Source organism: Mauremys reevesii, linkage group 17, assembly GCF_016161935.1.
Source record: "Mauremys reevesii isolate NIE-2019 linkage group 17, ASM1616193v1, whole genome shotgun sequence".
NCBI classification, from domain to species: Eukaryota; Metazoa; Chordata; order Testudines; family Geoemydidae; genus Mauremys; species Mauremys reevesii.
In genome coordinates, this window is record NC_052639.1 from 14478717 (window position 1) to 14548734 (window position 70018).

Below are 70018 nucleotides of genomic sequence, written 5' to 3' on the forward strand. Positions count from 1 at the left end.
CTCTGTGGGTGCGGCACCGGCCCTGGGGGTGGCTGAGCACAGCGCACAGCTCTGTGGGTGAGGCACAGGCCCTGGGGGTGGCTGAGCACAGCGCACAGCTCTGTGGGTGAGGCACAGGCCCTGGGGGTGGCTGAGCACAGCGCACAGCTCTGTGGGTGAGGCACAGGCCCTGGGGCTGGCTGAGCACAGCGCACAGCTCTGTGGGTGAGGCACAGGCCCTGGGGCTGAGCACAGCGCACAGCTCTGTGGGTGAGGCACAGGCCCTGTGGTGGGGGGGCTGAGCACAGCGCACAGCTCTGTGGGTGAGGCACAGGCCCGGGGGGGGGGTGGGGGGGCTGAGCACAGCGCACAGCTCTGTGGGTGAGGCACAGGCCCTGGGGGGGGCTGGCTGAGCACAGCGCACAGCTCTGTGGGTGAGGCACAGGCCCTGGGGGTGGGTGAGGCACAGGCCCTGGGGGGGGCTGAGCACAGCGCACAGCTCTGTGGGTGAGGCACAGGCCCTGGGGGGGGGCTGGCTGAGCACAGCGCACAGCTCTGTGGGTGAGGCACAGGCCCTGGGGGCTGGCTGAGCACAGCGCACAGCTCTGTGGGTGAGGCACAGGCCCTGGGGGGCCGACCACAGCGCACCGCCCCGTGGGTGCCGCCCCGGCCCGGGGCCGGGGGCTGAGCACAGCGCACAGCTCTGTGGGTGAGGCACAGGCCCTGGGGCTGGCTGAGCACAGCGCACAGCTCTGTGGGTGAGGCACAGGCCCTGGGGCTGGCTGAGCACAGCGCACAGCTCTGTGGGTGAGGCACAGGCCCTGGGGCTGGCTGAGCACAGCGCACAGCTCTGTGGGTGAGGCACAGGCCCTGGGGGCTGGCTGAGCACAGCGCACAGCTCTGTGGGTGAGGCACAGGCCCTGGGGGGCTGAGCACAGCGCACAGCTCTGTGGGTGAGGCACAGGCCCTGGGGCTGGCTGAGCACAGCGCACAGCTCTGTGGGTGAGGCACAGGCCCTGGGGCTGGCTGAGCACAGCGCACAGCTCTGTGGGTGAGGCACAGGCCCTGGGGGCTGGCTGAGCACAGCGCACAGCTCTGTGGGTGAGGCACAGGCCCTGGGGCTGAGCACAGCGCACAGCTCTGTGGGTGACGCACAGGCCCTGGGGGGGCTGAGCACAGCGCACAGCTCTGTGGGTGAGGCACAGGCCCTGGGGGCTGGCTGAGCACAGCGCACAGCTCTGTGGGTGAGGCACAGGCCCTGGGGCTGGCTGAGCACAGCGCACAGCTCTGTGGGTGAGGCACAGGCCCTGGGGCTGGCTGAGCACCGCGCACAGCTCTGTGGGTGAGGCACAGGCCCTGGGAGGGGGCTGAGCACAGCGCACAGCTCTGTGGGTGAGGCACAGGCCCTGGGGGGGGGCTGAGCACAGCGCACAGCTCTGTGGGTGAGGCACAGGCCCTGGGGGGGCTGGCTGAGCACAGCGCACAGCTCTGTGGGTGAGGCACAGGCCCTGGGGGCTGAGCACAGCGCACAGCTCTGTGGGTGAGGCACAGGCCCTGGGGGCTGAGCACAGCGCACAGCTCTGTGGGTGAGGCACAGGCCCTGGGGGCTGGCTGAGCACAGCGCACAGCTCTGTGGGTGAGGCACAGGCCCTGGGGCTGGCTGAGCACAGCGCACAGCTCTGTGGGTGAGGCACAGGCCCTGGGGGCTGGCTGAGCACAGCGCACAGCTCTGTGGGTGAGGCACAGGCCCTGGGGCTGAGCACAGCGCACAGCTCTGTGGGTGAGGCACAGGCCCTGGGGGCTGAGCACAGCGCACAGCTCTGTGGGTGAGGCACAGGCCCTGGGGCTGAGCACAGCGCACAGCTCTGTGGGTGAGGCACAGGCCCTGGGGGCTGGCTGAGCACAGCGCACAGCTCTGTGGGTGAGGCACAGGCCCTGGGGCTGGCTGAGCACAGCGCACAGCTCTGTGGGTGAGGCACAGGCCCTGGGGGCTGAGCACAGCGCACAGCTCTGTGGGTGAGGCACAGGCCCTGGGGGCTGAGCACAGCGCACAGCTCTGTGGGTGAGGCACAGGCCCTGGGGCTGAGCACAGCGCACAGCTCTGTGGGTGAGGCACAGGCCCTGGGGGCTGGCTGAGCACAGCGCACAGCTCTGTGGGTGAGGCACAGGCCCTGGGGCTGAGCACAGCGCACAGCTCTGTGGGTGAGGCACAGGCCCTGGGGCTGGCTGAGCACAGCGCACAGCTCTGTGGGTGAGGCACAGGCCCTGGGGCTGGCTGAGCACAGCGCACAGCTCTGTGGGTGAGGCACAGGCCCTGGGGCTGGCTGAGCACAGCGCACAGCTCTGTGGGTGAGGCACAGGCCCTGGGGAGCTGGCTGAGCACAGCGCACAGCTCTGTGGGTGAGGCACAGGCCCTGGGGGGAGCTGGCTGAGCACAGCGCACAGCTCTGTGGGTGAGGCACAGGCCCTGGGGGGGGGGGGGCTGAGCACAGCGCACAGCTCTGTGGGTGAGGCACAGGCCGTGGGGGTGGCTGAGCACCGCGCACAGCTCTGTGGGTGAGGCACAGGCCCTGGGGGTGGCTGAGCACAGCGCACAGCTCTGTGGGTGAGGCACAGGCCCTGGGGGGCTGAGCACAGCGCACAGCTCTGTGGGTGAGGCACAGGCCCTGGGGGGGGCGGGCTGAGCACCGCGCCCACCTCGGTGGGTGAGGCACCGGCCCGGGGGGTCGCTGGCTGAGCACAGCGCACAGCTCTGTGGGTGAGGCACAGGCCCTGGGGGGGGCTGAGCACAGCGCACAGCTCTGTGGGGGAGGCACAGGCGCTGGGGAGCTGAGCACAGCGCACAGCTCTGTGGGTGAGGCACAGGCCCTGGGGCTGAGCACAGCGCACAGCTCTGTGGGTGAGGCACAGGCCCTGGGGGCTGAGCACCGCGCACAGCTCTGTGGGTGAGGCACAGGCCCTGGGGCTGAGCACAGCGCACAGCTCTGTGTGTGAGGCACAGGCCCTGGGGGGGCTGAGCACAGCGCACAGCTCTGTGGGTGAGGCACAGGCCCTGGGGCTGGCTGAGCACAGCGCACAGCTCTGTGGGTGAGGCACAGGCCCTGGGGCTGAGCACAGCGCACAGCTCTGTGGGTGAGGCACAGGCCCTGGGGGCTGAGCACAGCGCACAGCTCTGTGGGTGAGGCACAGGCCCTGGGGCTGGCTGAGCACAGCGCACAGCTCTGTGGGTGAGGCACAGGCCCTGGGGGCTGGCTGAGCACAGCGCACAGCTCTGTGGGTGAGGCACAGGCCCTGGGGCTGGCTGAGCACAGCGCACAGCTCTGTGGGTGAGGCACAGGCCCTGGGGCTGAGCACAGCGCACAGCTCTGGGGGTGAGGCACAGGCCCTGGGGCTGGCTGAGCACAGCGCACAGCTCTGTGGGTGAGGCACAGGCCCTGGGGCTGAGCACAGCGCACAGCTCTGTGGGTGAGGCACAGGCCCTGGGGCTGGCTGAGCACAGCGCACAGCTCTGTGGGTGAGGCACAGGCCCTGGGGCTGGCTGAGCACAGCGCACAGCTCTGTGGGTGAGGCACAGGCCCTGGGGCTGAGCACAGCGCACAGCTCTGTGGGTGAGGCACAGGCCCTGGGGGGCTGAGCACAGCGCACAGCTCTGTGGGTGAGGCACAGGCCCTGGGGCTGAGCACAGCGCACAGCTCTGTGGGTGAGGCACAGGCCCTGGGGGCTGGCTGAGCACAGCGCACAGCTCTGTGGGTGAGGCACAGGCCCTGGGGGCTGGCTGAGCACAGCGCACAGCTCTGTGGGTGAGGCACAGGCCCTGGGGCTGGCTGAGCACAGCGCACAGCTCTGTGGGTGAGGCACAGGCCCTGGGGGGCTGAGCACAGCGCACAGCTCTGTGGGTGAGGCACAGGCCCTGGGGCTGAGCACAGCGCACAGCTCTGTGGGTGAGGCACAGGCCCTGGGGCTGGCTGAGCACAGCGCACAGCTCTGTGGGTGAGGCACAGGCCCTGGGGCTGAGCACAGCGCACAGCTCTGTGGGTGAGGCACAGGCCCTGGGGGCTGAGCACAGCGCACAGCTCTGTGGGTGAGGCACAGGCCCTGGGGCTGAGCACAGCGCACAGCTCTGTGGGTGAGGCACAGGCCCTGGGGGGGCTGAGCACAGCGCACAGCTCTGTGGGTGAGGCACAGGCCCTGGGGGCTGGCTGAGCACAGCGCACAGCTCTGTGGGTGAGGCACAGGCCCTGGGGCTGGCTGAGCACAGCGCACAGCTCTGTGGGTGAGGCACAGGCCCTGGGGGCTGGCTGAGCACAGCGCACAGCTCTGTGGGTGAGGCACAGGCCCTGGGGGCTGGCTGAGCACAGCGCACAGCTCTGTGGGTGAGGCACAGGCCCTGGGGCTGAGCACAGCGCACAGCTCTGTGGGTGAGGCACAGGCCCTGGGGCTGGCTGAGCACAGCGCACAGCTCTGTGGGTGAGGCACAGGCCCTGGGGCTGGCTGAGCACAGCGCACAGCTCTGTGGGTGAGGCACAGGCCCTGGGGGGCTGAGCACAGCGCACAGCTCTGTGGGTGAGGCACAGGCCCTGGGGGGCTGAGCACAGCGCACAGCTCTGTGGGTGAGGCACAGGCCCTGGGGCTGGCTGAGCACAGCGCACAGCTCTGTGGGTGAGGCACAGGCCCTGGGAGCTGAGCACAGCGCACAGCTCTGTGGGTGAGGCACAGGCCCTGGGGCTGGCTGAGCACAGCGCACAGCTCTGTGGGTGAGGCACAGGCCCTGGGGCTGGCTGAGCACAGCGCACAGCTCTGTGGGTGAGGCACAGGCCCTGGGGGGGCTGAGCACAGCGCACAGCTCTGTGGGTGAGGCACAGGCCCTGGGGCTGGCTGAGCACAGCGCACAGCTCTGTGGGTGAGGCACAGGCCCTGGGGCTGGCTGAGCACAGCGCACAGCTCTGTGGGTGAGGCACAGGCCCTGGGGCTGGCTGAGCACAGCGCACAGCTCTGTGGGTGAGGCACAGGCCCGGGGGGGGGGGGCTGAGCACCGCCCACCGCTCTGTGGGTGAGGCACAGGCCCTGGGGGCGGTGGCTGAGCACAGCGCACAGCTCTGTGGGTGAGGCACAGGCCCTGGGGCTGAGCACAGCGCCCAGCTCTGTGGGTGAGGCACAGGCCCTGGGGGGGGGGCTGAGCACAACACACAGCTCTGTGGGTGAGGCACAGGCCCTGGGGGGGTGGCGGCTGAGCCCAGCGCCCAGCGCGGTGGGTGAGGGACAGGCCCGGGGGGGGGGCTGAGCACAGCGCACAGCTCTGTGGGTGAGGCACAGGCCCTGGGGCTGAGCACAGCGCACAGCTCTGTGGGTGAGGCACAGGCCCTGGGGCTGAGCACAGCGCACAGCTCTGTGGGTGAGGCACAGGCCCTGGGGCTGGCTGAGCACAGCGCACAGCTCTGTGGGTGAGGCACAGGCCCTGGGGGCTGAGCACAGCGCACAGCTCTGTGGGTGAGGCACAGGCCCTGGGGGGCTGAGCACAGCGCACAGCTCTGTGGGTGAGGCACAGGCCCTGGGGCTGGCTGAGCACAGCGCACAGCTCTGTGGGTGAGGCACAGGCCCTGGGGCTGGCTGAGCACAGCGCACAGCTCTGTGGGTGAGGCACAGGCCCTGGGGCTGAGCACAGCGCACAGCTCTGTGGGTGAGGCACAGGCCCTGGGGCTGGCTGAGCACAGCGCACAGCTCTGTGGGTGAGGCACAGGCCCTGGGGGGCTGAGCACAGCGCACAGCTCTGTGGGTGAGGCACAGGCCCTGGGGCTGAGCACAGCGCACAGCTCTGTGGGTGAGGCACAGGCCCTGGGGGCTGAGCACAGCGCACAGCTCTGTGGGTGAGGCACAGGCCCTGGGGCTGGCTGAGCACAGCGCACAGCTCTGTGGGTGAGGCACAGGCCCTGGGGGGCTGAGCACAGCGCACAGCTCTGTGGGTGAGGCACAGGCCCTGGGGCTGGCTGAGCACAGCGCACAGCTCTGTGGGTGAGGCACAGGCCCTGGGGCTGAGCACAGCGCACAGCTCTGTGGGTGAGGCACAGGCCCTGGGGGCTGAGCACAGCGCACAGCTCTGTGGGTGAGGCACAGGCCCTGGGGCTGGCTGAGCACAGCGCACAGCTCTGTGGGTGAGGCACAGGCCCTGGGGGGGGGGGGGGCTGGCCCCAGCCCACGGCTCTGTGGGTGTGGCACAGGCCCGGGGGGGGGGGCGGTGCACAGCGCACAGCTCGGTGGGTGAGGCCCAGGCCCTGGGGAGCTGGCTGAGCACAGCGCACAGCTCTGTGGGTGAGGCACAGGCCCTGCGGGGGCTGAGCACAGCGCACAGCTCTGTGGGTGAGGCACAGGCCCTGGGGCTGAGCACAGCGCACAGCTCTGTGGGTGAGGCACAGGCCCTGGGGGGGGGCTGAGCACAGCGCACAGCTCTGTGGGTGAGGCACAGGCCCTGGGGCTGGATGAGCACAGCGCACAGCTCTGTGGGTGAGGCACAGGCCCTGGGGGGCTGAGCACAGCGCACAGCTCTGTGGGTGAGGCACAGGCCCTGGGGCTGAGCACAGCGCACAGCTCTGTGGGTGAGGCACAGGCCCTGGGGCTGAGCACAGCGCACAGCTCTGTGGGTGAGGCACAGGCCCTGGGGCTGGCTGAGCACAGCGCACAGCTCTGTGGGTGAGGCACAGGCCCTGGGGGGCTGAGCACAGCGCACAGCTCTGTGGGTGAGGCACAGGCCCTGGGGTGGCTGAGCACAGCGCACAGCTCTGTGGGTGAGGCACAGGCCCTGGGGGGCTGAGCACAGCGCACAGCTCTGTGGGTGAGGCACAGGCCCTGGGGGGCTGAGCACAGCGCACAGCTCTGTGGGTGCGGCACAGGCCCTGGGGCTGGCTGAGCACAGCGCACAGCTCTGTGGGTGAGGCACAGGCCCTGGGGCTGGCTGAGCACAGCGCACAGCTCTGTGGGTGAGGCACAGGCCCTGGGGCTGAGCACAGCGCACAGCTCTGTGGGTGAGGCACAGGCCCTGGGGGCTGGCTGAGCACAGCGCACAGCTCTGTGGGTGAGGCACAGGCCCTGGGGCTGGCTGAGCACAGCGCACAGCTCTGTGGGTGAGGCACAGGCCCTGGGGCTGGCTGAGCACAGCGCACAGCTCTGTGGGTGAGGCACAGGCCCTGGGGGGCTGAGCACAGCGCACAGCTCTGTGGGTGAGGCACAGGCCCTGGGGCTGGCTGAGCACAGCGCACAGCTCTGTGGGTGAGGCACAGGCCCTGGGGGCTGAGCACAGCGCACAGCTCTGTGGGTGAGGCACAGGCCCTGGGGCTGAGCACAGCGCACAGCTCTGTGGGTGAGGCACAGGCCCTGGGGAGCTGGCTGAGCACAGCGCACAGCTCTGTGGGTGAGGCACAGGCCCTGGGGGCTGGCTGAGCACAGCGCACAGCTCTGTGGGTGAGGCACAGGCCCTGGGGGCTGGCTGAGCACAGCGCACAGCTCTGTGGGTGAGGCACAGGCCCTGGGGCTGAGCACAGCGCACAGCTCTGTGGGTGAGACACAGGCCCTGGGGGCTGGCTGAGCACAGCGCACAGCTCTGTGGGTGAGGCACAGGCCCTGGGGCTGGCTGAGCACAGCGCACAGCTCTGTGGGTGGGGCACAGGCCCTGGGGGCGGGCTGAGCACAGCGCACAGCTCTGTGGGTGAGGCACAGGCCCTGGGGGGGCTGAGCACAGCGCACAGCTCTGTGGGTGAGGCACAGGACCTGGGGCTGGCTGAGCACAGCGCACAGCTCTGTGGGTGAGGCACAGGCCCTGGGGCTGGCTGAGCACAGCGCACAGCTCTGTGGGTGAGTCACAGGCCCTGGGGGGGCTGAGCACAGCGCACAGCTCTGTGGGTGAGGCACAGGCCCTGGGGCTGAGCACAGCGCACAGCTCTGTGGGTGAGGCACAGGCCCTGGGGCGGGGGCTGAGCACAGCGCACAGCTCTGTGGGTGAGGCACAGGCCCTGGGGCTGAGCACAGCGCACAGCTCTGTGGGTGAGGCACAGGCCCTGGGGGCTGGCTGAGCACAGCGCACAGCTCTGTGGGTGCGGCACAGGCCCTGGGGGCTGGCTGAGCACAGCGCACAGCTCTGTGGGTGAGGCACAGGCCCTGGGGGCTGAGCACAGCGCACAGCTCTGTGGGTGAGGCACAGGCCCTGGGGCTGGCTGAGCACAGCGCACAGCTCTGTGGGTGAGGCACAGGCCCTGGGGCTGGCTGAGCACAGCGCACAGCTCTGTGGGTGAGGCACAGGCCCTGGGGGCTGGCTGAGCACAGCGCACAGCTCTGTGGGTGAGGCACAGGCCCTGGGGCTGGCTGAGCACAGCGCACAGCGCTGTGGGTGCGGCACCGGCCCTGGGGGGCTGAGCACAGCGCACAGCTCTGTGGGTGAGGCACAGGCCCTGGGGCTGAGCACAGCGCACAGCTCTGTGGGTGAGGCACAGGCCCTGGGGCTGAGCACAGCGCACAGCTCTGTGGGTGAGGCACAGGCCCTGGGGCTGAGCACAGCGCACAGCTCTGTGGGTGAGGCACAGGCCCTGGGGGCTGGCTGAGCACAGCGCACAGCTCTGTGGGTGAGGCACAGGCCCTGGGGCTGGCTGAGCACAGCGCACAGCTCTGTGGGTGAGGCACAGGCCCTGGGGCTGAGCACAGCGCACAGCTCTGTGGGTGAGGCACAGGCCCTGGGGGCTGAGCACAGCGCACAGCTCTGTGGGTGAGGCACAGGCCCTGGGCGGGGGCTGGCTGAGCACAGCGCACAGCTCTGTGGGTGAGGCACAGGCCCTGGGGAGCTGGCTGAGCACAGCGCACAGCTCTGTGGGTGAGGCACAGGCCCTGGGGCTGAGCACAGCGCACAGCTCTGTGGGTGAGGCACAGGCCCTGGGGCTGAGCACAGCGCACAGCTCTGTGGGTGAGGCACAGGCCCTGGGGGGCTGAGCACAGCGCACAGCTCTGTGGGTGAGGCACAGGCCCTGGGGGCTGAGCACAGCGCACAGCTCTGTGGGTGAGGCACAGGCCCTGGGGGGGCTGAGCACAGCGCACAGCTCTGTGGGTGAGGCACAGGCCCTGGGGCGGGGGGGCTGAGCACAGCGCACAGCTCTGTGGGTGAGGCACAGGCCCTGGGGCTGAGCACAGCGCACAGCTCTGTGGGTGAGGCACAGGCCCTGGGGCTGGCTGAGCACAGCGCACAGCTCTGTGGGTGAGGCACAGGCCCTGGGGCTGGCTGAGCACAGCGCACAGCTCTGTGGGTGAGGCACAGGCCCTGGGGAGCTGAGCACAGCGCACAGCTCTGTGGGTGAGGCACAGGCCCTGGGGGCTGGCTGAGCACAGCGCACAGCTCTGTGGGTGAGGCACAGGCCCTGGGGGCTGAGCACAGCGCACAGCTCTGTGGGTGAGGCACAGGCCCTGGGGGGCTGAGCATAGCGCACAGCTCTGTGGGTGAGGCCCAGGCCCTGGGGGGCTGAGCACAGCGCACAGCTCTGTGGGTGAGGCACAGGCCCTGGGGCTGGCTGAGCACAGCGCACAGCTCTGTGGGTGAGGCACAGGCCCTGGGGGCTGGCTGAGCACAGCGCACAGCTCTGTGGGTGAGGCACAGGCCCTGGGGCTGGCTGAGCACAGCGCACAGCTCTGTGGGTGAGGCACAGGCCCTGGGGGGCTGAGCACAGCGCACAGCTCTGTGGGTGAGGCACAGGCCCTGGGGGCTGGCTGAGCACAGCGCACAGCTCTGTGGGTGAGGCACAGGCCCTGGGGGCTGGCTGAGCACTGCGCACAGCTCTGTGGGTGAGGCACAGGCCCTGGGGCTGGCTGAGCACAGCGCACAGCTCTGTGGGTGAGGCACAGGCCCTCGGGGGGCTGAGCACAGCGCACAGCTCTGTGGGTGAGGCACAGGCCCTGGGGGCTGGCTGAGCACAGCGCACAGCTCTGTGGGTGAGGCACAGGCCCTGGGGGGCTGAGCACAGCGCACAGCTCTGTGGGTGAGGCACAGGCCCTGGGGCTGAGCACAGCGCACAGCTCTGTGGGTGAGGCACAGGCCCTGGGGCTGAGCACAGCGCACAGCTCTGTGGGTGAGGCACAGGCCCTGGGGGCTGGCTGAGCACAGCGCACAGCTCTGTGGGTGAGGCACAGGCCCTGGGGTGGCTGAGCACAGCGCACAGCTCTGTGGGTGAGGCACAGGCCCTGGGGCTGGCTGAGCACAGCGCACAGCTCTGTGGGTGAGGCACAGGCCCTGGGGGGAGCTGGCTGAGCACAGCGCACCGCTCTGTGGGTGAGGCACCGGCCCTGGGGGCTGGCTGAGCACAGCGCACAGCTCTGTGGGTGAGGCACAGGCCCTGGGGCTGGCTGAGCACAGCGCACAGCTCTGTGGGTGAGGCACAGGCCCTGGGGCTGAGCACAGCGCACAGCTCTGTGGGTGAGGCACAGGCCCTGGGGCTGGCTGAGCACAGCGCACAGCTCTGTGGGTGAGGCACAGGCCCTGGGGCTGAGCACAGCGCACAGCTCTGTGGGTGAGGCACAGGCCCTGGGGGGGCTGAGCACAGCGCACAGCTCTGTGGGTGAGGCACAGGCCCTGGGGCTGGCTGAGCACAGCGCACAGCTCTGTGGGTGAGGCACAGGCCCTGGGGGGGAGCTGAGCACAGCGCACAGCTCTGTGGGTGAGGCACAGGCCCTGGTGGGGCTGAGCACAGCGCACAGCTCTGTGGGTGAGGCACAGGCCCTGGGGCTGGCTGAGCACAGCGCACAGCTCTGTGGGTGAGGCACAGGCCCTGGGGCTGGCTGAGCACAGCGCACAGCTCTGTGGGTGAGGCACAGGCCCTGGGGGCTGGCTGAGCACAGCGCACAGCTCTGTGGGTGAGGCACAGGCCCTGGGGCTGAGCACAGCGCACAGCTCTGTGGGTGAGGCACAGGCCCTGGGGCTGGCTGAGCACAGCGCACAGCTCTGTGGGTGAGGCACAGGCCCTGGGGTGGCTGAGCACAGCGCACAGCTCTGTGGGTGAGGCACAGGCCCTGGGGCTGAGCACAGCGCACAGCTCTGTGGGTGAGGCACAGGCCCTGGGGGCTGGCTGAGCACAGCGCACAGCTCTGTGGGTGAGGCACAGGCCCTGGGGGCTGGCTGAGCACAGCGCACAGCTCTGTGGGTGAGGCACAGGCCCTGGGGCTGGCTGAGCACAGCGCACAGCTCTGTGGGTGAGGCACAGGCCCTGGGGCTGAGCACAGCGCACAGCTCTGTGGGTGAGGCACAGGCCCTGGGGGCTGAGCACAGCGCACAGCTCTGTGGGTGAGGCACAGGCCCTGGGGCTGAGCACAGCGCACAGCTCTGTGGGTGAGGCACAGGCCCTGGGGAGCTGGCTGAGCACAGCGCACAGCTCTGTGGGTGAGGCACAGGCCCTGGGGCTGAGCACAGCGCACAGCTCTGTGGGTGAGGCACAGGCCCTGGGGCTGGCTGAGCACAGCGCACAGCTCTGTGGGTGAGGCACAGGCCCTGGGGCTGAGCACAGCGCACAGCTCTGTGGGTGAGGCACAGGCCCTGGGGCTGGGGCTGAGCACAGCGCACAGCTCTGTGGGTGAGGCACAGGCCCTGGGGGCTGAGCACAGCGCACAGCTCTGTGGGTGAGGCACAGGCCCTGGGGCTGGCTGAGCACAGCGCACAGCTCTATGGGTGAGGCACAGGCCCTGTGGGGAGCTGGCTGAGCACAGCGCACAGCTCTGTGGGTGAGGCACAGGCCCTGGGGGGAGCTGAGCACAGCGCACAGCTCTGTGGGTGAGGCACAGGCCCTGGGGCTGGCTGAGCACAGCGCACAGCTCTGTGGGTGAGGCACAGGCCCTGGGGCTGAGCACAGCGCACAGCTCTGTGGGTGAGGCACAGGCCCTGGGGGGTGGCTGAGCACAGCGCACATCGCTGGGGGTGAAGCACAGGCCCTGGGGGCTGAGCACAGCGCACAGCTCTGGGGGTGCGGCACCGGCCCGGGGGGGGGCTGCGCACCGCGCCCAGCTCTGTGGGTGAGGCACAGCCGCTGGGGAGGGGGCTGAGCACAGCGCACAGCTCTGTGGGTGAGGCACAGGCCCTTGAGGGGGGCTGAGCACAGCGCACAGCTCTGTGGGTGAGGCACAGGCCCTGGGGGCGGAGCACAGCGCACAGCTCTGTGGGTGAGGCACAGGCCCTGGGCTGGCTGAGCACAGCGCACAGCTCTGTGGGTGAGGCACAGGCCCTGGGGCTGAGCACAGCGCACAGCTCTGTGGGTGAGGCACAGGCCCTGGGGCTGAGCACAGCGCACAGCTCTGTGGGTGAGGCACAGGCCCTGGGGCTGAGCACAGCGCACAGCTCTGTGGGTGAGGCACAGGCCCTGGGGCTGAGCACAGCGCACAGCTCTGTGGGTGAGGCACAGGCGCTGGGGGGCTGAGCACAGCGCACAGCTCTGTGGGTGAGGCACAGGCCCTGGGGGCTGAGCACAGCGCACAGCTCTGTGGGTGAGGCACAGGCCCTGGGGCTGGCTGAGCCCAGCGCACAGCGCTGTGGGGGAGGCCCAGGCCCTGGGGGGCTGGCTGAGCACAGCGCACAGCTCTGTGGGTGAGGCACAGGCCCTGGGGCTGAGCACAGCGCACAGCTCTGTGGGTGAGGCACAGGCCCTGGGGCTGGCTGAGCACAGCGCACAGCTCTGTGGGTGAGGCACAGGCCCTGGGGCTGGCTGAGCACAGCGCACAGCTCTGTGGGTGAGGCACAGGCCCTGGGGGGCTGAGCACAGCGCACAGCTCTGTGGGTGAGGCACAGGCCCTGGGGCTGGCTGAGCACAGCGCACAGCTCTGTGGGTGAGGCACAGGCCCTGGGGCTGAGCACAGCGCACAGCTCTGTGGGTGAGGCACAGGCCCTGGGGCTGAGCACAGCGCACAGCTCTGTGGGTGAGGCACAGGCCCTGGGGGCTGGCTGAGCACAGCGCACAGCTCTGTGGGTGAGGCACAGGCCCTGGGGGCTGGCTGAGCACAGCGCACAGCTCTGTGGGTGAGGCACAGGCCCTGGGGCTGAGCACAGCGCACAGCACTGTGGGTGAGGCACAGGCCCTGGGGCTGGCTGAGCACAGCGCACAGCTCTGTGGGTGAGGCACAGGCCCTGGGGGCTGGCTGAGCACAGCGCACAGCTCTGTGGGTGAGGCACAGGCCCTGGGGCTGGCTGAGCACAGCGCACAGCTCTGTGGGTGAGGCACAGGCCCTGGGGCTGGCTGAGCACAGCGCACAGCTCTGTGGGTGAGGCACAGGCCCTGGGTGGGCTGAGCACAGCGCACAGCTCTGTGGGTGAGGCACAGGCCCTGGGGCTGGCTGAGCACAGCGCACAGCTCTGTGGGTGAGGCACAGGCCCTGGGAGCTGGCTGAGCACAGCGCACAGCTCTGTGGGTGAGGCACAGGCCCTGGGGGGCTGAGCACAGCGCACAGCTCTGTGGGTGAGGCACAGGCCCTGGGGGCTGGCTGAGCACAGCGCACAGCTCTGTGGGTGAGGCACAGGCCCTGGGGCTGAGCACAGCGCACAGCTCTGTGGGTGAGGCACAGGCCCTGGGGCTGAGCACAGCGCACAGCTCTGTGGGTGAGGCACAGGCCCTGGGGCTGAGCACAGCGCACAGCTCTGTGGGTGAGGCACAGGCCCTGGGGCTGGCTGAGCACAGCGCACAGCTCTGTGGGTGAGGCACAGGCCCTGGGGGCTGGCTGAGCACAGCGCACAGCTCTGTGTGTGAGGCACAGGCCCGGGGGGCTGGCTGAGCACAGCGCACAGCTCTGTGGGTGAGGCACAGGCCCTGGGGGGGGCTGGCTGAGCACAGCGCACAGCTCTGTGGGTGAGGCACAGGCCCTGGGCGGGGGGGCTGAGCACAGCGCACAGCTCTGTGGGTGAGGCACAGGCCCTGGGGCTGAGCACAGCGCACAGCTCTGTGGGTGAGGCACAGGCCCTGGGGGGCTGCGCACAGCGCACAGCTCTGTGGGTGAGGAACAGGCCCTGGGGGCTGGCTGAGCACAGCGCACTGCTCTGTGGGTGAGGAAATGGCCCTGGGGGCTGGCTGAGCACAGCGCACAGCTCTGTGGGTGAGGCACAGGCCCTGGGGCTGGCTGAGCACAGCGCACAGCTCTGTGGGTGAGGCACAGGCCCTGGGGGGGGCTGGCTGAGCACAGCGCACAGCTCTGTGGGTGAGGCACAGGCCCTGGGGGTGGCTGAGCACAGCGCACAGCTCTGTGGGTGAGGCACAGGCCCTGGGGGGGGAGCTGGCTGAGCACAGCGCACAGCTCTGTGGGTGAGGCACAGGCCCTGGGGGGGGCTGGCTGAGCACAGCGCACAGCTCTGTGGGTGAGGCACAGGCCCTGGGGGGGACTGAGCACCGCGCACCGCTCTGTGGGGGAGGCACAGGCCCTGGGGCTGGCTGAGCACAGCGCACAGCTCTGTGTGTGAGGCACAGGCCCAGGGGCTCCAGATTGTAGGTTGTGCTTCCTCATGAAACTCTTCTGCCCGACTGATTGGCAGCAACAAGGGCCGGGTTCAGGCTGTAGGGATCTATTTCAATAACACAATGGAAAACCGGCTCTGACCCCCACCCAGCGACCTGGGACAATTACCTACCACACCCCTAAGGGGCACGACTTCCTCTCACAGGCACAGACTCTGAGTGTAGCAAAATCTTTTCATAAAGGAGGGAAACAATGTGGCATCATGTTGGGAAAACTCCACAAACAGGATTCATAACGCAAACCAAGAGCAAAAGCCCCACCCCAAGTAACTCTCGCAGTGTCCTTTCCCCTCAGGGTCTAAACATCCAGCAGCCCAACAGTCTCCCCACCCGCAGTTTCTGTCCTTGGTCAGCGTAGCCTCCAGAGTTCAGAAGTTCCTCTGCAGAGTTTACCTCCCAGCCTGGGTGGAAGCAGGAAAAGGTATGTGGGGTGGGGGCGTGCATCTCCCATGCTCCACTGCTCTCCTTGCAACCTGACTGTCATGCCTATCCTGGGGGTTCTCCTGCAATCTTCACCACCAGCTGCGCCTCTGTGCCAGCCACCCTGCAAACCGCTCCTCTCCGGCAGCCGCCCTGCTATCTAACCGAGCCACTCCGCCAGCCACCCTGCTATCCGCTCCTCTCCGCCAGCCACCCAGCTATCCGCTACTGTCCGCCAGCCACCCTGCTATCCGCTCCTCTCCGCCAGCCACCCTACTATCCGCCTCCTCCGCCAGCCACCCTGCTATCCGCTCCTCTCCGCCAGCCACCCTGCTATCCGCTCCTCTCCGCCAGCCACCCTGCTATCCGCTCCTCCGCCAGCCACCCTGCTATCCGCCTCCTCCGCCAGCCACCCTGCTATCTTCTCCTCTCCGCCAGCCACCTTGATATCCTCTCCTCTCCGCCAGCCACCCTGCTATCCGCTCCTCTCCGCCAGCCACTCTGCTATCCGCTCCTCTCCGCCAGCCACTCTGCTATCCGCTCCTCTCCGCCAGCCACCCTGCTATCCGCTCCTCTAGCCAAGCCACCCTGCTATCCGCTCCTCTCCGCCAGCCACCCTGCTATCCCCTCCTCTCCGCCAGCCACCCTGCTATCCGCTCCTCTCCGCCAGCCACCCTGCTATCCGCTCCTCTCCGCCAGCCACCCTGCTATCCGCTCCTCTCCGCCAGCCACCCTGCTATCCGCTCCTCTCCGCCAGCCACCCTGCTATCCGCTCCTCTCCGCCAGCCACCCTGCTATCCGGGCCTCTCCGCCAGCCACCCTGCTATCCGCTCCTCTCCGCCAGCCACCCTGCTATCCGCTCCTCTCCGCCAGCCACCCTGCTATCTGCTCCTCTCCGCCAGTCACTGTGCTATCTGGTCCTCTCAGCCAGCCCCCCTGCTATCCGCTCCTCTCCGCCAGCCACCCTGCTATCCCCTCCTCTCCGCCAGCCACCCTGCTATCCGCTCCTCTCCGCCAGCCACCCTGCTATCCGCTCCTCTCCGCCAGCCACCCTGCTATCCGCTCCTCTCCGCCAGCCACCCTGCTATCCGCTCCTCTCCGCCAGCCACCCTGCTATCCGCTCCTCTGCGTCACCCACCCTGCTATCCGCTCCTCTCCGCCAGCCACCCTGCTATCCGCTCCTCTCCGCCAGCCACCCTGCTATCCGCTCGTCTACGGCAGCCACCCTGCTATCCGCTCCTCTCCGCCAGCCACCCTGCTATCCGCTCCAATCTGCCATCCACCCTGCTATCCGCTCCTCTCCGCCAGCCACTCTGCTATCCGCTCCTCCGCCAGCCACCCTGCTATCCGCCTCTCCGCCAGCCACCCTGCTATCCGCTCCTCCGCCAGCCACCCTGCTATCCGCTCCTCTCCGCCAGCCACCCTGCTATCCGCCTCCGCCAGCCACCCTGCTATCCGCTCCTCTCCGCCAGCCACCCTGCTATCCGCTCCTCTCCGCCAGCCACCCTGCTATCCGCTCCTCTCCGCCAGCCACCCTGCTATCCGCTCCTCTCCGCCAGCCACCCTGCTATCCGCTCCTCTCCGCCAGCCACCCTGCTATCCGCTCCTCTCCGCCAGCCACCCTGCTATCCGCTCCTCTCCGCCAGCCACCCTGCTATCCGCAACTCTCCGCCAGCCACCCTGCTATCCGCTCCTCTCCGCCAGCCACCCTGCTATCCGCTCCTCTCCGCCAGCCACCCTGCTATCCGCTCCTTTCCGCCAGCCACCCTGCTATCCGCTCTTCTTAGTCAGCCACCCTGCTATCCGCTCCTCTCCGCCAGCCACCCTGCTATCCGCTCCTCTGTGTCACACACCCTGCTATCCGCTTCCCTCAATCACCCACCCTGCTATCCGCTCCTCTCTGCCAGCCACCCTGCTATCCGCTCCTCTGTGTCACCCACCCTGCTATCCGCTCCTCTCTGCCAGCCACCCTGCTATCCGCTCCTCTCCGCCAGCCACCCTGCTATCCGCTCCTCTCCGCCAGCCACCCTGCTATCCGCTCCTCTCCGCCAGCCACCCTGCTATCCGCTCCTCTTAGTCAGCCACCCTGCTATCCGCTGTCCTCCGCCAGACACCCTGCTATCCGCTGTCCTCCGCCAGACACCCTGCTATCCGCTCTTCTCCGCCAGCCACCCTGCTATCCGCTCCTCTCCGCCAGCCACCCTGCTATCCGCTCCTCTCCGCCAGCCACCCTGCTATCCGCTCCTCTCCGCCAGCCACCCTGCTATCCGCTCCTCTATGTCACCCACCCTGCTATCCGCTCTCCTCCGCCAGCCACCCTGCTATCCGCTCCTCTCCGCCAGCCACCCTGCTATCCGCTCCGCCAGCCACCCTGCTATCCGCTCCTCTGAGTCAGCCACCCTGCTATCCGCTCCTCTGCCAGCCACTCTGCTATCCGCTCCTCTCCGCCAGCCACCCTGCTATCCGCTCCTCTCCGCCAGCCACCCTGCTATCCGCTCCTCTGAGTCAGCCACCCTGCTATCCGCTCCTCTCCGCCAGCCACCCTGCTATCCGCTCCTCTCCGCCAGCCACCCTGCTATCCGCTCCTCTCAGTCAGCCACCCTCCTATCTGCTCCTCTCCGCCAGCCCCCCTGCTATCCGCTCCTCTGTGTCACCCACTCTGCTATCCGCTCCTCTCTGCCAGCCACCCTGCTATCCGCTCCTCTCTGCCAGCCACTCTGCTATCCGCTCCTCTCCGCCAGCCACCCTGCTATCCGCTCCTCTCCGCCAGCCACCCTGCTATCCGCTCCTCTCCGCCAGCCACCCTGCTATCCGCTCCTCTGTGTCAGCCACTCTGCTATCCGCTCCTCTCCGCCAGCCACCCTGCTATCCGCTCCTCTCCGCCAGCCACCCTGCTATCCGCTCCTCTGTGTCAGCCACCCTGCTATCCGCTCCTCTGTGTCAGCCACCCTGCTATCCGCTCCTCTCCGCCAGCCACCCTGCTATCCGCTCCGCCAGCCACCCTGCTATCCGCTCCTCTCCGCCAGCCACCCTGCTATCCGCTCCTCTCCGCCAGCCACCCTGCTATCCGCTCCCCTCTGTCAGCCACCCTGCTATCCGCTCCTCTCCGTCAGCCACCCTGCTATCCGCTCCTCTCCGTCAGCCACCCTGCTATCCGCTCCTCTCCGCCAGCCACCCTGCTATCCCCTCCTCTCTGTCAGCCACCTGCTATCCCTTCCTCTGTGTCACCCACCCTGCTATCTGCCACCCTGCTATCCGCTCCTCTCCGCCAGCCACCCTGCTATCCGCTCCTCTCCGCCAGCCACCCTGCTATCCGCTCCTCTCCGCCAGCCGCCCTGCTATCCGCTAGTCTATGTCACCCACCCTGCTATCCGCTCCTCTCTGCCAGCCACCCTGCTATCTGCTCCTCTGTGTCAACCACTCTGCTATCCGCTCCTCTCTGTAACCCACCCTGCTATCCGCTCCTCTCCGCCAGCCACCCTGCTATCCGCTCAGCTCCGCCAGCCACCCTGCTATCCGCTCCTCTCCGTCAGCCACTCTGCTATCCGCTCCTCTCCGTCAGCCACTCTGCTATCCGCTCCTCTCCGCCAGCCACCCTGCTATCCGCTCCTCTCCGCCAGCCACCCTGCTATCCGCTCTCCTCCGCCAGCCACCCTGCTATCCGCTCCTCTCCGCCAGCCACCCTGCTATCCGCTTCTCTCCGCCAGCCACCCTGCTATCCGCTCTTCTTAGTCAGCCACCCTGCTATCCGCTCCTTTCCGCCAGCCACCCTGCTATCCGCTCCTCTCCGCCAGCCACCCTGCTATCCGCTCCTCTCCGCCAGCCACCCTGCTATCCGCTCCTCTCCGCCAGCCACCCTGCTATCCGCTCCTTTCCGCCAGCCACCCTGCTATCCGCTCCTCTCCGCCAGCCACCCTGCTATCCGCTCCTCTGAGTTAGCCACTCTGCTATCCGCTCCTCTGTGTCACTCACCCTGCTATCCGCTCTCCTCCGCCAGCCACCCTGCTATCCGCTCTCCTCCGCCAGCCACCCTGCTATCCGCTCCTCTCCGCCAGCCACCCTGCTATCCGCTCCTCTCCGCCAGCCACCCTGCTATCCGCTCCTCTCCGACAGCCACTCTGCTATCCGCTCCTCTCCGTCAGCCACTCTGCTATCCGCTCCCTTCCGCCAGCCACCCTGCTATCCGCTCCCTTCCGCCAGCCACCCTGCTATCCGCTCACTGTGTCCAGCCACCCTCCTATCCGCTCCTCTCCGCCAGCCACCCGGCTAGCCGCTCCAACATGCCACCACCCTGCTCTCCGCGCCTCCGCCAGCCACCCTGCTATCCGCTCCTCTCCGCCAGCCACCCTGCTATCCGCTCCTCTCCGCCAGCCACCCTGCTATCCGCTCCTCTCCGCCAGCCACCCTGCTATCCGCTCCTCTCCGTCAGCCACCCTGCTATCCGCTCCCTTCCGCCAGCCACCCTGCTATCTGCTCTTCTCTGTCAGCCACCTGCTATCCCCTCCTCTGTGTCACCCACCCTGCTATCTGCCACCCTGATATCCGCTCCTCTCCGCCAGCCACCCTGCTATCCGCTCCTCTCCGCCAGCCACCCTGCTATCCGCTCTTCTCCGCCAGACACCCTGCTATCCGCTCTCCTCCGCCAGCCACCCTGCTATCCGCTCCTCTGAGTCAGCCACCCTGCTATCCGCTCCTCTCCGCCAGCCACCCTGCTATCCGCTCCTCTCCGCCAGCCACCCTGCTATCCGCCAGCCACCCTGCTATCCGCTCCTCTCCGTCAGCCACCCTGCTATCCGCTCCTCTGTGTCACCCACCCTGCTATCCGCTCCTCTCCGCCAGCCACCCTGCTATCCGCTCCTCTCGTCCAGCCACCCTGCTATCCGCTCCTCTCCGCCAGCCACCCTGCTATCCGCTCCTCTCCGTCAGCCACCCTGCTATCCGCTCCTCTCCGCCAGCCACCCTGCTATCCGCTCCTCTCCGCCAGCCACCCTGCTATCCGCTCCTCTCCGCCAGCCACCCTGCTATCCGCTCCTCTCCGCCAGCCACCCTGCTATCCGCTCCTCTCCGCCAGCCACCCTGCTATCCGCTCCTCTCCGCCAGCCACCCTGCTATCCGCTCTCCTCCGCCAGCCACCCTGCTATCCGCTCATCTCCGCCAGCCACCCTGCTATCCGCTCAACTCCGCCAGCCACCCTGCTATCCGCTCCTCTCCGCCAGCCACCCTGCTATCCGCTCCTCTCAGTCAGCCACCCAGCTATCCGCTCTTATCCGCCAGCCACCCTGCTATCCGCTCTCCGCCAGCCACCCTGCTATCCGCTCTCCTCCGCCAGCCACCCTGCTATCCGCTCCTCTCCGCCAGCCACCCTGCTATCCGCTCCTCTCCGCCAGCCACCCTGCTATCCGCTCCTCTCCGCCAGCCACCCTGCTATCCGCTCCAATCCGCCAGCCACCCTGCTATCCGCTCCAATCCGCCAGCCACCCTGCTATCCGCTCCTCTCCGCCAGCCACCCTGCTATCCGCTCCTCTCCGCCAGCCACCCTGCTATCCGCCTCCCGTCCGCCAGCCACGCTGCTATCGGCTCCTCTCCGTCAGCCACCCTGGTATCCGCTCTCCTCCGCCAGCCACCCTGCTATCCGCTCCTCTCCGCCAGCCACCCTGCTATCCGCTCTCCTCCGCCAGCCACCCTGCTATCCGCTCCTCTGAGTCAGCCACCCTGCTATCCGCTCCTCTCCGCCAGCCACCCTGCTATCCGCTCCTCTCCGCCAGCCACCCTGCTATCCGCTCCTTTCCGCCAGCCACCCTGCTATCCGCTCCTCTCCGCCAGCCACCCTGCTATCCGCTCCTCTCCGCCAGCCACCCTGCTATCCGCTCCTCTCCGCCAGCCACCCTGCTATCCGCTCCTCTCCGCCAGCCACCCTGCTATCCGCTCCTCTGAGTCAGCCACTCTGCTATCCGCTCCTCTGAGTCAGCCACCCTGCTATCCGCTCTCCTCCGCCAGCCACCCTGCTATCCGCTCTCCTCCGCCAGCCACCCTGCTATCCGCTCCTCTCCGCCAGCCACCCTGCTATCCGCTCCTCTCCGTCAGCCACCCTGCTATCCGCTCCTCTCCGCCAGCCACCCTGCTATCCGCTCCTCTCCGCCAGCCACCCTGCTATCCGCTCCTCTCCGTCAGCCACCCTGCTATCCGCTCGACTCCGCCAGCCACCCTGCTATCCGCTCCTCTCCGCCAGCCACCCTGCTATCCGCTCCTCTCCGCCAGCCACCCTGCTATCCGCTCCTCTCCGCCAGCCACCCTGCTATCCGCTCCTCTCCGCCAGCCACCCTGCTATCCGCTCCTCTCCGCCAGCCACCCTGCTATCCGCTCCTCTGAGTCAGCCACCCTGCTATCCGCTCCTCTCCGTCAGCCACCCTGCTATCCGCTCTCCTCCGCCAGCCACCCTGCTATCCGCTCTCCTCCGCCAGCCACCCTGCTATCCGCTCCTCTCCGCCAGCCACCCTGCTATCCGCTCCTCTCCGCCAGCCACCCTGCTATCCGCTCCTCTCCGCCAGCCACCCTGCTATCCCCGCCTCTCCGCCAGCCACCCTGCTATCCGCTCCTCTCCGCCAGCCACCCTGCTATCCGCTCCTCTCCGCCAGCCACCCTGCTATCCGCTCCTCTCCGCCAGCCACCCTGCTATCCGCTCCCCTCCGCCAGCCACCCTGCTATCCGCTCCTCTCCGCCAGCCACCCTGCTATCCGCTCCTCTCCGCCAGCCACCCTGCTATCCGCTCCTCTCCGCCAGCCACCCTGCTATCCGCTCCTCTCCGCCAGCCACCCTGCTATCCGCTCCTCTCCGTCAGCCACCCTGCTATCCGTTCCTCTCCGTCAGCCACCCTGATATCCGTTCCTCTCCGTCAGCCACCCTGGTATCCGCTCCTCTCCGTCAGCCACCCTGCTATCCGCTTCTCTCCGTCAGCCACCCTGCTGTCCGCTCCTCTCCGCCAGCCACCCTGCTATCCGCTCCTCTCCACCAGCCACCCTGCTTTCCGCTTCTCTCCGTCAGCCACCCTGCTATCCGCTCCTCTCCGCCAGCCACCCTGCTATCCGCTCCTCTCCGTCAGCCACCCTGCTATCCGCTCCTCTCCGCCAGCCCCCCTGCTATCCGCTCCTCTCCGCCAGCCACCCTGCTATCCGCTCCTCTCCGCCAGCCACCCTGCTGTCCCCTGCTTTCCGCCAGCCACCCTGCTATCCGCTCCTCTCCGCCAGCCACCCTGCTATCCGCTCCTCTCCGCCAGCCACCCTTCTATCCGCTCCTCTCAGTCAGCCACCCTCCTATCTGCTCCTCTCCGGCAGCCCCCCTGCTTTCCGCTCCTCTGTGTCACCCACTCTGCTATCCGCTCCTTCCCCCAGCCACCCTGCTATCCGCTCCTCTCCGCCAGCCACCCTGCTATCCGCTCCTCTCCGCCAGCCACCCTGCTATCCGCTCCTCTCCGTCAGCCACCCTGCTATCCGCTCCTCTCCGCCAGCCACCCTGCTATCCGCTCCTCTCCGCCAGCCACCCTGCTATCCGCTCCTCTCCGCCAGCCACCCTGCTATCCGCTCCTCTCCGCCAGCCACTCAGCCACCCTGCTATCCGCTCCTCTCCGTCAGCCACCCTGCTATCCGCTTCTCTCCGCCAGCCACCCTGCTATCCGCTCCTCTCCGCCAGCCACCCTGCTATCCGCTCCTCTCCGCCAGCCACCCTGCTATCCGCTCCTCTCCGTCAGCCACCCTGCTATCCGCTCCTCTCCGCCAGCCACCCTGCTATCCGCTCCTCCGCGTCACCCACCCTGCTATCCGCTCCTCCGCCAGCCACCCTGCTATCCGCTCCTCTCCGCAAGCCACCCTGCTATCCGCTCCTCTCCGCCAGCCACCCTGCTATCCGCTCCTCTCCGCCAGCCACCCTGCTATCCGCTCCGCCAGCCACCCTGCTATCCGCTCGTCTCCGCCAGCCACCCTGCTATCCGCTCCTCTCCGCCAGCCACCCTGCTATCCGCTCCTCTCCGCCAGCCACCCTGCTATCCGCTCCTCTCCGCCAGCCACCCTGCTATCCGCTCCTCTCCGCCAGCCACCCTGCTATCCGCTCCTCTCCGCCAGCCACCCTGCTATCCGCTCCCCTCCGCCAGCCACCCTGCTATCCGCTCCTCTCCGCCAGCCACCCTGCTATCCGCTCCTCTCCGCCAGCCACCCTGCTATCCGCTCCTCTCCGCCAGCCACCCTGCTATCCGCTCCTCTCCGCCAGCCACCCTGCTATCCGCTCCTCTCCGCCAGCCACCCTGCTATCCGCTCTCCTCCGCCAGCCACCCTGCTATCCGCTCCTCTCCGCCAGCCACCCTGCTATCCGCTCCTCCGCCAGCCACCCTGCCAGCCACCCTGCTATCCGCTCCTCCGCCAGCCACCCTGCTATCCGCTGCTCTCCGCCAGCCACCCTGCTATCCGCTCCTCTCCGCCAGCCACCCTGCTATCCGCTCCCCTCCGCCAGCCACCCTGCTATCCGCTCCTCTCCGCCAGCCACCCTGCTATCCGCTCCTCTCCGTCAGCCACCCTGCTATCCGCTCCTCTGAGTCAGCCACCCTGCTATCCGCTCCTCCGCCAGCCACCCTGCTATCCGCTCCTCTCCGCCAGCCACCCTGCTATCCGCTCTCCTCCGCCAGCCACCCTGCTATCCGCTCCCCTCCGCCAGCCACCCTTCTATCCGCTCCTCTCCGCCAGCCACCCTGCTATCCGCTCCTCTCCGCCAGCCACCCTGCTATCCGCTCCTCTCCGTCAGCCACTCTGCTATCCGCTCTCCGCCAGCCACCCTGCTATCCGCTCCTCCGCCAGCCACCCTGCTATCCGCCTCCTCCGCCAGCCACCCTGCTATCCGCTCCTCTCCGCCAGCCACCCTGCTATCCGCTCCTCTCCGTCAGCCACCCTGATAGCACCGCCTCTCCGCCAGCCACCCTGCTATCCGCTCCTCTCCGCCAGCCACCCTGCTATCCGCTCCTCTCCGCCAGCCACCCAGCTATCCGAGACTCTCCGCCAGCCACCCTGCTATCCGCTCCTCTATGTCAGCCACCCTGCTATCCGCTCCTCTCCGCCAGCCACCCTGCTATCCGCTCCTCTCCGCCAGCCACCCTGCTATCCGCTCCGATCCGCCAGCCACCCTGCTATCCGCTCCTCTCCGCCAGCCACCCTGCTATCCGCTCCTCTCCGCCAGCCACCCTGCTATCCGCTCCTCTCCGCCAGCCACCCTGCTATCCGCTCCTCTGAGTCAGCCACCCTGCTATCCGCTCCTCTCCGCCAGCCACCCTGCTATCCGCTCCTCTCCGCCAGCCACCCTGCTATCCGCTCCTCTCCGCCAGCCACCCTGCTATCCGCTCCTCTGCTACAGACACCCTGCTATCCGCTCCTCTCCGCCAGCCACCCTGCTATCAACGCCTCTCCGCCAGCCACCCTGCTATCCGCTCCTCTCCGCCAGCCACCCTGCTATCCGCTCCTCTCCGCCAGCCACCCTGCTATCCGCTCCTCTCCGCCAGCCACCCTGCTATCCGCTCCTCTCCGCCAGCCACCCTGCTATCCGCTCCTCCGCCAGCCACCCTGCTATCCGCTCCTCTCCGCCAGCCACCCTGCTATCCGCTCCTCTCCGCCAGCCACCCTGCTATCCGCTCCTCTCCGCCAGCCACCCTGCTATCCGCTCCTCTCCGCCAGCCACCCTGCTATCCGCTCCTCTCCGCCAGCCACCCTGCTATCCGCTCTCCTCCGCCAGCCACCCTGCTATCCGCTCCTCTGAGTCAGCCACCCTGCTATCCGCTCCTCTCCGCCAGCCACCCTGCTATCCGCTCCTCTCCGCCAGCCACCCTGCTATCCGCTCCTCTCCGCCAGCCACCCTGCTATCCGCTCCTCTGTGTCAGCCACCCTGCTATCCGCTCCTCTCCGCCAGCCACCCTGCTATCCGCTCCTCTCCGCCAGCCACCCTGCTATCCGCTCCTCTCCGCCAGCCACCCTGCTATCCGCTCCTCTCCGCCAGCCACGCTGCTATCCGCTCCTCTCCGCCAGCCACCCTGCTATCCGCTCCTCTCTGTCAGCCACCCTGCTATCCGCTCCTCTCCGCCAGCCACCCTGCTATCCGCTCCTCTCCGCCAGCCACCCTGCTATCCGCTCCTCTCCGCCAGCCACCCTGCTATCCGCTCTCCTCCGCCAGCCACCCTGCTATCCGCTCCTCTCCGCCAGCCACCCTGCTATCCGCTCCTCTCCGCCAGCCACCCTGCTATCCGCTCCTCTCCGCCAGCCACCCTGCTATCCGCTCCTCTCCGCCAGCCACCCTGCTATCCGCTCCTCTGTGTCACCCACCCTGCTATCCGCTCCTCTCCGCCAGCCACCCTGCTATCCGCTCCTCTCCGCCAGCCACCCTGCTATCCGCTCCTCTCCGCCAGCCACCCTGCTATCCGCTCCTCTCCGCCAGCCACCCTGCTATCCGCTCCTCTCCTCCAGCCACCCTGCTATCCGCTCCTCTCCGCCAGCCACCCTGCTATCCGCTCCTCTCCGCCAGCCACCCTGCTATCCGCTCCTCTCCGCCAGCCACCCTGCTATCCGCTCCTCTCCGCCAGCCACCCTGCTATCCGCTCCTCTGTGTCACCCACCCTGATATCCGCTCCTCTGTGTCACCCAAACTGCTATCCGCTCCTCTGCGTCACCCACCCTGCTATCGGCTTCTCTCCGCCAGCCACCCTGCTATCCGCTCCTCTCCGCCAGCCACCCTGCTATCCGCTCCTCTCCGCCAGCCACCCTGCTATCCGCTCCTCTCCGCCAGCCACCCTGCTATCCGCTCCTCTCCGCCAGCCACCCTGCTATCCGCTCCTCTCCGCCAGCCACCCTGCTATCCGCTCCTCTCCGCCAGCCACCCTGCTATCCGCTCCTCTCCGCCAGCCACTCTGCTATCCGCTCCTCTCCGCCAGCCACCCTGCTATCCGCTCCTCTGTGTCACCCACCCTGCTATCCGCTCCTCGGTGTCACCCACTCTGCTATCCGCTCCTCACTACCAGCCACCCTGCTATCCGCTCCTCTCCGCCAGCCACCCTGCTATCCGCTCCTCTGCGTCACCCACCCTGCTATCCGCTCCTCTCCGCCAGCCACCCTGCTATCCGCTCCTCTCCGCCAGCCACCCTGCTATCCGCTCCTCTCCGCCAGCCACCCTGCTATCCGCTCCTCTCCGCCAGCCACCCTGCTATCCGCTCCTCTCCGCCAGCCACCCTGCTATCCGCTCCTCTCCGCCAGCCACCCTGCTATCCGCTCCTCTCCGTCAGCCACCCTGCTATCCGCTCCTCTCCGCCAGCCACCCTGCTATCCCCTCCTCTGTGTCACCTACTCTGCTTATCCGCTCCTCTCCGCCAGCCACCCTGCTATCCGCTCCTCTCCGCCAGCCACCCTGCTATCCGCTCCTCTCCGCCAGCCACCCTGCTATCCGCTCCTCTCCGCCAGCCACCCTGCTATCCGCTCCTCTGCCAGCCACCCTGCTATCCGCTCCTCTCTGCCAGCCACCCTGCTATCCGCTCCTCTCCGCCAGCCACCCTGCTATCCGCTCCTCTCCGCCAGCCACCCTGCTATCCGCTCCTCTCCGCCAGCCACCCTGCTATCCGCTCCTCTCCGCCAGCCACCCTGCTATCCGCCTCTCTCCCCCAGCCACCCTGCTATCAGCTCCTATCCGCTCCTCTCCGCCAGCCACCCTGCTATCCGCTCCTCTGTGTCACCCACTCTGCTATCCGCTCACCTCCGCCAGCCACCCTGCTATCCGCTCCTCTCCGCCAGCCACCCTGCTATCCGCTCCTCTCCGCCAGCCACCCTGCTATCCGCTCCTCTCCGCCAGCCACTCTGCTATCCGCTCCTCTCCGCCAGCCACCCTGCTATCCGCTCCTCTGTGTCAGCCACCCTGCTATCCGCTCCTCTCAGTCACCCACGCTGCTATCCGCTCCTCTCCGCCAGCCACCCTGCTATCCGCTCCTCTCCGCCAGCCACCCTGCTATCCGCTCCTCTGTGTCAGCCACCCTGCTATCCGCTCCTCTGTGTCAGCCACCCTGCTATCCGCTCCTCTCCGCCAGCCACCCTGCTATCCGCTCCTCTCCGCCAGCCACCCTGCTATCCGCTCCTCTCCGCCAGCCACTCCTCTATCCGCTCCTCCGCCAGCCACCCTGCTATCCGCTCCTCTCCGCCAGCCACCCTGCTATCCGCTCCTCTCCGCCAGCCACCCTGCTATCCGCTCCTCTCCGCCAGCCACCCTGCTATCCGCTCCTCTCCGCCAGCCACCCTGCTATCCGCTCCTCTCCACCAGCCACCCTGCTATCCGCTCCTCTCCGCCAGCCACCCTGCTATCGGCTTCTCTCCGCCAGCCACCCTGCTATCCGCTCCTCTCCGCCAGCCACTCTGCTATCCGCTCCTCCGTGTCACCCACTCTCCTTTCCTCTCCTCTCCGCCAGCCACCCTGCTATCCGCGCCACTCGCCAAGGCTCTCCACTATCTACTCTATTCGCCATGCGTCTCTGCTCTCCAACCCTCTGTGCAAGCCACTCACCAACTTGTCTTCCAGCCTCCCCCCACTTAACACAGTTCTCAGTGATCTCAGCTCTTTAGTGACCTCAGCTCTCAGTGAATTTAGCTGTTAGCGAGGGAGCCTCAGCACTAGTGCAGCACTAGTGCAAAGTAGGTCTAAGGCTGAAAGCAAGTATCAGTCACTTTAGCTCAGTAGTCACAATTCACTCTACTATGGCATGCTGGAGAGAAGAGGAGTAAAAGTCGTGTTTAGGGCTCTCAGAAGGGGCCCATGATACCAGACACAAATATCTATCCTCAGCCTCTCTCAATTCATTGGCTGGGGGAAGGGGGGTTGGGACCCATGTCCCTTGCCTATCGAGTGCTACTTAGTTGAGGGCTAGCCCCTCCATCATACAATGCCAAGTACAGTCCCATAGTTCTCCTGCAGGACGTCCCTGTAGAGGGCTCTCTGAGCGGGGTCCAGCAGAGCCCCCTGCCCTGTGGGGAAATACACAGCCACCTCCTCGAAGCTCACCGGCCCCTGAAATAACAGGTGCCCCCCACTCAGTGCCTGCTGCCCAAGCCACAGCCCCACCATTCATGGGGGAAGAAGCACAGTAGGATGGGTCTGGGAGGGACAGAGGAGCAGAATCCCACCCCACCCTGGCCAGGAGGCTGCAGGGAACAGAGAGAAGGGGAGAGCTCCTTGTCCCTCTGTGACGTTATTGATATAAATTGGGACCATATAGAACATGGGTTGCAACCAAGGTCCTGTAGTGGCACCAAATCTTAGGTAAAGGGGGTCATATAAGGCGTCTAAGACCAGGTTATGGGTTGCTGGTTATGATTATGCTGTCTGTGTGCATGTATCACTTTTAGTTGAAGTTATGTATATTGGCTCTATACTGTCTGTATTTCAAGTTGGTGATGTGCTTCTGGGTGATATCCCAGACAAGCTGGTGTTAGAGCTGCTTAGCCTGCTTGATGGCCCATTAAGGACCATCAGCTACACAACTGACCCATGGAGAGAAGGCAGACATGCCTTGTGACTCAGCTGAACAACAGTAAACAATGTTTAGGAAGCTCAGGCCCTCTGGTGCAGGGGCTGAGCTGAAATACAGTACGCGGAGCCCAGGCCCTTTGTGGCAGGGGCTGAGCAGCAAATAAACAGGTCAGAGAGCCCAGGCCCTTTGTGGCAGGGGCTGAGCGGCAAATAAACAGGTCAGAGAGCCCAGGCCCTTTGTGGCAGGGGCTGAGCGGCAAATAAACAGGTCAGAGAGCCCAGGCCCTTTGTGGCAGGGGCTGAGCGGCAAATAAACAGGTCAGAGAGCCCAGGCCCTTTGTGGCAGGGGCTGAGCAGCAAATAAACAGGTCAGAGAGCCCAGGCCCTTTGTGGCAGGGGCTGAGCGGCAAATAAACAGGTCAGAGAGCCCAGGCCCTTTGTGGCAGGGGCTGAGCGGCAAATAAACAGGTCAGAGAGCCCAGGCCCTTTGTGGCAGGGGCTGAGCGGCAAATAAACTGTAGCTCTATAGGCCCAGGTCCCTAGACCGGAGCGTTGGGTGAGGGGGAAAACTGCCACCCGTGAGTGGGGTGGCAGGGGGGACACAGGCCCACCCACTCCCCTGTGTCCCAGCCCGGGGCCCTAGGCAGCAGCTCTCACCGCCGCTGGTCAGTGGGGTCCAGACCGCAACACACGGACATGGGCTCGTCTGCGTCTGCAGCCTGACAGGGGTCGGCTACCCCCGGGCTACTCCCCCCTCCCCCCTCAGGGCCTAGCTCGGCCGTGGCATCGGTCCCAGGCCAGTCCACCAGCACGGGCTCCTGGGGACCAGGGCTTGGTGGCAGGTCCGGCAGCTCCTCGGGGACGTCCGGCCAGGCGGGCTCGGGCGGCTCCTCCGGGTAACAGCAGGGGCGGGGAGGCTCCGGCGGCTCCTCCTCGTAGCGGGCGCGGGGAAGCTCTGGCCAGTCAGGGCAGCTGCCTCGGGCCCTGGAGGGTTCCCAGTCAGGAGCTCCCGCTGGCACGTCTGCTCCCGGCAGCGGCTGGGCCCGGACTGAGCGCTGGCGGCCGGCATTTCTACTTCCTGTCCCGCCCCTTGACTTCCGGGGGGCGGGGACTGGTGGGGGTGGCTCCGCCCACTTGGGTGCCTGCGAGGGCGCTCCCTCTGCTGGGCAGGAGGGGAGCCACCCCCACTCACGACACTCTCCCTGCCCCTCCCCTCTCCCAGGCAAGTCAGTCTGCCCGGGGGGGCCTGCAGGGCAAGGCTGGGTGCCCGGCCCCTCCCTCCGCACTGATTGCTCCAGCTGCCCCTTCCAGGCTCCCCCCCCCTGCATGAGGAGCCGCTCACTGTCCTGCATTCCCGGGGGCGTTTCCTCCCCAGCAGCTACAGCCCCTGCTAACGGGGGGAGCCTGGGGGCGCTGGGGCAGCAGCTCTGCGCCGCGCAGACACTCAGGGGCAGAGCAGGAGCCATTGCTGCAGAGTCACTTTCCAGCCTGGCCCCAGCACTTGTTGAACTGGAGCGAGACTCTAGGCCAGGGGTCAGCAACCTACGGCACGTGAGCCAATTTTTGATGGCCCCTTGCTGCCACTCTGGGGTTCCCGCTGCTGGCCCCTGCCGCAGCCCCACTCAGCACCCACTGCTGGCCTGGGGGAAGGAACCTCAGGCTGGCAGGGGGCTGAGACCCCAGCTGGCAGGAGCCAGCGGCTGAAACCCCAGAGCGGGGGCGAGCTGAGCCCATCTCTGCCAGAACGGCAGAGTACAGATGTGTACATCTCTGTGTACAGATGTGGTCTCCTCACCTCAAAAAAGATATTCTAGCACTAGAAAAGGTTCAGAAAAGAGCAACTAAAATGATTAGGGGTTTAGAGAGGGTCCCATATGAGGAAAGATTAAAGAGGCTAGGACTCTTCAGTTTGGAAAAGAGGAGACTAAGGGGGGACATGATAGAGGTATATAAAATCATGAGTGATGTTGAGAAAGTGGATAAGGAAAAGTTATTTACTTATTCCCATAATACAAGAACTAGGGGTCACCAAATGAAATTAATAGGCAGCAGGTTTAAAACAAATAAAAGGAAGTTCTTCTTCACGCAGCGCACAGTCAACTTGTGGAACTCCTTACCTGAGGAGGTTGTGAAGGCTAGGACTATAACAATGTTTAAAAGGGGACTGGATAAATTCATGGTGGCTAAGTCCATAAATGGCTATTAGCCAGGATGGGTAAGAATGGTGTCCCTAGCCTCTGTTCGTCAGAGGATGGAGATGGATGGCAGGAGAGAGATCACTTGATCATTGCCTGTTAGGTTCACTCCCTCAGGGGCACCTGGCATTGGCCACTGTCGGTAGACAGATACTGGGCTAGATGGACCTTTGGTCTGACCCGGTACGGCCTTTCTTATGTTCTTATGTTCTTAACGGTTGAGAGACGCAGAAGTGAAATCGCAGAAAACATTAAGGAAAAGCAGACGACTGCATTGAAAGACACAGCAGTGTTTAGTGTGGCAGTTGATGAGAGCGTGGATATAAACGACGTTCGGCAGTTGTGCTTCCGATGAAATCCAAGAGGAACTTTGTTGCCTAAAACCCCTGTGTGGAGTGGCACAACAAAGGGGGAAGATATACTGGAAAGTTTTGAAAGAACGAGGAGTTGACATCAGAAAAATATTCTGTGTGACAACAGATGGTGCTCCTGCCATGGTCGGAAAACAGAAGGGATTTGTAAAGTTACTTGAAGATCAAATTGGCCGTCGGACAGTCAAATTGCACTGTATCATCCATCAAGAAAACCTGTGTGCTAAAATTTCTAATTCAGAACTTAATAATGTGACGAATACAGTGGTGCGAATTGTGAATTTCTTGTTGCTCAATCTGCTTTGACTCACAGACAATTTCAAGCACTGCTAGAAGAGATGGACAGTGCTTATAACGAATTCCCTCTTCCCAGCAACATTCGGTGGCTAAGTCGTGGCAAGGTTTTGGTGGGCTGTGTAAACTGTTTTGATGCAATCAAGGTCTTTTTGTCAGAAAAAGAACAAAACTACCCCGAACTGGATGACAAATGGCTGCGTAAGCTCATGTTTCTAACCGATATCACCGCTCACCTAAACGAAGGCAACCTCTGTCTCCAGGGTGCAGGGCAAACAATTCTGGATCTTTATGAAGCCTGGAAAGCATTTGTTGTGAAACTAGCAGTTTTTTCCAAGGATATTCAAACTTCTACTTTCCGCTACTTCCAACTCATAAAAGAGCTATTGACACGTTGCACTGTCAGTGTCAATGAGATTGGAAAGTACATGCAAGAATTGGAATCAGAATTTTCTGACCGATTTCAAGCGATTTGGCCCAATGCTTTCTTTTCTAATTAAATCTGAAAAGTTCAACGAAAGCGACTTGGATTTGTCTGTATTTCAGTGGATGGGTGCTGAAGATTTCAAAATGCAGCTCATTCAGTTAAAAAGCTCAGAATTGTGGACATCAAAGTTTGTGGATCTGGGGAGTGCACTTGAAGCTACCGAGAGAGATCATGGGGCCTCTATTCTGACCTGCTGGACGTCACTGCCTGTGAAATTTAACTGTTTGAAGAAAATTGCGTTTGCAATGCTTTCAGCATTTGGATCCACGTACCTGTGTGAACAGGTATTTTCACACATGAAATCTGTCCTCTGTCCCCCTCAGAGCCGGTTAACAAGTGATCTCTCAGAAGCCTGTGCGCAGCTTAAAGTATCCAAATCCGTGCCAGACATTGGAAAACTCAGCAAGGAAAAGCAAGGGCAAGGGTCACACTAAACTAATAAGATCTGCATTTTAATTTAATTTTAAATAAAGCTTCTGAAACATTTTGAAAACTTTGTTTACTTTACATATAACAGTAGTTTGGTTCTATATTACAGACTTACAGAGAGACCTTCTAAAACGTATTACCGGCACGCGAAGCCTTAAATTAGAGTGTATACACGAAGACTCAGCACACCACTGCTGAAAGGTTGCCGACCCCTGTCCTAGGCAGTGATGCAGCTCCTGGCAGCTGGGGTGAAACTCACCCACCCCAGCTACGGAGTAAAAGAACTAAGGCCTGGATCCACAAAGGAACCTCACAGCACCAAACTTTTAGGCAGCTAAAAGTCACTAGAATCCACAAAGCCTGAGTTAGGCACCCAGGCTCCTGTACAATCAATGGGAAGAAGGAGGTGCCTGAAAGTAGGACCCACAAAACCCAGCATGCTGGGCATCTCCACCCCAATGGGAAATGCTGATGAGGGGTGTGTCCTGAGCCCCACCCTTCTCTGGAGCTTAGGCACCCAGGTCTGGCTTGGAGAGAGGGACCTTGGTCTGCTTGGGAGCCCCTCACCTGGGGTTAGGTGCTTAGGCCATTCGGTACAAAACAATCCACCAGAGCAGGAAGAGGTCACGGTGCTGCTGGCTCTCTTACAGCATTTACAGTATTTGACCAGGATGTGGGAGACCAGGGTTCAAATCCCCCTTTGCCACCCCCACTCGCTCCCAAAAAAAAATATTTCTGTAAGCTGCATAGCTCCATCTTTAGCACCAAAAGCCATCCCTAGGGGGGTGTGGCCCAGGTCCTATCCCACCCCCCTTCCCCCAAGGTCCTGCCTCCTTCTGCCCGTGCCCCACCCCTGAGCGATGCCAGGAGTCCGCAGAGCAGGGCTGGTAGTGCTGCCGCTGTCCTGGGCTGCGCCACCATGGTCCTGTGCTGGGGCCTGGAGCCGGCAGCAGCGTTGCCACACACCGTCCATGTGCAGAATGAATTTTGTAACGTGCACCAATATACAGGAGAGTGTCACACCTCACCTCCATATTGGTGCGCACAACACAATTCATTCCGCACACGGACATAACAAAGCAGAGGAAACACTGCTCCTGACTTTCAACCTACCTGTCACATCTTGAATTTCATACATTGACTGATCAGAATAAAGTGCTCTCAAGTGAGCTACAGACCAACTGTGGTTCATAATAATTATTCAGCAAGTATTTTAGAAAACTTAGAACATTAGAGGAAATCATGAACTGCCAAGAGACAATTAATGGAGAGAAGCAGCAAGATTAATCCCGTACATTGGATTGGTTGTGACTTCTTTGCCTGATCTGAAAAAAGACCAAACTGACCTGAGTCTCCTCGCTGTCGATAGCCCCCTGCTCGGCCAATCAGCACTGAGACTCTGAGGGGCGGGAGGCTGAGGGGTCTCACCAGATGTCCCAAAGGACGGCCCAGGTCACCATCAGAGGAGATCACTCTCGGATCCATCCCCACCTCTTGGTGAGGACCTCCCACAATGAGAGCAATACCCCTGCCCTGCCCGCACTCCACACACCCGTCCTTGGTAGAGGGAGGGAAGCAGGGGAAAGCAGGAAAAGAAGCAAGAGAAAGGAGGGAGGAAAGAGGAAAAGGGAAACCAAAAAGGACAAACCCCAATGTCCCCAGGGATTCCAACCATCAAACCCTAGGTAGGAAATCAAATTCTGCCACCTGAAGCCAGTGTTTCTTGGGCCTAGAATGCTGCCTGCGCCAGGTGGATCAGACTGAACAGGTTCCAAACCTCTCTCAGCCTCTTACCTTGTCAAAGGGAAGTTTGTTTTCGGCACAGTCAGTGGCAGGAAAGGAGAAAACTCCACAGAGGTTCCTCCTCATGCTCACAGCCGTGAATCCTAATTCTCTCTCAGCCCTCGAGGAGAGACCTCGCGAAGGAGACTTGCGGCAGCAAAGCCGGGGGGTCTCAGAGACTGGCCTGGCCCTGCACCTTGGTCCTGCCCGGCTGATGTCGGGGTCTCTCTGTGAGGTCACCCCCTTCCCACCACCTTTGCCCAATAGGCCGAGTTCCTGCAAAAGGCCTTTGTGATGTCACTGCCACACCCACCCCTCCCCTCAAAGCTGATGTCCTGCCCCTGGCCAGCCTCGTTGGGTGTTGGAGTTGTTTCCCCTGAATCACTGCACTCAATGACTGTTCAGTCTGTGGATGGAGCCGCTACACAATAAAACATCAGTTTTTCATAAATTAGTAGCCTTAAGGCCAGAAGGGACCATTAGAGCATCTAATCTGACTCCCTGCATATCCCAGCCCATCTGTGTATCACAATAGCTTCTTTTTGACTAAAGCACCTTCCTGAAAGGCCTCTAGTCTTCATTGGAAGACATCAAGAGATGCAGAATCCATCACTTCTCTTGGCAGCTTGTTCCAGTGATGAATCACCCTCCCTCTTACAAATCTCTGCCTTGTTCCAATGAGAATTTTTCTGATTTCTGCTTCCAGCCATTGGTTCTTGTTATGCCTTTCTTTGCAAGACTAAAGAGCCCTTTAAATACTTGGTGTTTTCTCTCGCGAACGCACTTGCACACTGCAATCAGCTCTCCTCTAAACAGATTGAGCTTTTCAATGCCTCCTTATAAGACATCTTCTCCATCCCTCAAATATGGCTCTTTTCTGCACCCTCTCCAGTTTTTAAAACGTTATTTTTGAAACGTGGACACCAGAACGGGATGCAGTGTTCCAGTATCAGTCTCACTACAGCTGAATCACTTCCCTTTCCAGCCTCTGTTTATCTAGCCATGGATGGTGTCACTGCCTCCCAGGACTTGTGCAGTCTCTCAGCCCCGTACAGTCCTTGGAAGGAACCCCCTTCAGTGTGACAGCCCTTCTTGGAGAGTCACTCTCTCTCGAGGGTAAAGGCCCCTCTGCCTCCGTGAAAGGCACTTCTCTGAGACCTGAGCATGCCTGTCTGCCATGGGCCCCTCAGGGAGTCCCCTCCCTCTGGACCCTGGGGCCTCTACTCCCAGAGGAAGAATGCAGCCCCGATCTCTAGACTGCAGTGATGCTCAGCCAGTGTAAGAGAGGGGTTTATTGAGCATCTGAACATAGTACAGGAAACTCTCAGGGCCTCAGGCCTAACCTCCCTCTGCACAGTCCAGCTAGGTCTCTCCTGCAGCCATGTGGGCTCTGGCTGTTTTCTCTCCCCAGTCCAGACGCCCCCTCTTTCCAGCCAAGCATCTGATCTCATCTTCCCACAAGCCTCTGTCCTTTGTCTTCTGTCCCAGAGAAACTGGCTGCCTGGGTCTCCTCTCTCTCTTTAGCGCAAGGGGAGGGGGAGAGCTGAGATTTCAGGCTGTCGTGTTTATGGCTGGATTGCTGCTATTATTTGACAGAACCTGACAATTCAATGGCACAAACGGGGGAACGGGGCAGCGCTACAGCGTCAGGGAGTGAACTGGAGAAAATACAGGAAGGATTTCTAGCAAGGGCGCCGTGTAACTAACCAGAATGAAGACTATTCTCTGCCCCCCTCGTCTAACTCTGGGCCTGACTCTCTCCCGTGCTGAGGCCCCTTGCCCTGTCTCTGGCCGTGTCTGGGGGCGTCATGCCCCGGTAGAGCCCCGAAGGTAAAGGTGTGATGTAGCCTCAGCCCCAACAAGACTCAGGCCCATGTCACTTTCATCCTGGGTTTCAGATGAGTGACCCCTAGAAGTTGGGGGGCCACCGGTGCCCAGACCATGGCCCGGCCACAGAGGCCCTGCCCCTGCTCATCCTCTTCCCCCGAGGCCCCGCCCACTTGCTGTTCACTGCCCGCCGGCCCCTCCCCAGATCCCCTACCTGCCCCTCACTTCCCCCAAGAGGACAGCTCAGTGGTTTGAGCATTGGCCTGCTAAACCCACGGTTGGGAATTCAATCCTTGAGGAGGTCGTTTTGGGAACTGGGGTAAAAATCTGTCTGGGGATTGGTCCTGCTCTGAGCAGGGGGTTGGATTAGCTGAGGTCCCTTCCAGTTCTATGATCTAAGACGCCACTCACCTGCTGCTTTCTCCTCTCTGCCCCTTTCCCCTAAGGGGGGCTGCCATGGGGCCAGGCACCCATCGCTTTTTCCTGCCTTAGGTGAGCGGGGGGTGGGGAGGGTCCTTGGGGAAGGAGGCGGAGCAGGGGCAGGAAGAGGCAGAGAGAGGGAGGGGGTTCGGGGGAAAAGGCCCAGCGGGGGTGGGGCGCAGGCCTTGGGGGAAGAGGCGGAGGGGGGATGGGAGGAGGCAGAGCAGGGCATCGGGTTAAGAGGCAGGGCGGAGCCGGGTGCAGGCGGAGCCCCCACTTCTCTGGAGCTTCGCTTCCAGCACTCGAAAGATGACAATGGGCCCATGACGGGGTGACCTGCCCCACATCCCCAGTGTTCCCCCCTGCATGGGCGGCCGTTTGGGGGAGACTCAGCCGCCCCTGGCCTCTTAGATGGGCTCTGGCTAAAACACTGGCCTTGCTGTGAGCAGGATTTGAACCTGCGCAGGGAAACCCTCTTGGATTTCGAGTCTAACACCTTAGCTACTCAGCCATCACAGCTGTGAGCAAAGCAGGCCCCTAAGGCCAGAGAAACGCCCAGGCCTGACGTCATCTGAACTGCAGAATTCAAACAGCAAACCCGGCTCCCAAAGCACCAGGGGGAATTTGGGGCTCTCGTTCCTTCGCCGTGTGGTTAAGCACCAAACCAGCACCCTCCTGTGGGGTCTGTCATTGTTCCTCTCCACACTGTAACGACCGAGACAGGGAGAGGTGACCTGACCTGACCAAGGTCAGACAGTGAGGTAGAATCCAGCTCTGCCCCCCACCAGCTCCCGGCTCTATCCGCCAATGGACTGACTTTCTCGCTGGATTAAACTGTTTGTATTGGACTCTTTTCTCCATCTATAAACAGGACTAAGCCACGACTGGACTGTCCGACAGGAGAATGGGCCACGGCTCCCTTCCCCGGACCCTGGATTTCTCACCACTTCAGAGAAACTTGTTAGTGGAAAAATGAATCACATTCAAATGACTACAGATTATGAACCGTTTGCTGTTGCCTTGGCACATGGCCCCACCCAGCCTTTTCCCCTGAGTCAGGAATGATAATTTATTGGTTCACTCTGATTTGTTTCAGTTCTATGTTGGTATCTATTGCCACTAATTGGTCAGAGCCCGTCACTTCCGGAAGTCCGAAACGTTTCCCCCCTAACTCCCTTCTCGGTACCTTTGATTTTCCTCAGTCTCCTTCAGAGCACTGGCTTTCTTGGCACCAATAACCAAGACTGATTTCCAGATCAGGAGACGTGTCCTCCAGCTGCTGGAACTTCCCTGTTTCACACCTAGAAAGAAACAGGTTTTTTCCCATTAATCATTATCATATTTTATTGTCGTATTTTACTCTGAATTTCTTGCCCGTGAGAAATGCTGAATTGAGGGACTGGAGAATGAGTCTCTGTGTATCCAGCCACAGAATAGCTGCAGCCCCAGCAATGGCTGTGCAAGCTTCCCCGAGGTGTCCCGTCAATGTGCTTCACCCCGATTTACGGAGACCAGCTCTGGGGACAGGATGAGTTCGGTCCCGTGGGCAATTCACTCCTCGGCCTCCATGCTTTGATGGCCAATAGATTCCAGTGTTCCTGCTGGTCATTGTTCTGTGGCCATCTGCCCACCTGCCACTGGACTGAGATCAGCTCCCCTCACACCAGCTCATTCCTCACCGGTCCGTGAATGGTCACCACGTCATACAGACGTTTGTTCACTCCTGCCGGGGGCAGAAGAGAACCCAGTGCCCTGGAGGTGACAGGCCCGTACTGTGTCCCCAGTCAGGGCCATCGTCCCTGCCCTGAGGTGGTGGCTGCTCTGGGGAGCTCACGCTGGCACCGGTGCAGCGGCCCCGCCGTTAGCTCTTGAGTGTAGCCGCTGAGATTCGCTACCCCCAGCGAGAGCCGTAGCCATGTTGGCAGGAGAAGCTCTCCCAACACCATAGCCCTGCCCACACCGGCGCTTGGGTCAGTGTAACTGTGTCACTCGCGGGGTGGCTCATTCACACCCCTGAGCGACATACGTTCTACCGACACAAGGGGGCGTAGCCGCAGCCTGAGCAGAGAAGCGATTTAGAAAACAGATTTAGTTTTGTAGGAAATGCAGAAACCCGGGTTTGTAATAAACCAAAGGAGATTGCGACCCACATGTCACCTTCACCACGTTGCAGTTGTGCCCTGGGACAGTTGTGTTGTCTCAGCCTGTGGCCAGACTAATGGCGTGTGCAGGGGGAGGAGCCACGCCCCGTCTATGGGGCTTCTGACATCCTAGAGGGGAGAAAGGAGAAAAGACGCTCAGTCCCCCATGCCACTCACACAGGGGGCAGGAACTTCTGTGGTCATTTAAACAGGCTCAAGGTCCCCGAAAGAGTGAAAGGTGTTAACGTGCCCTTGTCACCGTCCAACACTGAACGGGGGAAACAAGGCTGGCGGTTTGGTAGAGAGAGACTTCAGCCCGCTTAGTCCCATGGCAAACACACCTCTCACATCCCTGCTAGTGTGTTACTGAAACACAGAGAGAAACAGAGACAGAGTTAAAGCAATGGAAATGTAAAGGAGTCAGTAAGGCTTGTCTTTAACAGCATCCCCTGTGCCCTTTCTCTTCAGCTGGGAGAGTTTTTAGAAGGAAAGTTCCTTATGTGACAGTCTCTTGGGTGGTTTTGAAGAAGGTAACAGCTGTCCTGGGGAGATCAGAGAGATCAGCTGAGATGGGCTGGAGCTGTCACTGTTGTGGTGTCTCTTGTTAAAGTCCAATCCCATTTCCTAGGTGGCAAGATAAGGCAAACGCACCCAAACGGGGAAAGACGAGAACAGCAAAGATAGAAGATGCAGCTTCTGGCTCTGGCTCTGCTGTTGACTTTGTCTTGCAGCTTCACTGTCATTAGCAGCAGGCAGAGGAGCAAAAGCCACCTCTCACTGTGCCTTAGTGGGTCACAACTGAGAATACCAAATTCAGGCCAAAGTGCTGAGAAATGGGGCAGACATACCCCCAAAATGGTGATTTTGCTCCCATAAGATAAATCAACCCAGCAAGAAAAGTTAACTTCTGTTTCACCACACTGGCTAACGAGAAGTCAGAAAAGCAGCCTCCTTAGTCATTCCAGGCTTTATATCGCCACCAAAACCACTGAAATTACTGATGAGTGGTTATTGGAACCCAATTTCATCAACCGAAAGGGTTCTTCTGATCTGAAAGGACCAGCCATATACCCAGGTCAATAATATACAACTCAGATCTGAGCCCAGTAATCATGCTGTTGCCAACCCTTTAGTATCTAAAATATAAAGGTTTATTTCTGGAAAGGAAGGAAGGAAGGTTAAAATTGGTTGAAGGAATCAAATACATACAAGAATTGCAAAGTTCTTGGATCACGCTTGTAGCAGTGATGGAATAAACTGTTGGCTTTTTATGTCTCTGGTTGCTTCTGAATCACTGGAAGGTCCTCAGTCCTTTGGTTAGAACGCTCCCATTAGTATAAGGTCATCATCAAGAGGTCTGAGCAGGAAAGAGGCCAAATGGAGATGTGTCCTGGGCCTTTTATAGCTTGTGGATGGAAACCCCCATTGTTTCAAACAAAGCCCTCAGCGGAGAGAGTGGAAAATGACAGGTAACGAGATGGTGTTTGGAGTCACATGGGCACGTCCCACGTCCATGCCTGATTTCGCTTAGTCACAGCAGAAGCCACGACCTAGACTCCAGATGGAACGTTCCCAGGCAAGTCCATTGAGAGCAGATAGGGGTGTGACCTTATCTAATTGAACTATGACCATATAGACCATTATTGCAACCACTGTCATATAGTTGCAACAAATCTTGTACAAAGATGGTGAAGTGAGGTGTCTATGAACAGGTTGTCATTTGCTGGTTATGCTTATGCTGTGTGTACCATTCTTGTATTTGAAGTTATGAATATTGGCTCTGTACTTGTATTTCACTGTTTGCTTCTGAGTTGTATCAGTGAAGCATTTGGCCAGCTTATTGAGAAAGGATTAAGCTTTTCACTTCAGAGAAAAAAAATGCATGAAGACAGTTTTATAAACAAGTAGGTAAAGACACAAACCAACCCAACACCGACTGTGACACCCCCCACCCGCCCAAGAAATAGAAACACAAACACTAAATGCTGAGAACCTGCACTGATGGGCTCAGCGTGCAGCTTCCCCCTGGGTTTATATCTGGTGCCTCCCTCCTCTCACTCCCCTCTGCACAACCTCAGGTTCCTCCTCTCTCACCCTCCGAGGAGCAGCCCCAGCAGGGAAGGGGGGAGAGAGGCAGTTTCTGCAGCCCTCACAGCAGGTCCCAGCAGGGGGAGAGGAGCTGCCAGGGCATCTCTGCTGGGTCCCAGGCACTCAGGGCAGAGAAGCAGCTCCCCAGGCTGGCGTTGTAAATCAGAGACCAGGTGCTCTCATCTCTGTGACCCTTTTCCTCTCCAGACCATAGACACCAACTTCCCCCAGTGCCGGTGGGTGCTCGTGCCCCCGGGCCCCACCCCGACTCCACCCTTTCCCCACCCCCATTCCAACCCCTTCCCCAAAGTCTCAGCCCCCTCCCTGCCCCTATTGGACCCCTTCTGCAAATCCCCGTCCCGGCCCCACCTCTTCCCGAGCGTGTTGCCTTCCCCCTCCTGCCCCTCCCTCCTGGCCGAGCGAAACAGGTGCAAGTGCTGGGAGCTGGGGAAGCGGGGCACGGTGCGCTCAGGGAGGAGGCGGAGCGGAGGTGGAGGTGAGCTGGGCAGAGGGGTGGGGAGCTGCCCAATTTTTCGGAGCACCCACGGAGTCGGCACCTATGCTCCAGCCTCTGCCATCTGAGCTACAGCCAGCTGGGGAGCAGGGAGCTGCAGCCTCTGTAACCATGGCAATGTACAAAAGTGGGTCCCATTGCCCAGGCTGAGAACTGCAGTGACGTCTCTGCTCAGTGTCAGGCGCCCAGGACAGAGGCAGCTCCCTGGGATCCAGGCCTGTCCCAGCCAGACCAGGGCTGCTGGGGAGTGTGAGAAATGGTCCCCGCCTCCCCCAGGGCTGAGCTCTGCCCCTAACGCTCCGATTCTCTCTGTCCCCAGTGACGGTGACTCTGGATCCAGACACGGCTCATCCCCAGCTCGCCCTGTCTGAGGATCGGAGACATGTGAGATGCGGACACACCCGGCAGGATCTGCCCGACAATCCTGAGCGATTTGACACTGGATCAGTCATAACCCTGAGAGGGGGAAGGGGGAGCAGGTTTGTAGAAATTTTGGTGGTGCCCAGAACCCGCTCCGCCCAAACTCTGCCGATGGCTCTGGGAGGGAGTTTGGGTGAGGGAGGAGGTCTGGGGTGCAGGCCCTAGGCTGGGGCAGTGGAATGGGGGGCAGGCTCTGGGAGAGAGTTTGGGGGTGGGAAGGGGTACGGAGGGAGGGGTGCAGAGGGACGGGGTGCAGGGGTGAGGACTGTGGCTGAAGCTGAGGGGTTTGGAGTGTGGGAGGGGCTCAGGGTGAGGGCTCTGGCTGGGGCTGGGAATGGGAGGGGCTCAGGGCTGGGGGAGAGGGTCAGCGTGCAGGGGGATGAGGGCTCTGGTTGGGACCGGAGATGAAGGGTTTGTGGTGGGGGCAGAGGGTGCAGTGGGTGGTGAAAGCTCTGACGGGGGGTGTGGGCTCTGGGGTGGGGCAGGGCTGGGGATGAGTTTGGGGTGCAGGGTGTTGCTCTGGGACAGGGGCCAGAGAGGACGACTCCCCTCGGCCCTTTCCCTGCCGGCAGCAGCAAGCTCTGGGGGAGGAGCCCCCCTTTCCTGCTCCCCCCAGCAGCACACTCACCCCCACCACTGTCACTGCTTGTGCTCCTAGGGCCACGGGTGGCAAGTTTGTAGAAATTTTGGTGGTGCCCAGAACCCGCACCCCAACTCCACCCCCCCAAACTCTGCCCCCACCTGCCTAAGGCTCTGGGAGGAGGTTCGGGGGGGGGGAGGTCGGGTGCATATCCTGGGCTGGGGATTAGGGTGCAGGAGGGGTGCAGGGTGCAGGCTTTGGGATGGAGTTTGGGTGCTGGGTGCAGGCTCTGGGCTGGGGCTGGGGGTGGGTGTGCTGGTGGGGGTGATGGATGCCGGCTTTGGGTGGGCGTTTGGGGTTGGGATGGGGTATGTGGGAAGGGGGAGGGGGTGCACCCTCTGGGAGAGAGTTTGGGGATAAAAGGGAGTACAGGGGTGAGGGCTGTGGGGCTGAGGATGAGGGGTTCATGATGTGGGGGGGCTCAGGGCTGGGGCAGAGGATTAGGGTGCAGGGGGGATGAGGGCTCTGGCTGGGGCAGAGGATCTTTATGTAAATAAAGCATATCAAAGTGTTTCCTTGTTTATTTCCCTTTCATTTTCCAGATGTGATTTTTGAAGATAGTCATGGAATTTTTTTTCTCCTGAACTGGTTGTGTCACTGAACTCTAATGAGGATATGCATGTATGTCACTCTGGGTTTGTCTACACTGCAATGTAAGCCCAAGGATTTTGGGTCTGGAGGCAGCTGGCCCATGTCGGAGAACCCTGGGCTTGAGCATCTACACTGGTTCTTAACCCTACATTAAGACATTTCTAACCTAGGCTCAAATCTGGGGCTCTGGTGTCCACACTGCAGCATGTAGATCTGAGTCCAACCAACCCTAGCCCAGATTCCCCAACACCAGCCTGAAATGTGGCCGCTGTGGCCCTTTGAGCATGTTACAGTGCAGCGAAACTTTTCTGCCCACCCTTCTTGTTACAGGAAGTTTGAGCAGCTCGCCAACACAGACAGCCGAGGAGTGATTTTGGTCTGTGTGTGCCAAGCTACCAGAGCCAGCAACATGGAGAAGGCACCTTTTGAAGAAATCCTCTCGCTTGCACTTTCACTCCTGCATCAGAAAAAGGACAGAGCTTCCTTGAAGTGCTGGTGAACATTTGAGAGGACTTTTCTGCCCCACCAAAGGTACCTGATGGACTGTATGATGGAGCAGGAGGAGAAGGAGGACCCTGGCATGGCAGACTCACACTGGCCTATGCTGCTCAGTAGAACTGGCAGAGCTGCTGGCATTCCCTAGGTAGACTGGCACAGGGCCACAAGCACAGACTGGTGAGATCCCATCAGCCTGCAGACCTGGGATGCCCAGCACACAGTCCGGAGCTCATGCAGGAAAAAAAGGTGCTGCTCCTTTAAACAACAAACAGCTTGAAAGAAAGAGAGAGAAAAGAAAATACCGAACAGAAAGAACAGGCTTTCAAATACATGCTATATTTACAGTCAGGCAATGTGAGAATTCCAAACAATTCAAGGATAGTGTAATAATCAGAACACAGAGAAGAGAGTGTCCAAAACCTGCAAGAATAATTTAAGGCCTCAAACTAGTTTTTTTCATGAACAAAGGGACTGAGTTAAGAAAACACAATCACTTTCCATAATGTTGAACAGTTTTATTCCCTCTCTCTCTACTTTCCTTACCCCCTTTCCCTGTCTTTCACCCTCCATTTCCTTCCAGCATCTCCCTCCCCAGTAAAGCCTCACGTTCCCTTTCCAGTCTTCAGCTTCTCCTCTCCCTACCATAGGCACCACCTTCTACTGGCGCCAGTGGGTGCTCAACCTCCCTTGGCCCCAGCCCCACGTCACCTCCACCCCTGCCCCTCGTCCAACTCCTTCCCCAAATCTCCGCCCCCGCCCCTGCCTCTTCCCCCCTCCCTCCCGGAGCTTGCTACAGCTGTGTGGTGGCGGGAAGCACTGGGAGGTAGGCAGAGGAGTGGGGACGCGGCGTGCTCAGGGCAGGAGGAGGAGGTGAGTTGGGTGGGGGGTGAAGGGAGCTTGGCTTCCGGTGGGTGCAGAGCACCCACTAATTTTTCCCTGTGGGTGCTCAAGCCCTGCGGCACCCACAGAGTCGGTGCCTATGCTCCCTACAACCCCCCCATGACATCTTCTCTGTCTCCCCAATCCCCCTCTCTAGAACCACAGCAGTGTGTTTTAAACCACCTGAGCTGTCCCCAGGACAACAACTAGTTCAGTCCATTTCTGGTCCAGAACCAGAGTGAACCCCAGTGGGATATTGCTACCTCCGCATCTCCAGGCCTCAGGGGCAGACTCTGAGCAGGACTCCAATCCCCACCCAGAAGAAGGGAAGGATTGTCTCCCCTGTGAAAGACGCTGACATGAAAGTAAAGATCAGGGTCTCATTACCAGTATCATAAAATGCCACCCACTCCGCTTCATAGTCCAGATAAACCCCAATCTTCCTAGGTCTCTCACTCAGGGGCATGGGAGTTTCTGGGGAGGTGAGAGCCCGGTACTGATCCCCACACCGCTCTACAGCCCAGATCCCCTGCTCAGGGTTAAATCTGATCCCTCCCTTCCTCCTCATAGACTCTCTGGCAACACCCACAGCCCAAAACCCTCCATCTCCCACCTCCACCTCCCAGTAATGTCTCCCTGAGCTGAACCTCTCACAGCCCAGCAAACAGAAAGAATGGAATCGCTCTGGATTGTCCGGCACCTCCTGCCGTGCAATTCCACGCCTCACGCTTTTCCGATCCTCAGACACGATGAGCTGGGCATTTGCTGTGTTTGGATCCAGGGTCACATTCGCTGCAGTGGAAAGAGAGAATCATGATGCTAAAGGCAGAGCCAGAGGTGCAGGAATGAGGGACTGGCCCTCCCACTCCCCACGGGCCTTGCCCCCTGCCCCTTCTCCTCCCCCAAAGGCCCAGAAGCTGGAGCCTGACCGGGGAACCTGTGCAGCTGTGGGGAGCCGTGGAGGGAGGTGGGGGCGAGCAGCCCCTGGCCCATGTCCCTGCCCCCCAGATGACCCCCCACCCAGGGCTGATGGAGGGTCTGTGGCTCTCCACAGCAGCTGCCCGGGTGTCTCTTACCATGGCCTGGTTGCAGCTCTTTGGCCCTCGAGGCCCTGGCCCCAGGCCAGGCTGGAAGCTGCATCTGGGTCAGGGTAAGAGCCATGCGGGCAGCCGTGGGGAGCTGCAGACCCTCCACCTGCCCTGGTGGGGACCCAGGGGATGAGGACATGGGCCAGGGGTAGGGTGACCAGATGTCCTGATTTTATAGGGACAGTCTCGATTTTTGGGTCTTTTTCTTATACAGGCTCCTATTACCCCCACCCCCGTCCCAATTTTTCACATTTGCTGTCTGGTCACACTAGCCAGGGCTGCGCTCAACCCTCCTTCTGGAGCCGGCCCTGATCCCGTCATACCAACCCCTCCATAAACTTATCAAGCTTAGCCTTGAAGCCAGATATGTCTTTTGCCCCCACTACTCCCCTTGGAAGGCTGTTCCAGAACTTCACTCCTCTAATGGTTAGAAACCTTCGTCTAATTTCAAGTCTAAACTTCCTAGTGTCCAGTTTATATCCATTTGTTCTTGTGTCCACATTGGTACTAAGCTTAAATAATTCTTCTCCCTCTCTGATATTTATCCCTCTGATCTATTTATAAAGAGCAATCATATCTGCCCTCAGCAGAGTGCAGGACAGAGTCACAAACCCGAGCAGGAACAGGTCAGTAACACAAGCGAAAGGCCATCTGAGCCAGGTCTGAGATGCAGAATCTTTCCTCTCCTGCAGATGCCTCTCCCCAGAGAGGGGATCAGAGACCCAGGAACACTGGGGAGCCCCAGCAGGTTTTATTCCCATTTCTTTTTCATGAACAGAACCCCTGCTGTGCTCCTCCTTCCTAATATTTAAAGTCAGGTCACACCATGACTTTAGCATGGTTTGATATACCCCTAATTTCAGTTCCATGGGGCATAATGAAGGCCAGGTACAAAGGGCTACCAGCCAAGAGGCCAACTCTCTAGAGTGAGGCGAGCCACCAGAAAAGGGCGTTAGGACAGTCTGAAGAAGCAGAGAGAGATTTTAGCCCAAACAGTGGTTAAAGTGGAATAAAACACAATGGGTCGCTCTCACAACTAGAGTTGGTGACATTGTTAGGCCAAAACTTTTGTTGGTGAAAAATGCAGATTCAACAACACAAACATTTTCCAAATCCATGTCAATTTTGCCAAATTATTTGTTTAAGACAAATAAAAATATTCAAAAAAAATCAGAATATTTTGTTTTGACTTTTTAAAAATGAAATATTTTGATTTTTTTGGTTGGGAACAATATTTCATTTCAAAATTTCCCTTAATTTTATTTTTAAAAAAGCAAAAAAAAAGTTTATAATGTTCAAAATATAACATTTTGTTTAAATCATTTTTTTAACTTTCTAAAAATTTTCATTTCTGGTCTGACCCAAAACAAATTTGTCTTCATTTTTTTGAAATTGCCAATGAACTGAAATATCCATTTTTCACCCAGGTCTCCTCACGACATTATCTAAGGAGGAAGGAGAAGATCATCTTCTGTTTTCAGCAGAGGAGAGGAAACTGCTATAGAATCCAACTTTAACAAAAACTGACAAAGTCGTCTTTTCCTCTGAAGACAAAACTCCCAGTATAGCCTGATCACTAGGATAGCTGACAATAAAAATTCCTATCAAATCGTACATCAGGAATAAGGAGGTCTGTGTGGGGAAGGGGATGTGTTCAGTGCTTAAATTTGTGCCAGGGCACGCCAGCATTGCACCCCGGCATCTCTAGGCTTGGCAGTTTGTAGACCTGGTACCTCTGGGCTTGCTTCATCAATTATGAATGTAGGAAAAACGCTTGAGCCCCGGAACCTCTTTCATTACACATTAAGCACTGGATGTATATAAGAGCAGACCCATAGAGCAGCAGGTGAAACCGGTGTGGGAAGTTTTGTGCATCTTTGGCTTCTTCTCCCAGAACTGTGCAAATAACTGATTTTTAGGTTTACACCAAAAATAAATAAAAAATAATAATTTTGGGTCAACCAAAAATCTTAAAATGTGTTTGTTTTGGGTTGAGTGGCATATATTGTTTGACCCAGTATCCTGTTTTCTGACAACTCCAGGTGCCCCAGAGGGAATGAACAGAACGGGCAATCATCAAGTGACCCATCCTCTGTCACCCATTCCCAACTTCTGGCAAAAAAGAAACTAAGTGATTTGCCCAATGTCACACAGGAGAAGGGATCTGAACTGAGGCCTTCAGAATTCTAGGCTAACACGCTAGCCACTGGGCTGTCCTTCCCCTATGAATGTGCACAGAATAACATCAGGACAGCATCCCATTCAAGTACTACCTGAGCATGTATTATCCAGAAAAATATTAATTCACTTCTCTCCATGTTCCCAAAGGAAGATTCCCCAGCAATACAGCTCACTTGGGGAACCACCTTCACCATTCAAATTTCAACCAGAGAAACTATTGCATTATCTCCTATTTGTGTTTTGTGTTGTTTTAAACTATTTCTACAAAGAAAGGGAGCAAGGATCTCTCCAGAAAGTGAAATTTGGACATTAGCTAAATACAAACTTTACTTACTTGGACAAACTAGGGCTTTTCTCCATTCTGAAACCAAGCAAATCAAATGAAGGTGAGCACTCATGTGAATAAGTTCATTGTTAAGATGAATCTGATTAATAAAAAAGGATGCATTACAGAAAAAGGGAGGGGGAGGGAAACGCTTACCAAGTTCTCTTTGAAGTCCACCTAAATAATAATAATAGTAATAATAATTTAAAAAATCAGAAATAAAGATGTTATGCAAGAGCTTTTCTCCCAAGATTAAATTAAGCCCAACCCCTTCATCAAAACCATCTCATGCCAAGACTTTTTAATCAGTCTTTGGGGAACGATTCCCTTCCAAACCATGGATAAGGCACCTCTGAAATCTTCCAGTATCAATTATTCTAGTCCTACGTGGGATTAAAGGCCACATCCTATACACAACCACTACACAGGGTGGGACGGGGTTGTAGGCAGTGAATTTATGTAATGTGATGATGTGACGGAGCGATTCTGGCGGGACCCAACTGAGAGTGCCAAATCAGGACCAATTGCTCAAACAGGGCAGTTACAGCCCTAGGCTGGGGTTTTTCCACCTCTAAGGCAAACCAAACCAGCCAGACAAAAGGACTTTGGTCTCACCCCACTGGCTAACCACAAGTCACACAATTTCCTTAGACACTCCAGTCTCCCAGTATCACCACCAGTGCACTCGTCCTGGGGATAAATGGTTATGAAAACCAACACCCCAATAAAAGAAAAAGGTTCTCTCAATCCCAAAGGACCAAGCCCCAGACTCAGGTCAATATACACATCAGATCTTACCCACAAATCACGCTGTTGCCAATCCTTTAGAATCTAAAATCTAAAGGTTTATTTACAAAGGGAAAAAGGTAGAGATGAGAGGTAGAATTGGTTAAATGGAATCAATTACATACAGTAATGGCAAAGTTCTTAGTTCAGGCTTGCAGCAGTGCTGGAGTAAACTGCAGGTTCAGATTAAGTCTCTGGAACATCCCCCGCTGGGATGGGTCAACAGTCCTTCGTGCAGAGCTTCAGTTTGTAGCAAAGTCCTTCCAGAGGTCAGAAGCAGGATTGAAGACCAGATGGAGATGATGCATCAGCCTTATATAGACTTTTCCAGGTGTAAGAATCCCTTTGTCCTCACGGTGGAAACTTACAGCAAAAATAAAATGGAGTTTGCAGTCACATGGACAAGTTTCTGCATACTTTGCTGAGTCACAAGGCGTGTCTGCCTTCTCTCCATGGGTCAATTGTGTAGCTGATGGCCCTTAATGGGTCATCAAGCCAGCTATGCAGGGCTGACATCAGCTTGTCTGGGACACTTCCCAGAGGCAGAGCATAATACCAAATACAGACAGTACAGAGCCAATACTTATAACTTCAACTACAAAATGATACACAGACATACAGACAGCATAATCATAACCAGCAACCCAGAACCTGGTCTTAGACACCTTATATGACCCCCTTCACTTAAGATTTGTGCCACTACAGGACCTTGGTTGCAACCCATGTTCTATATGGTTCCCATTTATATCAATAACGTCACACCCCCAACGCAAAATTGATGCAGGAAGGGATGACAAAACATCGCTGACTGCATCCCAAGAGCCCCCTTTCCTTGGGTCTGTCTCACTACAGCTAGTGTTGGGATAGAGGCCGTACCAGTGTATAACCGAAATGGTTTATCAAAGTCATGTTCAATAACATGAATGAATCTCTTTACAAACTCAAGGTATAACTTGGTTAGCTTTTGCAGCATGGTTCCTGTATGTTTCATGTGATCTTGCCAAGAGCTAAAGAAAATAGCTACTTTATCCATACCAGTTCTGGCCAATGTTTTGAACCCAATTAACATTAAACCAATGTAGATATTGAGGTTGTTCATAGTACAGGAATCTTGGCATTTAGCCATGAAAGCAATATGGTAGTGTGCCTCAGTTTCCCCTTTCATACAGCACATCAGGTCTGGAATGTATTTTGCCCTGTGAAAAGTTCCAATGCTGTTTACAGGCATTAACTGTGAAACATCAGTATAGCAAGGCCCTTTAACATAAAGTGTGTTTCCATGTATTCCTTTCAATATGTTCCAGGGATTTTCCAAAAGATTAGGCACATTGTACATTGTTACAGTTCTTGGCAATAGCAACACATTAGTTACAAAAATTAGCATTAGCAATAACAACACATTCATTGCAAGTGTCCATTTACAATCATGTTTGTCATGCCCCACCCTTGGCTCAATACCATTGGAGTTTGGGCCTTTCCCTTTGCAAAATTCAGTCTTCTCTTTCCTTCTTGTCCTGCAGGATGAGACCCTGATTTCTCTTGCTTAACAGAATTCACTGGCTGGTGGGGTGGGCCCTCTGTGCTAACAGCTATTAGCAATTCTTTCTTCTCCCTGCCAGCCAAGTAATTCGCATCAACACAGACACTAGCTTTTAACTTCTTAGCTGCTATGGATTCCAAGGCTGGACTTTGTCTTACAGAGATACCACACAAATCCAAAGAGTCTGAGGGTGAGAGCTGGCTTGCTCTCCCCTGCCTCCTCAAGCATTCAGCCATAAAACTGTTCTGCTTTGAAACACCAGTAACTGAATCTGTCCTCAGATCCTGAAGCACAGACTGCTCACTTACAGATTCAGCCTGGAGACATTCCTGTCCCAACAGCATTGTCTCCCCACCAACAAGCTGGCCACACACAGCCAGGTGGTTATAGGGCTGCTCAACTTCCTTAACAGCTTCTACTCCACCTGAGACCTTTTCAAAGCTGCCCACACTGGATCTCTCAAAAGGAAAGTCAGTGGATCCATTCACAACAGAAAATTTCTGGCTGTTAGGAACTGAAACTTTCTTGATTAAATCACTTTTACACCCTTCAGTTGCAGTAAACTGCTTGCACAGGCTACCATGAGGATTCCTTTCCCTAGGAGCTTCTCTAAGCAGCAATTCACCCCTCTCAGAAATTCTGCCCTTCCCCTCTTCACCTAGGGCTTGCTCTAAAGGAACACTTCCCTGAGCAACCACAGATGCTTTCTGGGTCTCACTTACATTCAGAATCACCTTAGGCCCAACAGGCGGATTTCTACACAATCCCCTTTTAGGCACACCTACAGACTTTCTAGATAACAGGTCAGAAGCAGTCTCCTTCCCTGGGCCATGAACAAGTTCAGGAATCTTTTCCTTCTTGCTACAAGTTGTCAAACTGTCAGTAGGTAACACAATTAAATCACCTTCATGCTCTCCTTGTGCCCTGGCTAGGGTATCACCCTGATCAGACAGAGTTGCAACACCCTTTTCCAACCACACATTAGCAACTGGCAAACTACAAGCACCAGAATTGTCTGTTCTCTGGGATTTTGCTAAGACACTAACTGGATGCAACTTAGTCACAGTGCCATTCTCCCCAGCAGACACAAACTCAGGACCATTCCCTTCCTGGGCTTTAGCTGTATTTACAACCAACTTCGAGACAACTGAATCACCCTCAACCATCACAGGCCGACAGGCACCTTCTGTCTGCTCCACAGACACAGAAGAGCCGGAGACACATTCTCCTTCACCAGACACACAGCTTGGGATCTTATTTCCCTTGTTCCAGCACACAGGGCTGTTCACAGACAACTGCTTGGAGACCCTTCATAGGCAAGTCAATACCCCTGACAGAGACAGGCACATTCCCTTCACTGTCACATTTCTCCACACAGGAAACAGGTAAGGGATATGGACACTCATCTTCCACTATCCCTCCCTTCCCAAACTGCTGATTAGACAAAGCCATCAGCTCACAAGGCTGCCTAGGCTCCTCCAAACTCTCCCTACCAGGCACATTGCCTCTCCCAACAGATAAGCTGCTGCTCTTTTCACTACACTGAGCTACTTTTAGCAAATCACAGTTACCCATTTCACGTTTACTTTTACAAGCTGCACTAGCCACCAATCCATTACCCATTACAAATTTACCCTCTCCTTCCTCAGTTAGGGATTTAACCTGAGAAACATTTTCCTCCCCAATGAGATCTTTCTGCTCTTGATTTAACTCCAGATTCACTTCTGAGACATTAGACAGACATTCAGAAACTTCATTTACAGACACACTGCTTTCTTGCACAGACAAACAGATATTTCTCCCCAGGTTAGAACTCCCATCTCCCCAGCCATAGCAAAACTGGTTAAACACAGAAAACTGCCCAGAGTAACCCCATATATCAACACAGTTATAAACTGGATTTTCAAGAGGATACAGTTTCTGCCGTTCTTCCCTTGCTTTTTTGACTTGGAGCTGGAGTCTAGCTGTCTCCTGTTGCATCTGTCGAGTTTTCTCCTCAGAAGCCAGCAGCTCCAGACGCCTCTTAGGAGCTTTTTCTTCTCTCTTAGCAACTTCTTTCTTTCTCTCATCAGCCTCTTTCTCCATTCGAATTTCTGCCAGTTCTTGCTCATAATCAAACTGCAGGCTGTCTCTCAAGGCTTGCAGTTTCCTTGCTTTTCCTGATGCTCTCTGTCTCATGGTCAATGATCTTTAACCATCAAACTCTCAATCCCAAAGTTAAAATTTGGATAGCGTGGGGTTCTGACCCAAAGCTTAATTGACCTGGTTCTGTGGATCCAAGCACGACTACGCCACTGTGACAGAGCGATTCTGGCGGGACCCAACTGAGAGTGCCAAATCAGGACCAATTGCTCAAACAGGGCAGTTACAGCCCTAGGCTGGGGTTTTTCCACCTCTAAGGCAAACCAAACCAGCCAGACAAAAAGGACTTTGGTCTCACCCCACTGGCTAACCACAAGTCACACAAGCAATTTCCTTAGACACTCCAGTCTCCCAGTATCACCACCAGTGCACTCGTCCTGGGGATGAATGGTTATGAAAACCAACACCCCAATAAAAGAAAAAGGTTCCCTCAATCCCAAAGGACCAAGCCCCAGACCCAGGTCAATATACACATCAGATCTTACCCACAAATCACGCTGTTGCCAATCCTTTAGAATCTAAAATCTAAAGGTTTATTTACAAAGGGAAAAAGGTAGAGATGAGAGGTAGAATTGGTTAAATGGAATCAATTACATACAGTAATGGCAAAGTTCTTAGTTCAGGCTTGCAGCAGTGCTGGAGTAAACTGCAGGTTCAGATTAAGTCTCTGGAACATCCCCCGCTGGGATGGGTCAACAGTCCTTCGTGCAGAGCTTCAGTTTGTAGCAAAGTCCTTCCAGAGGTCAGAAGCAGGATTGAAGACCAGATGGAGATGATGCATCAGCCTTATATAGACTTTTCCAGGTGTAAGAATCCCTTTGTCCTCACGGTGGAAACTTACAGCAAAAATAAAATGGAGTTTGCAGTCACATGGACAAGTTTCTGCATACTTTGCTGAGTCACAAGGCGTGTCTGCCTTCTCTCCATGGGTCAATTGTGTAGCTGATGGCCCTTAATGGGTCATCAAGCCAGCTATGCAGGGCTGACATCAGCTTGTCTGGGACACTTCCCAGAGGCAGAGCATAATACCAAATACAGACAGTACAGAGCCAATACTTATAACTTCAACTATAAAATGATACACAGACATACAGACAGCATAATCATAACCAGCAACCCAGAACCTGGTCTTAGACACCTTATATGACCCCCTTCACTTAAGATTTGGTGCCACTACAGGACCTTGGTTGCAACCCATGTTCTATATGGTTCCCATTTATATCAATAACGTCACAGATGATCACTGTAGACAAACTCCTTACCAACAGATAGTGTTGTATCTTTATCTTACTGTTAAATTGTTGTCTCGTATGTTACTATATTGTTGTATCTGATCTGGGACCCTAGTACAAAGTCAAGCCCTGCGTGTGTGTGTTGGAGTTGTTACTCGCAGTGTTCCAACACATTTCTGTGATTCCACAGGAAGTACTACAATACCCCAGACTAGAGCTTGTCAAAACTCAGAACGTCTGTCACACAGTTTCATTAGGTGGCTGAGAATGTGGACCAGCATATCTATTCAATACTCTCAGTTTTAATCACTATCTCACAATCTTTTTGGTGACAAATCATTTGTTGTGTGTTCAGGGGCGGCTCTAGGATTTGCGCCGCCCCAAGCAGGGCGGCACTCCGCGGGGGGTGCTCTGGCGGTCGCCGGTCCCGCGGCTCCCGTGGACCTCCTGCAGATGTGCCTGCAGAGGGTCCACTGGTCCCGTGGCTCCGGTGGGCCTCCCGCAGGTATGCCTGCGGATGCTCGACTGGAGCCGCGGGACCAGCGGACCCTCCGCAGGCACGTCTGCGGGAGGTCCACCGGAGCGGCGGGACCAGCGCACCTTCCGCGGGCATGCCTGCGGGAGGTCCACCGGAGCCGCCTGCCGCCCTCCCGCGGGACGTCGTCCCAAGCGCGCGCTTGGCGCGCTGGGGTCTGGAGCCGGCCCTGTGTGGGTTTGAATTCAGCCTGCAGTTCCTGTCTGGGGAGAAAAGTAGATGGACAATGTCATGAGAAGATGCAATCCACACAGAAATGAGAAAATATAACTTACTAATTTTTTCATTCAGTTCACCTTAAATAAAAAGAAAGGGAAAAGGCAATTAAAAATTCTCTTAGCATACATGGAAATGTATAGATCACTTTTCATTATAGTCATTCAGCTCACGTACATAGGCCTTGATTTATTTCAGTGGAAGTAATCACATACTTAAAGTTAACCATATGCAAGTGTGATGGCCGCCATCTTGGCTGATTCACCAGGGATTTAAGTGGGGACTTCCAGAGCTAAAAAAAAAGACCAAATTGCTGTAGATTTAGCAACGGTCTGTAGCAGACTCATATTGTATGTAGAGCAGCATGCAGGCAGGCCTGTAACACATTCACCAGTGGGTTGTAAAGAGTGATGCTCGTACGCAATGTTAAGCATGTGAGTACTCCCATTGACTTCAGCAAGACCATCTGTGTGCTGAAAATGAAGCATAAGTTTAAGAATGTGTCGGCTCAGGGCTCCAATATAATTTTTTAAAGATTTACAGTTTTGCAGCGCAAGGTGTCTTTAGGTCTGATTATTAATTGTTAGAGCTGGTGAGAAAATAGTCTGTGTTTGGGGGGGGAGGGCATGTGACAATTTGGTTGACATTTTCCCTGCCCCTTTTTGGTCATTGGAAATAAAAATGATGATGAAAAATCAAAATTCAGAATACTTTGATTACTATTCCTCCCAGCCCATCACCCTTTGATTGCACTGGGAGTGGCATGTGTGCAAGGAATGAAAGGACAGACCGTAACATTATTATCAAAGTCTGTTTTTATTCTGACGTACCATTTTATAGACAACGATTTGTTACAAACATCCCAATCCTGCAAATGACCGAGCTGCTGTGCCATCTGAATAGCGGCCAAAGTTCGTGCATTTGATTTTCAAATTGACATTATTCCTTTAATTAAAAACAACAACAATTTAACTGTGTACAACTTCAACGGAGAGGTTAGATTAGGATAAAAATTGAACTTACTAATATTTTCAAGATGTGCCCCTAAAATAAAGCAAACAGAAATAAATACAAACTATTTAAGAGTTTTTTCAATGAACAAAGATTTATATTCTCCATTGTATATTGTCTAGATAATCGTTAATTACATTTCTGTCCATACTGTGGATTTTCTGGCTACAAGTGAAAATAAAAATTCAAAGGTTTACAGGTTTGAACTGTTTCTAGAAGTGGGGCCCCGTTCTGCTTCTGGGAGTCTGAGGTGTGCAGAGATTGCAAGAGTAGGCCCTAGAATGGTAACCACTAACACCACTTGAACAGTTAATATTCATTCGGTTCTATAACTCAGCCTTTAGCCTTTCTACTTTCCTTATCCTTAATATGGATTGGTTTAACTTTCTTCTAAACTGGGACATCTCTCCATTATACACATCTCTCCATTATACCCTTTCCCCTCCTTCTGGCTCCAGTGTTGCCTCTCTCTCTTCCAAGTTGTAGCCACTTCTGCTACCACTGACAACAGCCGAGCTCCATCCTCTTTGGAACCCTGCTTCAGGTACTTGAAGGCTGCTATCAAATCCCACCTCACTCTTCTCTTCTGCAGACTAAACAAGCCCAGTTCCCTCAGCATCTCCTCATAGATCATGTGCCCCAGCCCTCGATCATTTTTGTTGCCCTCCGCTGGACTCTCTCCAATTTGTCCACATCCTTTCTATAGTGGGTCAGGGCAAAACTGGACACAGTACTCCAAATAACAATATCATAGCATCTGGAGGCTAATGCTGATATGGCTGAGGTAGGGGAGACATTTGTCATGCAGTCTAGAGCCTTCATGTCATGTGCGTGGTTCAAAAGAGCCAGGAAGCAGCTGACGTCTTCCCTAGCACAGGCAAGTCTCTAGCAGGATTTGAACTAGCATGGCCAGCTTCTGCACAACCACTCTGCAGCCCACCGCTATGGCCCTCAAACCCATCCCCCACAGCCCCCCATTCCCTGCCACAGCCCTCAAACCCATCCCCCACAACCCAACATTCCCTGCCACAGCGCCGAAACCCATCCCCCACAGCCCCACATTCCTTGCCACAGCCCTCAAACCCGAACCCCACAGCCCCATCTCAGCTGCCTTGTTCCCTGCCACAGCGCTCAAACCCATCCCCCACAGCCCCCCATTCCCTGCCACCGCGCTCAAACCCATCCCCCACAGCCCCCCATTCCCTTCCACAGCGATGAAACCCATCCCCTACAGCCCCCCATTCCGTTCCACAGCCCTCAAACCCATTGCCAATAGTCCCCCATTCCCTGCCAGAGCACTCAAACCTGACCCGCACAGCCCCCCATTCCCTGCCACAGCACTGAAACCCACCCCCACAGCCGCCCATTCCCTGCCACCGCGCTCAAACCCATCCCCCACAGCCCCCCATTCCCTGCCATAGCCCTCAAACCTATCCCCCAGAGCCCCATCACAGCAACCTTATTTTCTCGCACAGTGGACAAACCCATCCACCACTGCCATCCATTCCCTGCCACAGACCTGAAACCCATCCCCCACAACCCACCATTCCCTGCCATAGACCTCAAACACATCCCCCACAGGACACCATTCCCTGCAAAAGCACTCAACGCCATCCCCCACAGACCCCCATTCCCTTCCACAGCCCTCAAACCCGACCACCATAGCCCCTGATTCCCTGCCACAGCACTCAAACCAATACCCCACAGCACACCAAACCCTACCAGAGCTCAAAGCCATCCCCCACAGCCCTCCATTCCCTGCCACGGACCTGAAACCCATCCCTCTCAGCCCCTTAACCGCCCCCCATTCCCTGCCACAGCGCTCAAATCCATCCACCTGAGCCCCATCACATCCTCCGAGATTCATGCCGCAGCGCACAAACCCATCCCCCACAGCCCCCCATTCCCTTCCACAGCCCAGAAACCCATCCCCACAGCCCCATCTCAGCCGCATCGTTCCATGCCACAACACTCAAACCCATCCCCCACAACCCCCATTCCCAGCCTCAGAACATAAAACCCATGAGGTCCCATACCTACAACTGGTCAACCGGGCGAAGGTGTATGCCCACAAGTGAACAGCTGGGGCCCAAACTAAAGAGGACATGCTTGACCTATACAGAGGGCTGGCTTTAGGAAGTGCGGGGCCCAATTCGAACAGTTTCGGTGGGGCCCCGGCAGGGATGACTTAAAAAAAAAACACGTTAAAAAAACACGTGGGGCTTGTACTCACCGGGCGGTGCTCCGAGTCTTTGGTGGCACTTCGGTGGTGGGTTCTTCACTCACTCCAGGCCTTCGGCGGCACTGAAGGACCCGCCGCCAAAGTGCCGCCGAAGACTCGGAGCGGGTGAAGGACCCGCCGCCGACATGCCCCTGAAGACCCAGAGCGCCGCCGGGTGAGTAAAAATTAAAAAGGCGCCTCTAGCCAGGGAAGGGATTCTTACTGGGTACGGGGCCCTCTTAGGCGTGGGTCCCAATTTGGGGGAATTGGTGGAATAGCCCTAAAGCTGGCCTGCAGCTACAAATTAAAACTCCGCAGTGTTTGTTGGGGCAACTGGAGCCGTGGGACCTACCTGGAGATGCTGAAATCTAACCCTTGTCTCTCTCCTCCTGTCTCTACCTCCGAGCCAGGCACTGGGCAGTTCAGTGGGGAAGGGATGAACTGATGATCATCAGTTTGTTTTATGATGGGGGGGAGTGGTTTAAACTATTTCCCTGAATCACGTCTCCCTTGCAGGGGCGGCTCTAGGGATTTTGTCGCCCCAAGCACGGCAGGCAGGCTGCCTTCAGCGGCTTGCCTGTGGAGGGTCCACTGAAGCTGCGGGACCAGCAGAGATCCCCCTGGCTTGCTTCCCCAAGCACGTGCTTGGCGTGCTGGGGCCTGGAGCTGCTCCTGCTCCCTTGGCAGCTCAGTCACCATTTTAGATAGAGCACTGCTGTGGTGCCTGGGCACTGGGCCACGCGGGGCCTTTAACACCACAGCCATGGGGAGGGGGGGCTGAGAGGACCATCCTGCGAGGAACACGAGTCCTTCTACCATCCACCACACCCTAGTTTGGAACGGCTGCTGCCGGCTCACCCCATCTGTGGGGACGTCTATTCCCTCTGCCTCCCTCTAGCTGGGGGGTTTCCCTTCTGCACCTACCTGGCAGGGCAGCCCCGTCTGAACCCCTGATCCTGTCCCAGTTTTGTCCCTCTGCCCATCCCGCCCCCTCCGATTTCCCCCCTTCAGGGGGATTTTCCGGCCTTTGATTGCAGGGAGCAGATTCTGATGGTGCGTGAGGGCAGCAGCTTGCAGCTGTTACTGAGCATGTGAGAAGAGCATTGGAAGAGAAGAACAGCCAGACTGGGTCACACCAAAGCTCCATCTAGCCCAGTGTCCTGTCGACCAACAGCGGCCGGTGCCAGGTGCCCCAGAGGGAATGAACAGACAGGAACATCCAGTGAGCCACCCCCTGTCGCCCAATTCCCAGCTTCTGACAGACAGAGGTTAGGGGCACCATCCCTGCCCACCCTGGCCCATAGCCACTGATGGACCTGTCCTCCACAGAAACACAGAATCATAGACAATTAGGGTTGGAAGAGACCTCAGGAGATCATCCAGCCTAACCCCCTGCTGAAAGCAGGACAACGAATCTCTCTAGTTCCCTTTTCATCACAGGACCCTGCTCAGGAACAGTGAAGTTGCAAGTTCTAACAGGAAACAGCTTCAGAAAGAAGGGCAGCTCCTCTTCCTCCTCCCCTCCCGTGGGGATGAGCAGCCCCCCAACCGCCTCTCTGCCCCGGCCTCCTTCAACCCATTGCCCCCTTTAGCCTCCCCCAACTGCCCCCATCGCCCCCTTTAGCCTCCTCCAAACTGTTCCCTTCCCCCGATCGCCCCAGTCACCTCCAGCCCCCCGTTGCCCTCTTCAGCCTCCCCCAACTCCCCCCCCCCACTGCCCCAGCTCCACCACTCTCAGGTTCCCTTCCCCACAACAATCTGCTTCCTCACCATGGGGAACAGGAGCAGAAAATGCTTGTGAAAAAACCTTCTGCAAAGTAAAAAGTAAAACAAGCCAAGCAACCCCCTCCCTGGCTTTGTGCTGGGTGCCCAGCTCTGGGCTTGTGGGGGGGGGGGGAGGCTGTTCTGAGCACACTCCGGTCAGGGAAGGGGCGGAGTTGGCCAAAGGGGCAAGTTGAATCTTTAGCAGAGAATTCCTTTCTCCATGGTGTTAGCTAAGCGTTGCTGTTAAATGTCAGCCGACGAATGCAGCATTTCAAACAATCTGATTCTAAATCCCCTGCCCTCTCAGTTGCTGTAGTTCTCACATCCTCTGCTCTTGTGATGTCACCACATGACATGGTGTCTTATTCTCATAGTGTCCTGTGGGTTAGACAGGACTTAAGTTTATGAGATAAAAACTGAAGCATAACTCCGTCCCTTCCTCCTTTTGACTTTGGAAAAATAAATTCTGTCCCCTCCCCCAGTCCCAACCCAGCCCCACCGGCGCTGCTGCGGCTTGGAGACAGGTGCCCTCTCACCTGGCCCTGAGCTGCTGTGGGGAGAGAGGGCTGGAGGGAGTCCTCTCTCCCTGGGGCAACCTGCTCCCCAATCTCCTCATTCCCAGCCCCACCCCAGAGCCCTCACCCCCTGCACCCCAACCCTCTGCTCCAGCCCTGACTCCCTTATCCCCAGCCCCACCCCAGAGCCTGCACTCCCAGCCGGAGCCCTCACACCACTGCGCCCCTACCCTCTGCTCCAATGCTGAGACCCTCATCCCTAGCCCCACTCCAGAGCGTGCACCCCCAGCCGGATCCTCACCCCTGCACCCCAACCTCACCCCCCGAGCCCCTCCCACACTCCAAACCCTTCAGCTTCACCCCTGCCACACACCATCCATGTGCAGAATGAATTTTGTAAGGAGCGCAATATGCAGGTGATGTGTCACACCTCACCTCCATATTTGTGCCCAAAACAAAATTCATTCCGCACATGGACATAACAAATTAGAGGAAACACTGCTCTCAGTGTTCAGCCTCTCTCCCACTCTTGAATTTCATACATTGAGTGATCAGAATAAAGTGCCCTCAAGTGAGCTAGAGACCAACAGTGGTTCATAGTAATTATTCAGCAAGTATTTTAGAAGACCTAGAGCATTAGAGGAAATCACGACCTGCCAAGAGACAATTAATGGAGAGAAGCAGCCAGATTAATTCTATGATTCTATGATTCTATGATCTTCCTGGATCTGAGCATCCCCTTCCACACTGTGCGCTTCCTGCAGCGAGTCCACCCGGACGGGGCCCTGCACCCCAACTCGGCAGTCATCAGTGACTCTCAGCCAGCTAGTAAAACAGAAGGTTTATTAGTTGACTGGAATGCAGCGGGTAGAATAGAACTTGTTAGCAGAGAAATCAGTGACTTTCAGCCAAGTCCATCCAGAAGCTCTGGACACACCCTCTACCACACCTCCCAAGCAGACTGCCTAGCTTCCAACAACCAGACCTCCGGCACCCCCCATTGCTCTGCCTCCTTGGCTTTGTCCTGCTTGCCAGGCAAGTTACCTGGGCGTCACTTGGGTGTAGTCCCCATCCTGGGTATCAGGTTACAAAGAGCACCAGTCATAGCATATGTGCAGGCAGCTGGAGCAGCCCCACCTGCCCCAGAGGTCTCAACCAAAGTCACACACCCCTATTCCCACCACCGAGGTATTAGTGCAGCATGCAGGGAAACTGAGGCACACACAGTATTCATGCAAAACAGTAAAATTCACATAGGCTCAACAGTAAGACACACATACACCATAACAAGGGAAAATCCCCACTTTGTCACACTGATGCTTTAGATTCCTGCTGTCTCTGTCTTGGTACATCATTTCACCCCACTTCTCTATACTAGCTTATCTTTTTTTCTTTCTCTCTAGTCTGTTCCAAGTCTGGCCGGCCATAAAAATGACTCCGCTCTGTTATACGCTGTACTCAGCACCACAGGCTGAAGCAGTTCGGTCTCAAAGGGGGGAGAGATGTGACGAAGGGGGCCTGGTCTTACTGGGGGTCTGTGAATGCTGTGTTGGTGCCTCAGTGTCCCCTATGCAGTTCTTAAGTATCTAGCAAAGCAAGAGACCAGTGCACCTAAATGCCTGACACTCTGTCTCCTAGCAACTGATGGCCTGGGCCCCTCCTCTGCAAAGGTGCCAACTGAAGGTGTTGGAGACTGTCACGCAGTGTGGGCGAGTCCGGCCCTGCACCCCTCTTCCTGGGACTCACAGGGACTCTCAGCCAGCCTGTAAAACAGAAGGTTTATTGAACAACAGGAGCACAGGCTACAGCAGAGCTAGTGTTCAGAGCCAGGACCTCTCAATCTGGCCCTTCTGGGGTTCAGGGCGCTTGGATCCCAGTGTAGGATTCCCTGAACTCCCACCACCCAGCCCCAAACCGAAACTGACTCCTCCTCTCCACTCGGCTCTCTCCTTTGTCTAGCTCCCCGGGCAGAGGTGTTGACCTCTCCTCACCTGTGCCTAGCTCAGGTTACAGGCCGAATACCTGTCCTTCACCTAAAGTCCTCCCCGTCTCTCCCAACCCCCACACAGACAGCCCCTGCTCCAGCACATCTCTCCCCCGTTCGGCAGGGAATGGAGAGCTGTGGCGTATGGGTTTGAGTGCTGTGGCAGGGAACGAGGCGGTTGTGTTGGGGCTGTGGGGGATGGGTTTGAGGTCTGGGAATGGGGGGCTGCGGGGTATGGCTTTGAGAGCTGTGGTGGAGAATGGTGGGTTGGGTGATGGGTTTGAGAGCTGTGGCAGGGAACGAGACGGGTTTGATGGGGCTTTGGGGGATGGGTTTGAGCGCTCTGGCAGGGTATGGGGGGCTGTGGGTGATGGGTTTGATCGGTGTGGCAGGGAATCGGGGGCTGTGGGGGATGGGTTTGAGCGGAAGCAGCTTTGCAGAACTCCCTTACGCTTTTCGGCCAGGCTCTGGCCAAAGACCTGGAGGAGTGGAATACTCCGGACGGGATTCTCCTCCTGCAGTATGTTGACGACCTGTTAATAGGGGCGGTGGGATTAACCCCTTGCCTCCACGCTACTGTGAGCCTCCTGAACTTTGTTGGACTCAGAGGATACCGGGTAGCTCAGAGCAAGGCTCAAATTGCCCTCTCAGAAGTACAGTACTGAGGATTTCACATAAGACAGGGGGAGAGACAGCTTTCAAATGAGAGGAAGGAAGCAATCTGTCAAATTCCTGTCCCAAGCAATCGTAAACAGCTCAGGGCTTTTCTGGGCATGGCAGGCTTTTGCAGAATATGGATCCCAGAGTTTGGACTGTGGGCTAAGCCCTTGTATGAATGTGTTAAGGGAATGGATCACGATCCCTTTCACTGGTCCTCAGAAGCTGACAAGGCATTTAAATTATTAAAGAGAAAGCTAATGAAAGCTCCGGCACTCGACCTGCCTGACCTTTCTAAGCCGTTTCAACTGTATGTGCATGAAAGAAAAGGAGTAGCCCTGGGAGTGCTTACTCAATTATTAGGCACTTGGAAACGTCCTGTGGCATATTTCTCTAAACAACTGGATCAAGTTGCCAAGGGGTGGCCAGCTTGCTTGCGAGCTGTCGCGGCAACTGCCCTAGTGCTTGGTGAAGCAGAGAAACTGACTTTGGGGGGGACTGTGCAGGTGTATACCCCTCATATGGTTCAAGCCCTGCTGGACACTAAGGGTGGTCTCTGGCTCATGCAGGTCTGTGGAAACAAAGGGGAATGCTTACAGCTCAGGGGTCCCCGGTCAAGCATGGGACACAGATTCTCCGGCTTCTGGAAGCGGTGCAGCTCCCCTCAGAGGTAGCAGTGGTGCACTGCAAAGCTCATCAACGAGAAGACCAGGACGTAGCCAAGGGCAACGCCAGGGCCGACAGGGAAGCCAAGCGGGCTGCCACCCTGGAACCATTGGAAGCTGAGGAGGCCCATGTGCATGCCCTCATCCCATCAGTGGGTGAGCTCCCAGCCCCTCAGTACTCTCGTGAAGAAAGGAATCTGGCCGACTCCCTTGGGCTCCAGGAAAAGGAGGGATGGCTCCACTCCACAGAAGGAAAAATCCTCCTACCTAAAAGCCTAATACGGCCAGTACTACAGAAACTACATCAGACCACTCACGCTGGAAGGGAGGCTCTCACCCAGCTTATGAATAAGTATTTTCTAACCTCTGGATTAAGACCCCTGGCTTCCCAGGTACAGGCTGAGTGTTTAGTCTGTCAAAAGAACAACCCTCAACCAGGAGTGTCAGTGCCACCAGCCACTCTGGAACCTACCCCAGGGCCAGGATTGGTGTGGCAAGTAGACTTCACTGAGTTCCCCCGGACCCAAGGGTTCAGATACCTCCTTGTCATGGTGGATCGATTCAGCGGATGGCCTGAAGCCTTCCCATGCCGAAACAACACTGCCAGAACAGTGGCTCTCAAGTTTGTCAAGGAGATCATTCCTCGCTTTGGACTCCCCCAGTGGATGGAATCTGACAATGGAACACACTTCACATCGCAAGTCATTCAGGGGATTTCGGATGTTCTACAGATCACCTGGAAGCTCCACACTCCATGGCGACCTCTCGTTAACTCCCGTTTCTCCCCAGGCACATGCGGGATGGAGGGGAGTCCCTAACAAATTAGAGTCAAATACGTATGAGAACCTGAAGATTTGCTTTGCCCAAGAGTTTAATCTCTCTAACTGCTCCTCCGTAAACTTTGTACCCCCCGTGCCCCGAAGGTCCCTATGTACCCTCTCATTGACAGCCCCAGCTCCATAGAACTCAATTACGTTTTGTCCACAGTATATGAGAACACTCAGCCAAAGGTTTGTTGAGTATTCTCAAAGGAGGGAATTGTTGGTGGCACCAGGCATGACCCAGTGTTGACAGAGGGGTGGAAAATGACAGTGCCAATGAAGGCTCCCTGTATTAGGCCTCTGCTTGTCCAAGCCGCTTCCATGTTTAAACTGTAATTAACCCCACAGGCTAGATGGAAAGAATGGAATGTGTGGCAACTAGTTATCAGTACCAGGAGGCAATTATACAGCCTGCTTGCACCTGGCTAAAGGGAGTGAAACAGAATGACCGGTCAAGAAAAGTTACTAACGAGATAATATGTTTTTTTGCCAAGTATGATTTAACCAGCTCAATATAATTGCTGCTTCATAATGTGCTTGATGTATGGGAACTAGAAAGGAGGGAGAAGGGGGGGGGAAGGAGGAGCTGGGCATTGGGGGTAATAGACATGCTTAGCTAAAATCATGTATAAAGACAGAGAGCTGCTTGTATGAGGTGTGCTTGATCTGAGACCTTTCTGTGTCTCCGAGCACGTGCTTTGAGATCTCAAATAAACTTTTTTTGCTTCTCAACCCTGGTGTGTCTAATTGGAGCGAGGCACTCCGGGCAACGAATCACTGTTGCTATAGCCTCAGGCCTTTTTGTGCGGCAACAGCTCCATCACAGCCACCTCGTTCCCTTCCACAGCGCTCAAACCCATCCCGCACATCCCGCCATTCCCTTCCACAATGCTCAAACCCATCCCCCACACCCCGATTCCCTTCTACACCGCTCAAACCCATCCCCCACAGCCCCGATTCCCTGCCACACCGATCAAACCCATCACCCACAGCCCCCCATACCCTGCCAGAATGCTCAAACCCATCCCCCATCTAAAATACTTACTATGAACCACTGTTGGTCTCTAGCTCACTTGAGGGCACTTTATTCTGATCACTCAATGTATGAAATTCAAGAGTGAGAGAGAGGCTGAACACTGAGAGCAGTGTTTCCTCTAATTTGTTATGTCCATGTGCGGAATGAATTTTGTTTTGGGCACAAATATGGAGGTGAGGTGTGACACATCACCTGCATATTGCGCTCCTTACAAAATTCATTCTGCACATGGATGGTGTGTGGCAGGGGTGAGGCTGAAGGGTTTGGAGTGTGGGAGGGGCTCGGGGGGTGAGGGTTGGGGTGCAGGGGGGGTGAGGATCCGGCTGGGGGTGCACGCTCTGGAGTGGGGCTAGGGATGAGGGTCTCAGCATTGGAGCAGAGGGTAGGGGCGCAGTGGTGTGAGGGCTCCGGCTGGGAGTGCAGGCTCTGGGGTGGGGCTGGGGATAAGGGAGTCAGGGCTGGAGCAGAGGGTTGGGGTGCAGGGGGTGAGGGCTCTGGGGTGGGGCTGGGAATGAGTAGATTGGGGAGCAGGTTGCCCCCTCGAGCCCTCTCTCCCCACAGCAGCTCAGGGCCAGGTGAGAGGGCACCTGTCTCCAAGCCGCAGCAGCGCCGGTGGGGCTGGGTTGGGACTGGGGGAGGGGACAGAATTTATTTTTCCAAAGTCAAAAGGAGGAAGGGACGGAGTTATGCTTCAGTTTTTATCTCATAAACTTAAGTCCTGTCTAACCCACAGGACACTATGAGAATAAGACACCATGTCATGTGGTGACATCACAAGAGCAGAGGATGTGAGAACTACAGCAACTGAGAGGGCAGGGGATTTAGAGTCAGATTGTTTCAAATGCTGCATTCGTCGGCTGACATTTCACAGCAACGCTTAGCTAACACCATGGAGAAAGGAATTCTCTGCTAAAGATTCAACTTGCCCCTTCGGCCAACTCCGCCCCTTCCCTGACCGGAGTGTGCTCAGAACAGCCTCCCGCACACACACACACAAGCCCAGAGCTGGGCACCCAGCACAAAGCCAGGGAGGGGGTTGCTTGGCTTGTTTTACTTTTTACTTTGCAGAAGGTTTTTTCAAAAGCATTTTCTGCTCCTGTTCCCCATGGTGAGGAAGCAGATGGTTGTGGGGAAGGGAACCTGAGAGTGGTGGAGCCGGGGCAGTGGGGGGGGAGTTGGGGGAGGCTGAAGAGGGCAACGGGGGGCTGGAGGTGACTGGGGCGATTGGGGGAAGGGAACAGTTTGGAGGAGGCTGAAGGGGGCGATGGGGGCAGTTGGGGGAGGCTAAAGGGGGCAATGGGTTGAAGGAGGCCGGGGCAGAGAGGCAGTTGGGGGGCTGCTCATCCCCACAGGAGGGGAGGAGGAAGAGGAGCTGCCCTTCTTTCTGAAGCTGTTTCCTGTTAGAACTTGCAACTTCACTGTTCCTGAGCAGGGTCCTGTGATGAAAAGGGAACTAGAGAGATTCGTGGTCCTGCTTTCAGCAGGGGGTTAGGCTGGATGATCTCCTGAGGTCTCTTCCAACCCTAATTGTCTATGATTCTGTGTTTCTGTGGAGGACAGGTCCATCAGTGGCTATGGGCCAGGGTGGGCAGGGATGGTGCCCCTAACCTCTGTCTGTCAGAAGCTGGGAATTGGGCGACAGGGGGTGGCTCACTGGATGTTCCTGTCTGTTCATTCCCTCTGGGGCACCTGGCACCGGCCGCTGTTGGTCGACAGGACACTGGGCTAGATGGAGCTTTGGTGTGACCCAGTCTGGCTGTTCTTCTCTTCCAATGCTCTTCTCACATGCTCAATAACAGCTGCAAGCTGCTGCCCTCACGCACCATCAGAATCTGCTCCCTGCAATCAAAGGCCGGAAAATCCCCCTGAAGGGGGGAAATCGGAGGGGCGGGATGGGCAGAGGGACAAAACTGGGACAGGATCAGGGGTTCAGATGGGGCTGCCCTGCCAGGTAGGTGCAGAAGGGAAACCCCCCAGCTAGAGGGAGGCAGAGGGAATAGACGTCCCCACAGATGGGGTGAGCCGGCAGCACTGGGGTTTCAGTGCTGTGGCAGGGAATGGGGGGCTGTGCGGGTCGGGTTTGAGTGCTCTGGCAGGGAATGGGGGACTATTGGCAATGGGTTTGAGGGCTGTGGAACGGAATGGGGGGCTGTGGGGATGGGTTTCATGGCTGTGGAAGGAATGGGGGCTGTGGGGATGGGTTTGAGCGCTGTGGCAGGGAACAAGGCGGCTGAGATGGGGCTGTGGGGTTCGGGTTTGAGGGCTGTGGCAAGGAATGCGGGGCTGTGGGGGATGGGTTTCGGCGCTGTGGCAGGGAATGTTGGGGTGTGGGGGATGGGTTTGAGCGCTGTTGCAGTGAATGGGGGGCGTTGGGGGATGGGTTTGAGGGCCATAGCAGGGAATGGGGGCTGTGGGGATGGGTTTGAGGGCTGTGGCAGGGAATGGGGCTGTGCGGGATGCGTTTGAGCACTGTGGCTGGGAGCGAGGCGGCTGTGATGGGGCTGTGGGGGATGGGTTTGAGGGCTGTGGCAGGGATTGGGGGGATGTGGGGGATTGGTTTCCGCGCTGTTGCTGTGAATGGGGGGCTCTGCGGAATGGCTTTGAGAGCTGTGGCAGAGTATGGGGGATGTGGGGGATGGGTTGAGCGCTGTGGCAGGGAATGGGAGCTGTGGGGGATGGCTTTCAGCGCTGTGGCAGGGAACGAAGTGGCTGTGATGGGGATGTGGGGGATGGGTTTGAGGGCTGTGGCAGGGAATGGGGATGTGGGGATGGGTTTGAGCGCTGTTGCAGTGAATGGAGGGCTGTGCGGAATGGGTTTGAGCGTTGTGGGAGGGACTGGGGGGCTGTGGGGGATGGGTTTGGGGGCTGTGGAGGGGTCAGTGGCTGTGGTGGAGTACACTGGATCAGCGCATTCAGCTGTTAACCCATAGGATGGTGATTTGAGCCCACCCAGGGACAGTACTGACCCTATACTACCTCCTTGGACCCTCAAAGGAACCCTTTTGCCCCTTCAGAGCTGTCCCTGCTGACCTCAGTGTGTTTAGCTGGTGGCCCGAAGAGTGCACTGGGTGCGACACAAAAATCCATCTCCCAGCAGCCATGCCGGGGGCTCGGGCTTAATCCTCAAGGCCGAGCGCAAAACCCTTCAGCCGGGCATCTTTTGCTCCCTTTCCGCTTCTTCAGCAAGGGAGAAACAGAGGGGACATGCCGGCTCTAAGGGTATGTCTACGGGTAGCGATCGGTTTATCAGGGATCGATAGATCGCTTCCCATCTAGACGCGATCTATCGATCCCCGAACACGCCCCCCTCAACTCCAGAACTCCACCAGGGCGAGCGGCGGTAGCGGAGACGACAGGGGGAGCCTCGGTCGTCGACGGGGGAGCCACGCAAGGACGGGAGGTAAGTCGAAATAAGAGACTTCGACTTCAGGCAAGCTATTCCCCTAGCTGAAGTTGTGTATCTTACATCGACCCCCCCCCACCCAGTGTAGGCCAGGCCTAGGAGTGCCTCCTCCCACTTCCCTCTTGGCTGCTGTGATAAATGTGGGTTGGGGGGTAGCTCCATTTTGTGGACACCCAGCCAGCCAGTTAGCTATATAGTCCCTCTTGGTGGCTGTTCTCTGTTTGGTTTACCTGTAAAGGGTTAAAAAAGCCTCCCTGCATACGTAAAAGAAAGGGAGTGGGCCTCTGATCAAAAGAGCCAATGGGAGGGCTTATTAAAAATGGAAATGAAAACCTACCACTCTGATTTGGGAGCAATTTCCACCCCTTTTGCGTCTGTGCAGGTGAGGTAATGAATTGGGCCCGCTGGTTTTTCTCTCGGACTGACCCACCTTGCCCCATCCCAAGATAATCATGGAAAAACAGTGTCTGGGGAGACAAAGGGCCTGATTCTGATCTCATGTTTGGTGTAAAACAGGAGTAACTCGATGGATGCCAATGTTGGGACATTAGTGTAAATGAGACCAGCATCTATATCTGTGGTTGCCTGGTAAATTTAATTCCCCATTCAGGGCAATTGCTTCCTCCTCCTATTCGCGTAAGGGATTTGCTCCTTAAAATAGGACAAAAGGAAAGGGGAAAGAAATGGTGACTAACAGAATAAGAAGCTTAAGCCTGCAAAGCTTGGGACGATAATAGCCAAGGTCAGCGAAGAGCAGGGCGCTTGGTGCCAAGGTCACTCAGAGACAGAAAATGAGAGTGTGACGCACTGGGACTGTTCTTACTGTCAGGGCCAGCTCCAGACCCCAGTGCGCATTTTCCCGGCAGGGCGGCAGGCGGCTCCGGCGGACCTTCCACGGTCATGCCTGCGGGAAGTCCACCGGAGGCGCGGGACCAGCGGACCTCCCGCAGGCATGACTGCGGAGGGTGCAGTAGTCTCGCGGCTCCGGTGGACCTCCCGCAGGCATGACTGCGGAGGGTGCGCTAGTCTCGCGGCTCCGGTGGACCTCCCGCAGCCATGATGGCTTGCCCCCTGCTGCACCTCATCTATGAAAGCACTGCTCCTGCTCCTTCTCTTCCCTCAAGGGCCCCCCTCCCCATCTTCCCCACCCTGTCGCTCGCTGATCTCCTCACCTCCCTCCCCCCACCAGCTGACCACCGGACCCTCCGCAGGCACGTCTGCAAGAGGTCCCCCGAAGTCGGGGGACCGGCGACCAGTAGCACGCCCCCTGCGGCGCGCCGCCCTGCTTGGGGCGGCCGCATTCCTAGAGCCGCCCCTGCTTACTGTGGTCTGTGAATGCTGCGTGGGGGGTGTTGGCCTGGAAGAAAGGTCTGCACTGGGAAATGGGAGACTGGCCTTGAGGGAAGATGCCTGAGCATGTAATGTGAGAACCCAGGAAGGGGTTAGAGGCCAGGTGACACCTCTGCCTGGGAAGCTGAACAAAGGCCTGGCGGAGGAGACACTGGGGAGTGAGGGGGTTTTCAGGAGCTGGCTGGGGAATGGAGGGAAGCACAGACAGGGGTCTCACCCCCCCAAGGCGGCAGTGGTGCTCCTGGGACCCCAAGATGGATCTAATTGGGGAGGATCCTGTTGTCTGTGCCTGCAAAAACCTGTCTTGGACTGTGTTCCTGTCGTCTAAATAAACCTGCTTTACCGGCTGGCTGAGAGTCATGGTGGGGGTGCAGGGCCTTGACTCCCCCACACTCCGTGACAGAGATTGACACTCATCTCTTGCTGTTCTGCTTACATATTACTATCTTCCTTTCAGTTTCCCCTTTTCTCCACCCCCCACCCTCCACCCTGTCTCATTAAGAAACAGCTCATCTGCATGGGTCAAGTTTCCTCTCATTC

The 70018-nt window shown here is 58.4% G+C and overlaps 2 long non-coding RNA genes and 1 other non-coding gene across 4 annotated transcripts; 1 reads left to right on the forward strand and 2 right to left on the reverse strand.

Moving 5' to 3' along the window:
• The first annotated feature begins 14788 nt into the window (after positions 1 to 14788).
• LOC120384918 lies at positions 14789 to 47039 on the forward strand. 2 transcript variants are annotated; one of them, XR_005589162.1, is made up of 4 exons: positions 14789 to 14904; positions 41298 to 41457; positions 42581 to 43373; positions 46522 to 47039. It is a non-coding gene; the product is annotated as an uncharacterized LOC120384918 (long non-coding RNA). The 2 variants fall into 2 exon arrangements; XR_005589161.1 differs by lacking the exon at positions 46522 to 47039 and having other exon boundaries at positions 42581 to 43875.
• TRNAS-CGA lies at positions 36673 to 36754 on the reverse strand. Its single transcript has one exon. It is a non-coding gene; the product is annotated as a tRNA-Ser (tRNA).
• On the reverse strand, positions 44013 to 54123 carry LOC120384919. Its single transcript, XR_005589163.1, has 4 exons — positions 54111 to 54123; positions 47757 to 47777; positions 47610 to 47636; positions 44013 to 44798 (listed from the first exon to the last, which is right to left on the reverse strand). It is a non-coding gene; the product is annotated as an uncharacterized LOC120384919 (long non-coding RNA).
• Positions 54124 to 70018: the final 15895 nt, after the last annotated feature.